The 70,672-nt window shown below is 45.2% G+C and overlaps 6 protein-coding genes, 1 long non-coding RNA gene and 1 pseudogene across 8 annotated transcripts; 1 reads left to right on the plus strand and 7 right to left on the minus strand.

Moving 5' to 3' along the window:
- Positions 1-242: 242 nt before the first annotated feature.
- On the minus strand, positions 243-3,933 carry LOC136515509 (uncharacterized protein At1g15400-like). Its single transcript, XM_066509076.1, has 2 exons — positions 3,860-3,933; positions 243-369 (listed from the first exon to the last, which is right to left on the minus strand). Exons 1-2 carry the CDS (start codon positions 3,931-3,933, stop codon positions 243-245), a joined length of 201 nt encoding a protein of 66 aa, XP_066365173.1.
- A 1,040-nt stretch (positions 3,934-4,973) lies between these two features.
- On the minus strand, positions 4,974-16,276 carry LOC136519011 (zinc finger CCCH domain-containing protein 34-like; annotated as a pseudogene).
- A 2,117-nt stretch (positions 16,277-18,393) lies between these two features.
- LOC136517946 (uncharacterized) lies at positions 18,394-21,640 on the minus strand. Of its 2 annotated transcripts, none has more exons than XM_066511602.1 (7): positions 21,266-21,640; positions 21,068-21,120; positions 20,880-20,943; positions 20,590-20,787; positions 19,795-19,866; positions 19,075-19,235; positions 18,394-18,981 (listed from the first exon to the last, which is right to left on the minus strand). In XM_066511602.1, exons 1-7 carry the CDS (start codon positions 21,398-21,400, stop codon positions 18,864-18,866), a joined length of 801 nt encoding a protein of 266 aa, XP_066367699.1. In that variant the 5' UTR covers positions 21,401-21,640; the 3' UTR covers positions 18,394-18,863. The 2 variants fall into 2 exon arrangements, with proteins under 2 accessions (XP_066367699.1, XP_066367700.1); XM_066511603.1 differs by having other exon boundaries at positions 21,068-21,127; positions 21,266-21,395.
- A 624-nt stretch (positions 21,641-22,264) lies between these two features.
- Positions 22,265-29,519, plus strand: LOC136517884 (uncharacterized). Its single transcript, XM_066511539.1, has 4 exons — positions 22,265-22,471; positions 22,558-22,652; positions 22,749-22,839; positions 29,282-29,519. Exons 1-4 carry the CDS (start codon positions 22,440-22,442, stop codon positions 29,310-29,312), a joined length of 249 nt encoding a protein of 82 aa, XP_066367636.1. The 5' UTR covers positions 22,265-22,439; the 3' UTR covers positions 29,313-29,519.
- On the minus strand, positions 22,846-30,607 carry LOC136517885 (uncharacterized). The gene is made up of 3 exons (XR_010774354.1): positions 29,989-30,607; positions 27,029-28,827; positions 22,846-26,876 (listed from the first exon to the last, which is right to left on the minus strand). It is a non-coding gene; the product is annotated as an uncharacterized lncRNA (long non-coding RNA).
- An 832-nt stretch (positions 30,608-31,439) lies between these two features.
- Positions 31,440-31,928, minus strand: LOC136517150 (uncharacterized). The gene has a single exon (XM_066510667.1). It carries the CDS (start codon positions 31,849-31,851, stop codon positions 31,486-31,488), a length of 366 nt encoding a protein of 121 aa, XP_066366764.1. The 5' UTR covers positions 31,852-31,928; the 3' UTR covers positions 31,440-31,485.
- Positions 31,929-64,298: 32,370 nt separating this feature from the next.
- On the minus strand, positions 64,299-65,116 carry LOC136517208 (uncharacterized). Its single transcript, XM_066510738.1, has 2 exons — positions 64,577-65,116; positions 64,299-64,529 (listed from the first exon to the last, which is right to left on the minus strand). The coding sequence occupies exon 1, from the start codon at positions 65,038-65,040 to the stop codon at positions 64,675-64,677; it is 366 nt and encodes a 121-aa protein (XP_066366835.1). The 5' UTR covers positions 65,041-65,116; the 3' UTR covers positions 64,299-64,529; positions 64,577-64,674.
- A 3,491-nt stretch (positions 65,117-68,607) lies between these two features.
- Positions 68,608-69,310, minus strand: LOC136518026 (uncharacterized). The gene has a single exon (XM_066511674.1). The coding sequence runs from the start codon at positions 69,258-69,260 to the stop codon at positions 68,913-68,915; it is 348 nt and encodes a 115-aa protein (XP_066367771.1). The 5' UTR covers positions 69,261-69,310; the 3' UTR covers positions 68,608-68,912.
- Positions 69,311-70,672: the final 1,362 nt, after the last annotated feature.

Genomic DNA, 70,672 nt, shown 5'->3' on the forward strand with positions numbered 1-70,672 from the left:
TGTATAATTGTATCTCCAATTCTCCATTTACGCTAGAGCCACAAGTTTGTATCATGTACTTGATAGAACAGTCAGCCAGGCCATATGTATGAAAATCCATATAAACAGAAAGAATGGAACAACAGGGCACCAGACCAGTTCAAACAACTCCCAAGTCACACAACAAGAACACACCTATAATGGTGCAACTGTAACTTCAGCCAACCCTGACACAAGCAGAAAGTTTATTTCACATTAACGCCCTAGTACCTTCTGGGCTTGGATTTGGATGGCTGTGAGGGATCTTCCTTCCTGAAAATCCCACAGAACATGCACCGTGAGACCTTGGGTGAAGGCGGATCCAAAGCAGGTAGAACAGCATCAACAGCGCTACCCCATGATCCCTCTAGTTCTTGTCACAGTCAACGGGAACGTGGTACGGTGCCACGTTCCCCGTCTTGTAACACCCTAAAAATTGCTCTTTTCAAAAAAGATATAAATTAATTTAATTTTGTATTTTATGCTCATGAAACGTAGGAAAAAGAATATTTTTCATTATATTAAAATTCATCATAAGGAGTAGCAACATGGTTGTGTATATATGCCGGTGCATTTGATTTATTTGGATGAGTGGTTTGAATCAAGATTCAAAATGGGTTGAATTGCTTTTGAAAATAAATTTGAAAATGACATTGAAGTAAAAGAAAAGAAAATTTGAAAATAAAAGAATTTAAAAAGTTGTAAAAATTACTTTTTGGAAAACTTACTAAAATTTACTCATTTTTGTTTGAATTGAAAAGTGTGTTTGAAACCCTATTCAAACTTAATTTGGTTCATATTTGAATGAGGTTTTGAAATAGGAAAAGAAAATAGCAAAGGAATTCTTTATATTTTTTCCTTCGCCCTACTCGGCATTTGGCCCGTTCGGCCTTGCTCCCCGCACGGCCTACTTCCACTTTCTCCCACTCGGCCCATCTCCCCTCACAGGCCCAGCTCTTTTTCCCTTCTGCGCAGCCCAGCAAGTCGGACCAGTGCGCTCGCACCGCCGCCCCAGTTAGGCCCGCGCCATGCTTTCCCCTCTCCCCGTGCATAGCCGCTGACGTCCAGGACTCACCGGTCAGGCCCGTCTTCTTCCTCTCGTCCCGGAACCAGGCTCTACCGCCGCCGCCAATGGAGTCTGCATTCGCCCTGCGTCGCCTTGCCTTGCGCTCCAAGCAACTTCCCAGCCTTAAATACCGATGCCGCATCGTGCCGCCCTCCCTATCGTGTTCCAGAGTAACCACCACCTCGTAGCGCCACCGCGCCGAGCCGAAAACCTAGCGTCGCCATCCGCCGTCGCCCCGCCAAGCCGCGCGTCGTCTCCGTGCCTCCTTTGTCGTCGAGAATACCATAGGTGAGCTCGCCATCATCCCCTCGCTCGCCCGGTGCCCTCGTTTCGTGCAATCGTGAACCGTAGACTGTTTTCCAAGAACGTCGAAGAGCTCGATCGCCGCCGGCCATGTCCACCGCCGCCTCCACTTCCTGTTTCTCTAGCGGCCATGTCTTCTCTCTCACCGATTTGTTTCCGGCCGTCCGATCTGAGATTAACAGCCTAGATTAGAAGATACCCCTTCGCTGGCCTTTTTGCTAAAGAGACCCCGAGTTTTTATAAAATTAACCCGCCGTCCAACGTAGTTCAAAATAATTCAATCCAAGCCCCCTGAATCTTATGTTTTGACATTAAAAAAAAAAGAATCTTATGTTTTGACCCCTGCAGTTTTCCAAAAATGACGTCGGGTCCACAGGACTATTTTAATTCAGTTTTAATTATTTTTAATACAAAATTGTTTTCAAAATATTTATAAAATTGCCACTATCTTCATTAGGCCATATTTTCTCCGTTTTAATTTGGTTTTGACCTGCTCAAGTTGCGTTAGCCGTAACGACGCAATATGTGTATTAGTGGTATTGTTTAACATGTTTAAAGCTTTTGAATAAAATAGTAATCTGATTAATCTATATGTAATTAGTTTTTCAATTGAAAGCAATAAGAGCTTTTCACCTTTGTCGTTTATAAATAAAATAAGATTAATATTATATTGGTTTTCTAATACAAATATAACATGACTTAAAACAATTTAGATATTTCTCTGAAGTACCTTCTATATGTTTTATAATTAAACTAAATGAAGCCTATAGTTTTCTTTTTCACGTATAGAGCAAACCTATCGGTAGATGTATCTTTTTCACCATAGCTCCGATTAGCGTGCTTTTCGTGTCTGTGTTAGTAGTAACGTGTAGAACATTTTTAAAACCTTTTTACTTGCTATTTCATATGTTTGGTGTAATGTTCTAATTTAGTTCTATTGTTTGCTTCGTGTATGATTGCATGGATACTTATGTTGTGTTTTATGATCATGTCCGGTCGGTGAGCTATACGCAGTGAATCCAGAAGCAACTCATCGAAGGTTTGGACTAGAAGAAGGTTCTGAGTTTAAGACAAGTATAGCATGTGATTTTCCTTGTTGTCCTATGCACCTTTAATCATTTAATTAATACTGCATGTGTCTACCTTGACTACCACTAAGAATTTTCTAGTACTTTGTTACCTTGTACCTTGTTACCTATGGGGTATTGCATTGGGTAGTATGATGCTAGTGCTCAATTAAAGACCATGATCTTATAACTTGACTAATGGAATATGTAATAAAAATTAAAAGATGCTTTTTAGCAATATGGAACCAGGGGGCCAGAGCATTGTGCTATTTTTATGGTGCTCTAGATTCTTCTCCCTAAGAACTTATCTGTAAGTGATCATTCGAGACTTATAGTACAACTGTGAGGGCTATATGGCTCTGGCTTTAGCTCAGTATGAGGATCTTTTCTAGCTTGTTAGAGGTTACCTTTATTGGCGTAAGAATGACTTGACGAATCGGGTATAGGATAACCTCTATCCCCTTGTGTATAGGCTGCGTGTCATTGTGCCATCGGGAAGGGGTGTTCCTACATCTATTTGCCGAGTGAATCTAATGACCCTAACTTGTTAGACGAACCTTTGAAAGGCTTCATAGTGAACCCTGCCGACCTTCCTTGGAAGTGGGTCAAGAGATTAGCTACCTCGGGCGAAAGGGTAAATCACGACTCACATTAAAAGTGTACAACCTCTGCAGAGTGTAAAACTGGTATATCAGCCGTGCTCATGGTCACGAGCGGCCTTGAAACCTTTACGGAATAGATGATGAACACTAATGATATAGATGATGAAGATGCTTATTAATGATTACTGTTTATGCTATTCATTATTCATGTTTATCTGATCATGTGTTTATATGGGCTTGTGATAAACTTATTGCTACTCCTATGCTAAAATTGTGACAATTAAAAGCTAATCGCAGTTGAACCAGTATCAGCCTTTTGAGCCTCATGAACCCCATGTTATATTTGTTAAGTACGACATGTACCTACGCTTGCTTTATTTTTCAATTATTTGGATAAAAATCTCGGATGTGTACCAGATTGCTAGAGTTTGAAGGAATTAGGCTTGCAATCAACCAGTCAGTTGTCCCTGTGGAATTGGAGTCTTCACCTGAAGATCGGAGTTGTTTTTCCGCTGTTTGCTATCTAAGGTTATATTCTTTATACTAGGTACGTTATATATTGAGCATTGTCTATTGATATTACCCTTAATTGTAGATATATGTGAGAATTAACTTTCTGGGCTCACATATGGTGTGTATCTGGTTTTGTTCTTAAAACCGGGTGCTACACGTCCCGGGAACGTGCGTTCCCGTGGATCAGTTTCGTCCCGACAGTGGAAAATCCTTTCTCAAGGAGTGTTCCGGAGCATACCACGTTCCACGATCCCCGTTCCACGATTCAATCATTCCGGGAACTTTGTGACCGGTTCTTGTCCCAGACCAAACCTGATGAACCAGACCTCCTAAATGTTTGAGAAGATCTCTGCAGCTCTGCCATCTCCACCTCACTTTTTTATCTTTCACCCCTCTTTTCTAAATGTTACTAGGGTATACACCTATGGAGATGGAGTCCTATGGGGTACAATGAGGACTGCTGCGTGGAGAAAATGGTATATTGTCCAAACCATTAATAGACATGCATATGAAGGAAAGGTAACCATAGCAAGAGTCAGATGGCGGTGGCAATTGCGGGGGTCTCAGGTAGGATTTAGGGAGATTGTAAGTCTGTGCAAAACGTTGACATCAAGATAAAGGAAACATGGCCCTCTATCTATTCGTGCTAAGTGCTAACAGCATGGTACTACTTGAAACACCCCCTTTCTGTTATAAGAGCCAACCAAATAATAGCTATTAGCCTGAGTAAATTAACATTTAAGGTAGTAGAAGTAGCAAATTATCTGTCTCTTTGCACACAAATTCGTTTTTTTAAAAAAAACATCTGTAATGGTGGTAAAAATGACACACAAAAAAACAGGTATGCACCCAATGAACCGAGGATACTATTTAGCATCACTAAATCATTTTCATCACTAAATAAAACACACATGTTCTTGTTAATAGTTCCATGCATGCAAAATCCATTAATCATCATCTTAGGAACACGACAAGTTTGACCAGGCACTAAGGAAGACATAGTTTTTTCTTGCTTATAAATAAGCTGATGTGACATAAGTAAGAAAACCTACATAGAAGGTTCATCACTGTTTCACAAAGTGAAAGGATGGAATCCAAGAGCGCGACAATAATTCATCTCCAGCGAGTGATAACTTACAGTTAGCATTTAGTAACACAAAACAACAGGAGGTTTAACGTCATCTGCTAATCGTGGCAGTAAGTAAAGGTAATTCCAGAATAAACCCTTCTTCCTCTTCACACAGTCAAACTGACCATCATGTTAACAATTTTGTCTGCAGATCACAGAATTGTCAACAGTTTCCATGCTCTTTAACAGAAGTATTTCCATGCTGTTTGTTATGATAACAAAAGTGGCTGTCAATGACATCATTCTGAGTTCTGACCAAGTTGATCATGTTGTAATTACTTGCTACAGCATGATTCCCTATCAACAGAAGTCCTCCCCTTAACCTTGAGAAGCTCACTCAGAGATTTGGGCCCCTCAAAATCATTTGAGGACGATCTCCCATGGGGCATGTGAACAGTGGGATGACTAGCACTTGACTTGGATCTACATTTTCTTCTTTTATCTGAGCAAGTGTCTTTGGACCCATAAAATCTTCAGAATCCAGGTGCTTCACCTTTGCAGTAGAATATTTAGATGGTCTAGCAGAACGAACATGGTGTTGTTTTCTTTTACTTTTCTTCTTCTGTCCTCTGAAGGTTGCACAAGCAAGAGGCGGAGAACAATCCCCTATCAATGAATTTTGCACGTCATGAGTCGGTCTAGTGTCAATCTCTTCGGAACCTGTTGATAAAAGATGCTTGGCAGTCCACCGAGGGATATCCCACGATGGTAGATTTATCGTAGAGGTGAGCGAGATCAGGAGCGAGATGGTAATACAAGCACCAAGACACAAGATATATACAGGCCTACATCCTGTGTTCTGATGTATTGCATTGAGATGTATCGATCGTTGTGTCCACTAGGGGACCGCTGCCTCTCCTTATATACTCTGGAGGGGCAGGGTTACAAGTAAAGTAGCCTATTTGGTACTATACAATATCTTGCGGTGCACGCCGAGCAGCGCCGTGCACGTCTTGATCTTGTGGGGTGGGCCACCTCTGATAGTGCGACCCGTGTCTTGTATTGTGGATACCGGGGGCCATACCCCCACAGCTAGTCCCCGAGCCTGACAGTAGGTGACGTAGTCATGTGGTGCCAGGATCAAAAAGTAGAAGACCAGCCGAGCAGGCAGCCAGTCCTCGGGCGTAGCCACGAGATGAACAAAAGCACATTCACCGTAAGGTGAAGTGTGACCACTTAGTCCCCGAGCCTGCAGGAAGACGAAGAATAAATCTTGTAGCAGGGTCAAAGGAAAAGAAGTCTGAAAGCTTGCGGACGTCGTCTGACATTAGCGTATCAAGACCCCAGACGTGCTGCCCAAGATCAACACCCTGATTCGAACAACATGGAGCAGCTTGATAGCACACCGATGAGATGTAACAAGATCCGAGCACCGAGGAGTCCCCGGTGTCTCTGGCGCTGTCCGAGCATCGAGGAGCGAGGAGTCCCCGACGTCGCTGGCGATGACCAAACACCGAGGAGTCCCCAGCGTAGGCGGCGATGTCCGAGCACAGAGGAGTCCCTGGCGAAGCTGGCGCTGTCCGAGCACCGAGGAGCGAGGAGTCCCCGGCATCGCTGGCGATGACCGAGCACTGAGGAGTCCCTGGAGTATGCGGCGATGTCCGAGCACCGAGGAGTCCCCGGCGAAGCTGGCGATGTCCAAGCACCGAGGAGTCTCCGGCAAAGCTGGTGAGGTCCGAGCAACGAGGAGCGAGGAGTCCCCGACGTCACTGGCGATGACCAAGCACCGAGGAGTCCCCGGCGTAGGCGATGATGTTCGAGCACCGAGGAGTCCGAGGCGAAGCTGGCGAGGTTCCAGCACCGAGGAGTGAGGAGTCCCCGGCGTCGCTGGCGATGACCGAGCACCGAGGAGTCCCCGGTGTCGCTGGCGATGTCCGAGAACCGAGGAGGTAGGAGTCCCCGGTGTCGCTGGCGATGTCCGAGCACCGAGGAGCGAGGAGTCCTCGGCGTCGCTGGCGATGACCGAGCACCGAGGAGTCCCCGACGTAGGCGGCAATGTCCGAGCACCGAGGAGTCCCCAGCGAAGCTGGCGATGTTCGAGCACCAAGGAGTCCCCAGTGAAGCTGGCGAGGTCCGAGCATCGAGGAGCAAGGAGTCCCCGGTGTCGCTGGCGATGACCGAGCACCGAGGAGTCCCCGGCGTAGACGGCGATGTTCGAGCACCGAGGAGTCCCAGGCGAAGCTAGCGAGGTCCGAGCACCGAGGAACGAGGAGTCCCTGGTATCGCTGGCGATGACTGAGCACCGAGGAGCGAGGAGTCCCTGACATCGCTGGCGATGACCGAGCACCGAGGAGCGAGAAGTCCTCGGCTTCGCTGGCGATGACCGAGCACCAAGGAGCGAGGAGTCCCCGGCGTCGCTGGCGATGACCGAGCACCAAGGAGTCCCCGGCGTAGGCGGTGATGTCCGAGCACCGAGGAGTCCCCGGCGAAGCTGGCGATGTCCAAGCACCAAGGAGTCCCCGACGAAGCTAGCGAGGTCCGAGCACCGAGGAGCGAGGAGTCCCTGGCGTCGTTGGCGATGACCGAGCACCGAGGAGTCCCCAACGTAGGCGATGATGTTCGAGCACAGAGGAGTCCCAGGCGAAGTTGGTGAGGTCAGAGCACCGAGGAGTCCCCGACGTAGCTGGCGACGTCCATGCGGTGAAGTGTGCCCACTTACTCCTTGAGCATGAAGAAACCGAGCACCGAGGAGTCCCCGACGTAGCTAGCGATGAAGCACGAGAGACGAACAGTCTGGTCAATTGGTCGACGGCGAAGTGAGCATTGAGTAAAAGCGACCGGCAAACAGTCCGATCAACTGGTCGGCGATGGAGTCCATGAACCGAGCAGTCCGACCAGTTGATTGGTGGAGAAGCCCGAGCAACAGGTGATCCGATCACCTGGACGATGATCCTGCAATACAAACATTTAGAACGGGTAGTACATGATGTAAAGATATATGAACTCCGGAGAAAAAATAGCGTATGTAGCTTGGCGATCAGTTGGAGCAAAGATGTATTTAATATAAACCGCCCGAATAGTTAGTGTGTAGCTGAGTCTCTAGCCCTAACTAGCCTGTTAACCATAACGTGGAGCATGGAGCCCGTGCATGTGTAGGAGGAACAAGCATCGCTAAGGAGCTGCTGTCGACCACCCATAACGCAGAGGGTAGACGCTCGTGCACGTGTAGGGAGGAGCCAAAGATAGGGCCGTCTCTAGAGGCGTCCGAGCATCATCAGGACTGTTCGGGGGTTCGGAAAATCGTTTGAAGAGCAAACATGGAGAAAACAGTTCGGAGAAACATTGCGGCGATATACGAAGATTGGAGAATATTTAGGAAAATATTAAAGTGTGACTTAGTTTTAGACAGAACGTCTGGTCGGCGAGAGGATGGACGTCTTTAACCTAGTCGGCGAATCTACCCCTTTGTGCATGTTGGTAAGCGGCGACGGCGTTGGTGAACCCGAAGGGTAGGGCCGTAACCCCTGGAGTTTCCCGAGCAGCCTCCGATAGATCTGGATCGAAGGGTGGTCGGCGCTAAACCAGAGTGTCCAGAGCCGATTCGGTGATGGAGAGGTAATCGGCGAGCTCCTAACCAACCTGATCGATTGATACGATCAGATCGTCATTGTTGATCTACCTCCTCTGGTAGCGAGGAAGCGGGCGGCGAGTTGTTGATGAAGGTGTCCTCGGAGGTGGTTCTGAGGTCGGATCTGCAATCACAGCTGCTGATGTAGCCAGCGATGAATCGTCGTTGTGGACCGGCATGGATCTCCACGAGATTGATGACGAGAACACGCTGTTGATTTGAGGTCCATCTGGCTCGCTATGGATCAAGCGCACACCCCTACCTAGCGCGCCAACTGTCGACAAAAGATGCTCGGCAGTCCACCGAGGGATATCCCACGATGGTAGATTTATCATAGAGGTGAGCGAGATCAGGAACGAAATGCTAATACAAGTACCAAGACGCAAGATTTAGACAGGTTCGGCCATCAGTATGACGTAATACCTACATCTTGTGTTCTGATGTATTGCATTGAGATGTATCGATAGTTGTGTCCACTAGGAGACCCCTGCCTCTCCTTATATACTCTAGAGGGGCAGGGTTACAAGGAAAGTAGCCTATTTGGTACTATAAAATATCTTGCGGTGCACGCCGAGCAGCGCCATGCATGTCTTGATCTTGTGGGCTGGACCACCTCTGATGGTGCGGCCCATGTCTTGTATTGTGGATACCGGAGGCCATACCCCCACAGCTAGTCCCCGAGCCTGACAGTAGGTGACGTAGTCACGTGGTGCCAGGGTCAGAAAGTAGAAGACCAGCCGAGCAGGCAGCCAGTCCTTGGGCGTAGTCTCGAGATGAGAACAAGCACATTCACCGTACGGTGAAGTGTGCCCACTTAGTCCCCGAGCCTGCTGGAAGATGAAAAATGAATCTTGTAGCAGGGTCGAAGAAAAAGAAGTCTAAAAGCTTTGCCGACGTCATCCAACATGCACGCATCAAGACCCCAGACGTGTTGCCCAAGATCAACACCCTGATCCGAACAGCATGGAGTAGCTTGATAGCACACCGATGAGACGTAGCAAGATCCGACTACCAAGGGAGCACCGAGGAGTCCCCGGCGTCGCTGGCGATGTTCGAGGGCCGAAGAGCGAGGAGTCCCTGGTGTCGCTGGCGATGTCCGAGCACCGAAGAGCGATGAGTCCCCGGCGTCCCTGGCGATGTCCGAGAACCGAGGAGCAAGGAGTCCCTAGCATCGCTGGCTATGTCCGAGCACCGAGGAGCAAGGAGTCCCCGGCGTCGATGGCGATGACCGAGCACCGAGGAGCGAGGAGTCCCCGGCGTCGCTGCCGATGACTGAGCACCGAGGAGCGAGGAGTCCTCGGCATCGCTGGCGATGTCCGAGCACCGAGGAGCGAGAAGTCCCCGACGTCGCTGGCAATGACCGAGCACCGAGGAGCGAGGAGTCCCCGACGTCGCTAGCGATGTCCGAGCACCGAGGAGCGAGGAGTCCCCGACGTCGCTGGCGATGACCGAGCACCGAGGAGCGAGGAGTCCCCGGCGTCGCTGGCGATGACCGAGCACCGAGAAGCAGGGAGTCCCCGGCGTCGCTGGCGATAACCGAGCACCGAGGAGCGAGGAGTCCCCGGCATCGCTGGCGATGTCCGAGCACCGATGAGCGAGGAGTCCCAGGTGTCGCTGGCGATGACCGAGCATCGAGGAGCGAGGAGTCCCCGACGTCGCTGGCGATGTCCGAGCACCGAGGAGCGAGGAGTCCCCGGCGTCGCTGGCGATGTCGGAGCACCGAGGAGCGAGGAGTCCCCGGCGTCGCTGGCGATGTCCGAGCACCGAGGAACGAGGAGTCCCCGGCGTCACTGGTGATGTCCGAGCGCCGAGGAGCACGGAGTCTCCGGCGTCGCTGGCGATGTCCGAGCACCGAGGAGCGAGGAGTCCCCGGCGCCGCTGGCGATGTCCGAGCACCGAGGAGCGAGGAGTCCCCGGTGTCGCTGGCGATGACCGAGCACCGAGGAGCCAGGAGTCCCCAGCGTCGCTAGCGATGACCGAGCACCGGGAGCGAGGAGTCCCTGGCATCGCTGACGATGTTCGAGCACTGAGGAGCGAAGAGTCCCTGGCGTCGCTGGCGATGTCCGAGCACCGAGGAGCGAGGAGTCCCCGGCGTCGCTGGCAATGACCGAGCACCGAGGAGCGAGGAGTCCCCGACGTCGCTGGCGATGACCGAGCTCCGGGAGCGAGGAGTCCCTAGCGTTGATGGCGATGTCCAAGCACCGAGGAGCGAAGAGTCCCCGACATCGCTGGCGATGACCAAGCACCGAGGAGCGAGGAGTCCCCGGTGTCGCTAGCGATGTCCGAGCACCGAGGAGCGAGGAGTCCCCGGTGTCGCTGGCGATGTCCGAGCACCGAGGAGCGAGGAGTCCCCGGCGTCGCTGGCGATGACCGAGCACTAGGAGCAAGGAGTCCCTAGCGTCGCTGGTGATGTCCGAGCACCGTGGAGCAAAGAGTCCCCGGCGTTCCCGGTGATGTCCGAGCACCGAGGAGCGAGGAGTCCCCGGCGTCGCTGGCGATGTCCCAACACCGAGGAGCGAAGAGTCCCCGGTGTCGCTGGCGATGACCGAGCATAGAGGAGTGAGGAGTCCCCGGCGTCGCTAACGATGACCGAGCACTGAGGAGCGAGGAGTCCCCGACGCACTGACCTCTTGTGGGTTGGGCCACCTCTGATGGTGCGGCCCTTGTCTTGTATTGTGGATACCGGGGGCCATACCCCCACAGAACCATTCCTGGCTTCATGAATATGACATCTCTTATTGCAGCCATTGTTGCCCTTAGCACCTCTTCTCTCAGGTGGTCGCTTTGAAATGCGTCCAATCTGAGAGTTCTGGTGATCTGAACCAGCATGTGATCCCATTAAGCTTCTTGGATTGAAGAATCTTGGTACATGCTCTTCAAAAGAGGGATTTACAAGATTTATTCTATTATGCAATATATGTCCAGTCATGCCCTTGAACTCCTTCAAAATAATCAAGACAACTGCCATGCTCAAAGCCATGAAGTCATTGCTCATTGTACTCTGCATCATGATAATCCAGACCATATACAATGGAGTCTCCGACACGATGGTTCACATGAAGCACCTTAGTGTCCCTTTCTTGTGTGGATTAATGCTCAAGATCAATCATGTTAGAAAGTCCATCATCCACAAGAACATCAAATCCAGGGGAGGAATCACGTGATGTATCTTGTTCAGCATGTTCAATCGCTGAATCTCCTGAGCTCTGATCAGACAGTGTGGAGCTTTTCATGTATCCCACTGTATCAACTGTTGTTTGAGGTGCATTGAGAATAAGTCCATTATGTTTGGGACTGCTTGAGGCTAGAAGTCCTGACTGGTGGTCCTTTGTGCGGTCAAGGCTTCCTTGGCAAGGATTAGCAAGAGCATATTTCGATGATTCAATCATCTCATATCCAGCAGGATTGCTATTTTTAGCAAGATTAAAAGTGAGAGCTCTAGAAGAAATTCCAACAACATCGTTATGAGTTATAGGCTCATGTAGGAAGGGACAATTGTCACCTTTCTTACAATACGAGTTGTAGTAGAAATAACAAGGATTAGCTGCCTTGATAGAAGCAGAAGCATATGAGAGAAGTGGATCTGCCAAGGGTTTGGTTCGGTTTAAGCTTTCCAATGGCTGCAACATAAGGGCGTAGTGAGAATGTGAGATAACAAGCAGCAGCAACAACAACAACAAAGCCTTTAAGTCCCAAACAAGTTGGGGTAGGCTAGAGTTGAAACCCATCAGAAGCAATCAAGGTTCAGGCACGTGAATAGCTGTCTTCCAAGCACTCCTATCTAAGGCTAAGTCTTTGGGTATATTCCATCCTTTCAAGTCTTCTTTTATTGTCTCTACCCAAGTCAACTTCGGTCTTCCTCTACCTCTTTTCACGTTACTATCCTGACTTAGGATTTCACTACGCACCGGTGCCTCTGGAGGTCTCCGTTGCACATGTCCAAACCATCTCAACCGGTGTTGGACAAGCTTTTCTTCAATTGACGCTACCCCTAATCTATCACGTATATCATCGTTCCGAACTCGATCCCTTCTTGTATGACCGCAAATCCAACGCAACATACGTATTTCCACGACACTTAGCTGTTGAACATGTCGTCTTTTCGTAGGCCAACATTCTACACCATACAACATAGCAGGTCTAATCGTCGTCCTATAAAACTTGCCTTTTAGCTTCTGTGGTACCATTTTGTCACATAGGACACCAGACGTTTGCCGCCACTTCATCCACCCTGCTTTGATTCTATGGCTAACATCTTCATCAATATCCTCATCCCTCTGTAGCATTGATCCTAAATATCGAAAGGTATCCTTCCTAGGCACTACTTGACCTTCTAAACTAACATCTTCCTCCTCCCGAGTAGTAGTGCCGAAGTCATATCTCATATACTCAGTTTTAGTTCTACTGAGTCTAAAACCTTTGGACTCCAAAGTCTCCCACCATAGCTCCAGTTTCTGATTCACTCCTGTCCGGCTTTCATCAACTAGCACTACATCGTCCGTGAAAAGCATACACCAAGGGATGTCCCCTTGTATGTCCCTTGTGACCTCACCATCACTAAAGCAAACAAATAAAGGCTCAAAGCTGACCCTTGATGTAGTCCTATCCTAATCGGGAAGTCATCCGTGTCTCCATCACTTGTTCGAACTCTAGTCACAATATTATTGTACATGTCCTTAATGAGCCCGACGTACTTCGTTGGGACTTTATGTTTGTCCAAAGCCCACCACATAACATTCCTTGATATTTTATCATAAGCCTTCTCCAAGTCAATAAAAACCATGTGTAGGTCCTTCTTCTTCTCCCTATACCGCTCCATAACTTATCTTATTAAGAAAATGGCTTCCATGGTTGACCTTCCGGGCATGAAACTAAATTGGTTCATAGAGACCCGCGTTATTGCTCTCAAGCGATGCTCGATAACTATCTCCCATAGCTTCATAGTATGGCTCATCAACTTAATTCCTCGGTAATTCGTACAACTTTGAATATCCCCTTTATTCTTGTAGATCGGTACCAATATACTTCTCCTCCACTCATCAGGCATCTTGTTCGATCAAAAAATATGGTTGAACAGCTTGGTTAGCCATACTATAGCTATGTCCCCGAGGCATCTCCACACCTCGATTGGGATACCATCCGGTCCCATCGCCTCACCTCCTTTCATCCTTTTCAACGCCTCTCTGACCTCAGATTCTTGGATTCTCCGCACAAAGCGCCTATTGGTGTCATCAAAAGAGTCATCCAACTGAAAGATTGTGTCTATATTCTCACCATTGAACAATTTGTCAAAATACTCTTGCCATCGATGTCGGATCTCATCCTCCTTCACCAAGAGATGCTCCCTTTCATCCTTAATGCACTTAACTTGGTTGAAGTCCCGTGTCTTTCTCTCACGAACCCTAGCCATCCTATAAATGTCCTTCTCTCCTTCCTTCGTACTCAAATGTTGGTAAAGATCCTCGTACGCTCTACCCTTTGCCACACTTACAGCTCGCTTTGCAGTCTTCTTTGCCACCTTGTACTTCTCTATGTTGTCCACACTTCTATCATGGTACAAGCGTCTATAGCATTCTTTCTTCTCCTTAATAGCCCTTTGGACTTCGTCGTTCCACCACCAAGTATCTTTAGCCTCGCGTCCACTTCTTTTGGTTACTCCACACACCTCTGAGGCCACCTTCCAAATGTTGCCATCTTGTCCCACATGTTGTTTATGTCGTCTTCTTCCTTCCAAGAGCCCTCTTTGATAACCCTTTCCCTGAATACCTCTGACGTCTCCCCTTTCAGTTTTCCACCACTTTGTTCTTTCAATCTTAGCTTGTTCATCCCTACGGGCACGCACCTAAAAACAAAAATCTGCCACCAAAAGCTTATGTTGAGAAACAATACACTCCCCTGGTATCACCTTGCAATCCAAGCATGCTCGTTTGTCCTTTCTTCTTGCGAGGACAAAGTCAATCTAGCTACAATGTTGTCCGCAACTGAAGGTCACTAGATGAGATTCTCTCTTTCTAAAGAAAGTGTTGGCTATCATCAGGTCAAAAGCTACCGCGAAGTTCAGAACTTCCTCCCCCTCTTGATTCCTACTACCATACCAAAAACCTCCATGAACTGCCTCGAAACCTGCGCTTGTAGTACCTACATGCCCATTAAAATCTCCTTCTATAAAAAACTTCTCACTACTAGTTATAGCTCTAACCAGACCATCTAAGTCTTCCCAGAACTGTCTCTTAGCACTCTTGTCGAGGCCTACTTGGGGGGCATACGCACTAATTACGTTCAAGACCATATCACCAATGACAAGCTTGACTAAGATAATCCTATCTCCTTGCCTTCTCACTCCCACCACATCATTCTTGAGGCTCTTATCAATCAAAACTCCTACTCCATTTCTATTCGCGACTGTCCCTGTGTACCAAAGCTTGAAACCTGTATTGTCCACCTCCTTCGTCTTCTGACCCTTCCATTTAGTCTCTTGAACGCATAATATATTTACACGTCTTCTAGTCGCGGTATCAACTAATTCCCTTAACTTACCTGTAAGTGACCCTACATTCCAACTACCTAAATGTGAGATAACAAGCACCATACAAAATTACATAACCAGAAAGCTAATGAGAAGCTAAGGTCCAGCAAGGCAAAAAAAATAGATCAAGAGTCAATAATGTAAACCACAAAGTTAATTCAATCGATGTATTACGAGTCAAAATTAACAAATAGACAGACAATATCGAGGTTATTATTAGAGCAGAAATACCAGATACCACGGCCTCCTATGTGTAAAATAGGAAATGAATTAATGGACACAAAACAAACAAAATTAAATTAACCACTGGGTCAACTGAACCTCATTTCCTTCCCTGACCTCATTTACACATCAGCAGCGCAACACGGAATCAGTCAATGTTGCCACAGAGAATTATTAACTTCAACCAGCATGCACAGGGTAGTAACCAATGTTCTATGTTCTTAGAGAATCCATTGGAGATAGTCTGGGCTGGCTGTATGCAGACTAAATTGACTCACAGACATTGCAACTGTTTAAAAAAAAACAGATCACAGTAGGCCCATTAGCCCAGAGCAGTGCCATCTAATCTTTGGCCATGTTTAGTTTCCCCCAATTTCAAATTTTGTCACTATGCGAAAAGAAGATTCTTCGTCACATCAAACTTGCGGTACATGCATGGAGTACTAAATGTTGACGAAATCAAAAACTAATTACACAGTTTGGTTGTACTTTGCGAGACGAACATTTTGAGCCTAATTAGTCAACGATTGGACAGTTATTACCAAATAAAAACAAAACGACACATCTCCCCGAAGTATGCTTCTTTAAGGGCTCCACAAATAAGTCAACCAAGCGATAACAGCACAAGCTTGGCAATTGCATCCATCAACTAGCAAATACCGAACTGAAGGCCAATCTCTACTCACGGTACACAGCAACCACAACTCCACAACAACACAGCGTATCATCAGTGTATCCAAGAAATTGAACTCAGCGTGGACAGGCTCCGATCACTCACGGGGTGGCGGAAAGTGCAGCTCGGGTTGACGCAGCTGCCTCGAAACCAGTACCAGCAGCTCTGGTTGAACCGCGCGCCCTCGCAGTGCCGGAACTCGCAATTAGCCCCCTGCAAGCAAAAGTGCAAAACCCCATACACGACGCACAGAGCAAGCGAGAATCCGATCAGCCAACAAACCAACCAACCAACGGCCCCCTCTCGACGGCTCCAACTGCAGCTCGCCGGTGGAGAGGCACGGAGACACTAGAAATGGCGGCGCCGGAATCGGGGTTTTCGCAGAAGGGTGGTAGAAAGGGAGTAGGGCTACCTTGGTGCAGGTGAAGCGGGAAGCAAGGAAGGAGACGCAATCGGTGTTACTCCGTCTCCACCGCGGGTCCTCTCCTTCCTCCGCCGCCACGGGCTCCATTGCTCCCCTCGGCGGCGGCGGCGGTGCCGTAAATGGGGAGGCGGCGACGGTACCGACGGCTTGGGGGTTTGAACCTTTTTGGGGGAGATGGGCGGACCGCGTACCCTCAAGATTGTATTTAGGTCCCTCAAGATTTACAACACGTTAAGATTAGGGGAAATACTCGCAGAAAAAATGGAAAAATTACAACAAACTACTTTATTAATTAGTTTCACAAAGCAGTATTTTGTGTTAGGGCATGTTTGGAACGCGGAGAATTTTTCACGTTCCTGTGTTTAACATGTGAGATTTCTGTGTTCTAAATAGGCCCTTACGGTATTATTAAAACTACACTTTTTTAAATCGGTTTTGCAGAGTTCAATTATTACTTTTTTTTTTCAAAACCCAAAACACTCATGTACTCCCATCTTTACCCTTGCCATTTTGAATGCCTATAAGAGACTGGATCATCATGCATCCAAATTGATAAAGTCATCACAAACAACTCTAATGGTCACATCATTTAGGGTCTATTTGGTAAGGACTTAAATTCTTATAGAAACATTTCATATTCAGATTATCTCAGATCTAAATCACTTTATAGGACTGTTTGACTGGTAGACTGGATTCTATTAAATTTTTTTTTTATAAAAAAACCATTTAAATATAAACATACTTAAAAAAATCAGAACTTTGTATGGCCAAAGAATAACTATACAATCCATTTTAACATGTTGCACATAAAAAAAAAGATAAAAAGCAGTTGCTATTGTATGAGAGAGACTAGGAATGGAATCCATTGAAACTAGACTGAAGTTGTTTGGCTCGCCTAGGCAAAAAACATGGCACCATGTGAAGCGTTCCAGGGTAGAATTATTTCGCAGTTAGGATGTTTGTTTCTTCCGATCCACGGAGAATCGGAATCAGAATCGATTATGTTTGGAGGACGACCACTTACTATTAGAAGAAATTTTTAAGAATCAATTTAGGTAGGGGTAAATTTGTTTTTTTAGAGAATCAATTGGGGGGGCTTGTTTTTCTAGAGTCCTCCGCTTTATTTCAAGAAAACAAAGCGCACAAAGTGTCACAGTTTAGCACAACGCGTTCGAGGTGCTTCAGACAACATTATCTAGGTCTAGATTCTGAAAGTACAGAGGTTATAATGGGGCTTGACAATCAGACGTTGTAACATCCTCCAAGTTCAGTAGCATCCCAATCCCATTTGACCTTCTTGTAACTTCGTACGTAGTTGCAACCTTTTACTCCATTTATTTATCTTACCGCTTCCGACCTTTCCTTGTCCCGGCCGCCATCTTCTTATCAACTTTGTCGCCAACCTCATCACCCTCCTCACATCTTGCTAAGGCCCCGTTCACTGGTCTGAAACTTGGCTGAAAACACTATTCCGGCTGAATTGTTGTGAGAGAAAACACTGTTCCGGCTGAAAAAAGAAGCCAAACAAACCGAATATGGGGTAAGCCGAACAGGGCTTAAGTATCATCCTAAAAACAAGGAGCATTCCTCAGTTTCCAGACACTACATAAGATAGTTGAGGAACAAACATTTTTAGTAAAAGAATTTTGGCCACAAATCCAAAATTTAGCTACTGATTCGAAATTTGGACCAAAATTGCAATGTAAGATTTGTGCCGCGACATTCCAAGTAATAAACGACACACAACACTCAAAAAATAAATACATAATAGAATCATTATCATTGCAAAAGAGGCTAGTCATATCTTCAACATGTCTTATTTTAGCTAAATTGTCTCTAGTGAGAAGTTTATTGTTACAAAGGAGCCACAGGAAAGTTCCTACTCTTGGAGACAGATTTTCCAAATGGCAAAGGTACAAATCAGCAATGATCCAAGAGACCACCGAGTGTAAAGACTGCACAGAGTAATGCCTTTGGACTCATACTCCTAGATAATTGAACTACAATCATCCGAGAACCGGATAGAGTCAGCAATGGCTTAAAGCTCAAACCACCCGTTCATCATACTAGGGGCTTGTTTGGCAGGGCTCCTCTCCGGCTCTGGCTTCGGCTCCTCCAGAGGAGCCCTGCCAAACGATTTCTTGGAGGAGCCGTTTTTCAGTAAAAAACAGAGGAGCCGGAGCCGTTTTGGAGGAGCCACAATTTGTGGCTCCTCCAAAACGGCTCCGGCTCCTCCGGAGGAGCCCCTCGGGAGGAGCCGTGCCAAACAAGCCCTAGGAGAGGAGAATTTTGGTTTGCCTGAAATTTGCTTTGAATTCTATGAAACATGCTTTAAACTTAATCTCGAAAACTTAGCCAAGCTTGGACTCGAAAAGAAATATACCAAGCAGTTGCATTATCTTCATCAACTACGCACGTTTCATGACATAAAATTCCCCTCCGAATAAATGGAGCCAAACAAAAGAGGAATTTAAGCACGTAATCAGGTCAGTGGACCTTTATATTCGCATTAAGTTAAGATAACAGTTAAATATAATGATATAACGTATGGATATCATTTGCAACCAGACAATCGATGTTGTACCCTCAAGCAATCGATGTTGCTACACTGTGATTGGAGATCAGAAAACCAGCCATCCAATGCTTATTAGCCGCAGCAAAAAAAAAAAAAAAAAGTGCCTCAATTTGCTGAGTGAAAAACAAGATATCTTCTACCAGAAGTTACAAAAACAGAAAAGACAGCCACCTCATCTCATTTTTCATCTAACAAAATGGAGGTACATGCTGTAAGTGACGACAGCTCTTCTTGTGTTGCAGATCCAAAGCCTTGCCATCTTATTCTTCCCAGGCTATCAACCAGGTATACGTATCTGCAGTTCAAGAGTAGAGCTACCTTACATTGACAAGAAAAACTACTTTTAGTGTTTATATCAAATGACCAAAGAGAAAGGAATTATTGTTACCCAGTGAGATGGGTTCTAATTTGAAGCTTCTTCCGGAAGTCATAATGGTCCCCGAAAGCATAGACAACATGTCTCTGTGGATTGTTAGATTTCCTCATCACCTTGAGAAATGCTCGTCTCACAGGACTCAATGATAATAGCCAAGAATCTATAAATGAGACCTGGAACATAACATATTTTCTTTCAGGTTGCTGCTTGGAATAATGTCACATTTCCCGCTCTCAGCACTACCCAAAATCCCAACTGTTAAATGTACCTCACTAGCTAAAGTTTAACCACATGCCCTTTTCCTTTTCTCATTACATGCAATAAAACAACAGCTAAATAATTGTCCTAATTCTGATATGCAATAAACATAGGTAACAAAACCTGATCCTATGTTGACAATGAAAGAAATTCAGATTGAATCAAATAAAGGACAATCATATGAACTATTAACGCTAAAGCATCTTAGCCATTATCAACGATGTGCAGAAGTAAAAAAGAATTAGAGAATGAATTGTACAGTTACAAGATAGACTCAGCGACATCCAGTATTTTCTTTCATTTACACTCAAAATTGCCAATGGCACTTTGCATCCAACATCAAACCAGTAATCATTAAGAAATTGTAGATAGCACTTTGCATCAAACACCAAACCAGTAATCATTAAGAAACTGTGATTGGCACTTAGCATCCAACACCAAACCAGTAATCATTAAGTAGTATAACACCAATACCTCATAAACATGCATGTTCTTGGCAGCACCAAATGCATCCAGGAAAGGTAAACTCCATGACTCTGCCATTTTCTGTTGAGGACCAGTTAGCCATTGACTCATTAAGATTAATATAGCATATTAGCTTCACTGCATACAATCAATGCAATGTAAAGTGACAGATGTAAAAGAAATATGAAATTTCATATTAATATTTTTTTGGAACAAAATCATTAGAAGGCAAAGAAAAACTGACATAAGGGGAACCCAAACCTAGATATTGGTACACCCAAAAAATGCCATGAAGAAAAAAAATAAAAAATGAAAGCCAAAAATCAAGTCAGAGAATGTAAAAAAAGGCTATGAGCATCTTCAATCCTAGGCTTCCTAGTTAACAGCCCTTTAGGGGCATCTAACAAGTGTGGATGCATTTGATAGTACACTGCACAAATTTGGCCAGTCAATCCGCAAACAATATGCACTGGTGGACACAATATTCTACACTGAATTGTTTTCCGTCATCATGAGAGAAGTTGCAGCGGGATGTCAAGTCCTGTCAAGAAAATGGGCTAGGAACAAGAAAATCATTGTCTGCATTTAGTCTCTTGCCAGGGTAGTTGGTGGAAATTGATTTTATCAGACACAAGTACCATGAAGACCATCTGGTCAATGTCCATATAATCCTAGTAATATGGTGTGCTGCTAGTTTTTTTGGACATAATGCAAAACCAAACAGTTGGAAATTGGAATTCACATTGCCATGGCTGCAAACTACAGCTAATATCTAACAAAGAGCAGCTGGGCAGTTCCTCATACCAGCGAGCTTGCACGGAAGGAAAGGCACACCAATGAAGCACTAGGAATCACATGGTCTCCAGCCTCACTACCGTCATCTTGCAGAGCAGGCGCAACAAGAGGCAGATGCAGCGCCCCTCCAGCAGGGGAATCCACAGCAAGATCAGGAAACTTCACAGCATCTGCCTCTGGGATGATGACCTTACTCGCCATCGCAATCTGAACCATTTTTACCACATAGTGATTACTGGCTACTCAAAGCGATCAACAACTAGTAAAATTGTGCTGCATACTGTGTATAGATGATATACCTTGCCGGCATTCTTGCGGATCTCGGCAATGTCTGCGAAGTAGCCTCTACTCATCTCATCGGTACTGCACTAGACCAATCAGAACCAAAGCATCACATGTTAGTATGTCACACCCATATACAATGCTGCAGTGCAGCATCAGTAACTGCTAATGGCTAGTAAATGAGGTGGGAGGACAGGAGCCTTACAGTCTGGCCTTCTTCTTCTCCTTCTCCTTCTCCATGGCCTCCTTGTTCCCCGTCTAATCACTCCAACAACACAAAGAAAAAACAAGTCACTCTTTCACTCTAAACCATTTTCATTTCTACGGACTGACTCTAACCATCTACTAATAGAGCAACTGCAGTTGCGGAGGAAACGAGGAACGGAGACGAAGCAGCGCCTACCTTGCGGAAATCCAGGAAGCCGCGAGCGAACGCCGGGCGCGCTAGCGGAGGGCGCCCCCCGCCCCTCTGGACGCCAACTCCAGCACCGGCGAGGCGGAGCAGCGCCCCTGCCGCCCCCCGCGCCCTCAGCATCATCGCTGCCTGCCGCCCGCCGCCGATCCACTCGCGTCAGGATTCGGAAGCCGCGAGACGAAGAGAGCTATCAGCGGGCTGAGAGCTGCGGTAGTGACAATATGGGCCGGGCCTGTTTAGCTATCCTGTAGTTGTCCCTCATTAGTTGGGCTGGTTACCCGATCCAGTAAGCCACATTTGGGCCACTCCACTATAGAAAAAAAAAAACTAGGATGCGGCCTGAAGTTCAGAGAAGTCCGGCTAGGTGGAGATCGATGTTGATGCAGCCTTGACCAAAAATTCAGGAGTCATTGTTGCGTCGGCTGTTGCTCGGGACATGGCTGGGCGATTCTTGGGGGCCTCGGCTGTGGTTTCAGAGGGTCGCATAGAACCCGACACGGTGGAAGCAATAGCATGCAAAGAAGGTCTTGCACTCGCCAGTGATTTGGTTCAGCGAGATTTCAGATTGGCGTATGATAATGTTAGGGTTATTAGAAGCATCAAGGAAGGAAGCATGGACACTTATAGTCATCAGCCTGTTCGGATGGCTGGCTGGTTCGTGGCTGGATCGTGGATTATTACTGCTGGCTGGTTTGGTGTGAGAGAAAAATACTGTTCCGGCTGGAAATTTACGATCGTTTACGAGATCCACCAGGCAACCGAGGCTGCATGTTGTCCAGGAGATTAGAGCCAGATCAAATGACTTTAGGCTTGTTGATTTTGTCCACGAGGGGAGTCAATCCAATACGGATGTTCATAATCTATCTAGAAGTTGTGTTTATGCTAAACTTGGACGGCTTCCATCTGCGCCTTATGGCGTTTGTACTTCTTGTGAAACTCAATAAAGGGTTTTATCCCGCTCAAAAAAAAAAAAAAAAGCTACCAACGAATTTTCCTAAAAAAAAATAAGCTGCCAACGAATTCCAAAACCAGCAGCGCCCGAACTGACCAAAACCAAAGCACGCGACGGAACCCGGCCAAGCCGCCAAACCCCTCTTCCGCTTTCCTCTCCTGGTACAGATTCCTCCGTTTCGATCTCCTCGCCTCCGTCTGCGCCGGGGCCATGGCGTCCTCCTCCTCCTCCTCGCGGTTCGAGTAAGCTATACTCAATTCGCCTTCGCTTTCGCCCAATTGCTCCGCCCCCAGCGATCTCACCCACCCGCATCGTCCTCTCGTGTCAGCGATCCGGCGGCGGTGAGGCACCCCCCGCAGCACGAGCGGAAGCCGCCGTATATGTTGCTGCTCCCGCTCGTCTACGCCCCCGTGCTCCCCCTTAGTATGCTCTCTGCGCCCTTTCCCCCATTCCCCCCTTCCCTTGCTGCGTTTGCTGACTTGTGTTTCGGTTGTTTCACCGCGTGGTCCGGCGGGGCAGTCAGGATCGGGCTGCGGCACAATCCCGTGGTAAGGGACCGCCTCTTCTACGGCGTCCTCGCAGGTGCATTCGCCCACGGTGCCTACCTCATGTACGTTTTCCTACACTCTCTCTCTCGCGCACGTCTTCCCCTGCTTCTCCATGTGCCTGTTCTTATTAGATGTCGATTGCTAAAAGTGAAACAATTCTAATTGCTGCGAATTGTGCTTAAGCTATTCGTGCTTACCTAGTAATGCTGATGCTGATGGGAACAGCTTTATTTTTCGTGACATTGCGATATGGCGTGCGGTGTAATGCTCAAGCATATGTTGTGCAATTGTAAGGCTAATAAATCCACTGGATAGTTTGCTACAGATTGCTGTGCCCAATAACATCAGTAGAGAAATAGCCGAAGCTGGTACAACTTTTATGGTGCGCACTAAGAAACTACTCCATCCGTTCCAAATTATAAGACGTCCTGGCTTTTCTTGTATATCTAGATGCGTTGCAAAAGCTATGCATCTAGAAATGCCAGAACGTCTTATAATTTGGAAGGGAGGGAGTCGTTTTCTTTCTTGTACTACAACAAAAGTGTCATATCATATGACATATTGACATATCTATGACATATAGAGCATTATTCATCATTGTGAGGTTCCGAAATAGTATAATTAAACATGATGTTACACAATCACATTCAAGGGAGGAGATCAAGCAATCACAATATCACATTAAGGACATCTTTTAGAAAATGAAAGAAAAAGACTAAGAGAATATGATCTTATGAGCTTGACAATCTTTATGTAGCAGCATCGTGGTGATTATCATTATATTTTTTATGTTTTTCTCATGTGGAAAATTAGTGACTTGAGTGCTGTGATTTATGAGCATTATAAGGTACTAGATTAGATATCATTTTTTTTAATGTCCATAGTCCATAGTTATGTTTTTCAGTGTAAAATGGAACAACCAGTAGGAATTATAGTTCATAGTTAAGATTTCAGTGTACTTTTGAATAAGCACTACTGCACTAGGAATTATCCATGTATCTTAAATTGAAAGTTGTCCCCTGCATACTGTTGGTCTACTTTACACACTGTTCTGTGCATATGCGGATGCATTTTATAGGAAGATAGAACCTATGGAAGAAAACCATGTCTAGGTTAGGTACCAATCTATGTTGTTTCTTTAAACTAAAGGCTTTCCCTGTTTTGTAGAAAGCAAAATAGATCCGCTGGGGTTACTAGCTTTACATGACCAGTCACAGATTCACGAGCTTTAACCTACTTTTACAAGGGAGGGCACTAAGATAAGAATGACGCCCAGATTAGGCTTCCAACAGCAAAAGCAGGAAACTCTAACCAAAGAACACAACTAACGAAGTTGCAAAAGCACTTAGGGCCACTTTGCTAGAGCTCCACTTCTTGATTTTTGAGCTTTACTCCTTGATTCTCTGATGGAATAATTCTGGTGGGGAGCAGGTGAGAAGTGATTCTGATTTGATTGAACGGGGAGCAGGATTTTTTAGCTCCCAGCTCGTAGTGTAAATGGGGAAGTCATTTTCATCAGCTTCCCATCAGAATTCAGTTGCATTTTAACCGTTTGGTAGGACTCCACAAAATCCACTCGAAGAAACTAGGAGCAAAGCTCTACCAAACATGCCCTTAAGCCTATCCCATATCTGCCGACAAGATAGAATCAGTAGTAGTGCGAAGTGTCACAAGCCAGTCCCTCATGTCTTCAGCAGTAGATGTGAGGCATCATTGGTTCTCCTCCTTGCTCAAAGCTTTCCATTGCTGCATGAATGGCATTAGTGAAAGATGACCTTATCTGAGGAGGAAACTATAATACCGCTTTATCACTAAAAACAAATTATTCCTGGTGAGCCGAAGTGTCCATCAAACATAGCCCAATATGAAGAGTAAACGGAGTTTTTATTTGTTTTTCAAATTAAATTCAAGAAATCCTGAAAACTCCTAATTCACAGGTTACAGGGTGTGCTGCCAATCTAGCACGTCCCTGCAAATACTCCACACAAAGATCGCCAAAGAACATCTAAACATATGGATTCCTCTATACCACACATCTTGCATGCTATACCTCAGGCCAGTTTTTTCTTGATTAATTGCTCAGCAGATTGTTTTCTATCTTTCTAAACCTTACAAAAAACACTCTAATTTTTTGTGCAAATCTGCCATCCTGGTATCAATACTAATCTATGTTGTGAGTATATCCATCTAGGTATTAGTTTGGTTTTCCTACAATTTTATGTTGATTTAGTGATTTAACATCGAACTCTTATGCCACTTGAAGTGAAATGAACTGTCATACCAGGGGTAGAGACAGGGGCCTGCCTCCCCTCCCCCCTAATGTTGCACAGTCTTCACTAATACTTGTCATTAGTTCTCACTAGAGATTATAAGTAAAGAAGCCTTCTTAATTAATTCTAGATTGTTTTTTTTCCAAATACATCTCTTGATTGTCGAATATTAAGTGTGCAAGATTTGGAGATTTGCCATTATAATTTTGCAACGTTGGAGATTTGCCATTGGTATCTCACTGACATATGGGGCACACACGAGTCAATGACATGTGGGACAGGATGGCATATCTCCAATTTAGTAAAATTATAATGGCAGTCTTCAAATTTTCCGCGAGATCCCTTTTTATCTTCAATTTAGGCAATTATCATTTTTAAAAAATGAAGAGATTAAAGATGATTTATTATAGTTTTTTAAGCCGACATCAAAAGAGATAATTTTTTAAGCCAACATCAAGACTTGGCCGATGGTACCCTATAATTTTTGTTATCAATACTTGGTTAGGTCCCCCCTCCACCCCCCAATATCTGAATCGTAGCTTCGCTCCCTATATCTGATATTATGTTTCCTACACACTCTCTCATGTGCGCGCACGTGCTCCCCTGCTTCTTCATGTGCCCCTGTTCTTATTAGATGTCGATTGCTAAAAACGAAACAATTCTGGTTGCTGCAAATTGTGCTTTAGCTACATGCTTACCTGGTAATGCTGATGCTGATTGGAACGGCTGTAGTTTCATGACATTGCAATATGGCGTGCATTGTAGTGCTCCAGCTTATGTTGTGTAATTGTAAGGCGAATAAATGTGTGCTGGATAGTTTGCTACAGATTTTTGTGCCCAATAATATCAGTACATCACTAGAGAAATAGCCCGAGCTAGTACAATTTTGATGATGCTCACTAAGATACTAACATTCTGTTTACTGAACATAAATTTTCTTTCTTGTACCAGAATAAAAGTGGCCATATCATATGGCATATGTATGGCATACAGTGATAGAGAGCAGAATTCGTCATTGTGAGGTCACGAATAGTCGAATAGTATGACAAAACGCGATGATGCACAATCATAATCAACGGAGGAGATCAAGTAATCACATTAAGGAGATTTTTATAAAAAATGAAAGAAAAAGAGAATATAATCTTATGAACTTGACAATCTTTATATAGCAGCACGGTGATTATCATCATATATTTTTATGTTTTTCTCATGAGGGAAATTAGTGACCTGGCATGCTGTGATTCATGAGCAGTATTAACAAGGTACTACAGATCATTATTTTTTTTCAATGTCTATAGTCCATAATTAAGGTTTCAGTTGGAACAAGCAGGAGGAATTACCCATGCATCTTAAATTGAAAGTTGATCTGCTTTACACATTGTTGGTCTACTTTACACACTGTTCTGTGAATATCCAGATGCATGTTATAGGAAGAAAGAAACTATGGAAGAGAAGCATGTCTAGGTTATGTACTAATATATGTTCTTTTTTAGACCAAGGCTTTCCCTGTTTTATAGAAAGCAAAATAGTTCTGCTAGGGTTACATAATTACATGACAAGTCACAAATTCACGAGCTTTAGCCTACTTTAACAAGGGAAGGCACTAAGATAAGAATGCTTCCCATATTAGGTTTCCACCAGCAAAAGCAGGAAACTCTAGCCAAAGAGCACAACTAACGAAGTTGCAAAGCACTTAAGCCTATCCCATTTCTGTCGACAGAACAGAATCAGTAGTAGTGCAAGTGCCACAAGCCAGTTTGTCATGCCTTCAGCAGTAGTAGTGTCAGTGCCACAAGCCTATCCCATTCCTTGCTCAAAGCTTTCCATCGCTGCATGAATGACATTAGTGAAAAATGACCTTATTTCATTATTTGGGTAGGAAACTGTAATATCGTGAAAAACAAATCAGTCCTGGTGAGCCAAAGTGCCCATCAAGCACAGCCCAACAGGAAGAGTAGACGGAGTTTTTATTTGTTTTTACCAATTAAATTCAAGCAATCCTTTCAGTGTCGATTTAATACTTCAGCTTATTGAACCTGGAATATATCTGGTACCCATGTTGTAGCATTGAGCTACTTGTATGGGCATATACATCAAATCCTGTATGACATAAAAAGTTGTATATGACAGCAAAGAACCTGGAGTCCCTAAAATCTTAGGATGTGAAGACAGTAGTCAAACCAGTCTAATTGTCCTCTCATACTGAGTTACCTGTTTCTGTTAATGAAACATGATGAATAGCTTAGGCTATCTCCAACAGCACAGACCCAAATCAGAGACCCATTCCATAGTTTGGGTCACGCACAGTGGCCTCGTTCGCTTGGAGGAATTCTGGAGGAATTTGGAGGAATCTGGAGGAATTTGTGAGAGAAAAATATTGTTTCGGATGAAAAAAAAACGAATCAAGCCGAATTTAAGGGCACGCGAACGGGCCACTAAAAGTATCCCGCACCTAAAACTCGCATTCTCCGACAGCCTGCCCAAAAGCCCGTCCCTCTCTCCTCACTCTCTCCCCCGCGCCGCACGAAAAAAAAAACGCTCCATCCTCCCCATCCCGGCGCTTCCTCTCTCGCTGCCTACGCACCAACGCTGTGGCAAACCCCCGCCGGTCCCCGGCGCTGCCTCTCCGCCGCTCGCGTCCCCGCCGCAGCCTCCCTTCTCTCTCTCTCTCTCCCTCTCTACCGACGTGGTGGCGCTGCGGGAGGCCCAGAGCGTGGCCACCTCCGCACGCTTCGCACGGCCGGCCCGGTGGATCCCAGGCTGCGCGGCGCAGCCCGAGGTCGCCATGCCGGCCTCTCCGGCTCCATCTTGCGACACACTCCGCTGCTCCGCAGCCGGCCCTGCTGCCGGATCCGCTCCGCGCGCCGACTCTTCCTCTCCCTTGGTGTCGGATCTGATCCGTGGCCGGCCTTGCCGTCACATGGACCAGACCACGACGGCGGCAGCACCCCTCCCTCCTGGATCCGGCGGTCGCGGGCGAGGAGGACCGCGGATCCCCGCTCCCCGACGGCCGCGCCCCGCTCCCCGCCTCGCCGCGGTACCCGCCGGCTGCGCCTCGAGGCGGACCTCTCCGCGCCAGCTCCTCGCCGCGCCGGCTCCCCGCAGCGGTCCGCCTGGCCGCGCCCCGCTCCTACAGGCCCACCACTACGACGCCAGAAATTTGCGTCGGTATCTCTCGACGACGCAGATTTGCGTTTCAGCAAGCGTCGTATGCAAAATGGGTGAGGTGTTTTGGTATTTTGCTGGAGCGTTGTTTTTGGTAGGCAAAACACTGTAAATGGCCTATTTTGCGTTTGGGTCACGGTTTGCATGCTCTTTTGGAGATAGTCTTATATAACATGTGTGAACCTATGGGTGAAATGTGAATGCTGAACGAGGAACAGGAACATCTCTTCTAGTTTCACGCTTACTATGAAGTGCTCTTGTTACATGTAAATGTTAGTACTAGGATCCTAGTTATGCACTACATAGAAAAGTAGGGAATGTGGACCTAAATAAGTAACTATGTTCACTTCCTGTCTGAAAGGTACCCCTTCTTTCTTGTTCTTGCTTGTGCAAACTGGTTTGCATTGCCATTGTTTGTGAACAGATCTGCTGTACCAGTTAATTGTGATTGTGCATGAATACACATCTTCCTGTCTGCTAATGATAGGATGTATCTTTCAGTTGACCTGTCATGCCTGATGACTAGGCAAAGCATTTTTCATATTGGACCCATCTCCTGCAACTTCCACGTTGTCTCTGTTTGGTTTGTCCATATGCCCAAAATTACAGATGTACCTGCTTCATGAAGATAATTCTTGTTATTTTAGCTGTTTGTTTAAAGACCTTGATATTTTAGTTGTGAAAGCTATGTGAGGGTAACCACAAAGGATAGGTCCTGGACATTCTTGTACTATGTAGTTCCTATCTGAAAAGGGCATCCATATTTTCATGCTGCTCTTGTTGTGCAAACTGGTTTCCAAATCTTTGTCTATCACTGCCGGTGCTTGATTTTCTGTGATCTTCAATGGGCCTGCCGTGCCAGATGGCGACGCGAGCATTCCCTATTAAACGTGTTCTTGCAACTTCCACGGTTTTCTGCAAATGGTATTTGTCCACATGCACAAAGTTACAGGCGTGCTTTCTTCATGTGGATAACACTTGTCATTTGGTAGTGAAGGTCTATGCTAGTGTAATTTGCAAAGAGATATGACCAGGACGTATTAATGTGGTTTATCCTTGCCCTTTTCAGATCGGAACTGTATGACGTGGAGAGCAAATGATGGGCATCCCTCAAAGGATGAAGGGATAAGTTCAGGCAGCAAATTTTGATTCCATCGGGATTCCAGATTGGATGAGAGCTGACTTGGCTATTCAGATTTAACTAGTGTGCTATGTACCTATATTTTCTTTGGTTCGTGCTATTATGTTTGGCAAAAGGATAGAATGTTTGAGCAGAGAATAATTTCAGACTGCGAGAAATATGTCCAGCGATGGTATTCCATTTACAGGCTCCCGTTAGATACTGGCTTTCTAAGGAGTCAAATATTCTTAATTTTGACCAAATACATACATAAAAGTATTGATGTTTGTGATGCATAATAAGTATCATTAGATTAATAATGAAATATATTTTATAATAAACCTAATTGGAGATCTAAATGTAGATAATATGTTTTATAAACTTAATCAAATTTAAGATTCTTGGACTCCTTGTAAAGCGAGATTTACATTCTTTTGGGATGGAGGAAGTATATATTTTTAGTAGTAGATCAGAATGGGGGTTGGGGGACCATTTGGAACCTAGGAATCGTACATAAATTTCAAAGGAAAACACAAGAAAGAGGAAAGTAACCTAAATTCCAAAAGTGCCTTGAACTGTTAGTTGCTTTAAGGTGGGGACTGGGGCATCAAAAAAAAAATTATAACCAAAAGGAAAGAATTGAGAGCGGAACTCACTAGACTATCAGCTTCCTGGTGGCTTCTTGAGTGAGTTCTATCATCTATGAACCGGACAAACGGAGTGATGATTATACGTGCCCATTTCTTAAGGCGTCGATGTCAATGCAGAGCGTAATACGAAACAAAAGAAGATTGTAAATTTTGCCTCCCCTGGGCATGATGCAACTGTGCACTTGTTCTAACGGTGGCATTCCACCGTCATTGAGCTGTAGCTGGCATGGCGAGGTTTGTCCATTGTACAGCTGATCCAGTACCGATGGTTATACCACCTCCAGCCGTGAAAACCTGGTTTGGACTTGGTTATTGACGAATGACGAAGTCAATAGTTGCCGTACGGTCTTTTTCACAGCTTCTCTCATTGCTGGTACGGATTGAACAAATTATGTGCTGGTTAATAATATGGTAGTTCATTTGTTAGCAAATGCGTGTCTCCCTCTCAGGAATAAGCAACTGATAATGATATATGGTAGTCCATTTCTTAGCAAATACTCATAAATATAACAAGTTAATCGTCGTACGGGAAAGATTCCATGGGCTTTAAGCGCTGTCACGTTGGGGTACCGCCGCTCGGGGGCTAAAATAATCTGCTGTGCCTGCACGGGCCGGCCACTTGCTCCCATTTTCCTCAGCAGCTTTTGCGTTGCGCGCTTCGGCCGGCAAGTGTCTGATGCTGCATTGGACCTGGTTTTGGTTAGCGTGTTGGATCTGGTTTTGGTTAAGCGCTGTCACGTTGGGGCACCGCCGCTCAGTAGACCTTAAAATTAGTTATTCTGATGCTGCATTGGATCTGGTTTTGGTTAGCGTGTTGGCTTAACGTAAAGAGAGGTCGGTGTCAGCAGGGCCTGTTTGACACGCGGTGGGACGGCGGAGAATCTGATTTTAATCTTTCAGCCTGCTCGCGTTTCGGCGATGTCTTATCAGCCAGTTCCTCTCGCAACGCTCCAGCCAGACCTAATAGATCCAATTTCATCATCAGTAGCAGTACAATAGATCAGGCAACCAAATCCCAACATCATCAAGCAAGATGAACCATTTCGCCCACGGAAATGGAATCCCGTACGCCATAGAATGTATTAGTACGCCACATGATCTGGCAGGGAGGGAAACATTAATTTAGCAACAACAATGTCTTAATAGATCCAATTTCATCATCAGTAGCAGTACAATACGTAACGCTTCGCGGATCTGCGCCATTCCAGCGCAGACCGGAAACGGTTTCAGGACGGCGGGCTCCGGATCCTATCGGATCAGAACAGCAGGCACGTCCGGGAGCGGCGACAGGGGAGGGGGAGGGGGCGCCTCGTAAAACCGGCAGATCCCTCACCCTCCTGCTCCACGACGACGACGACAATGGGAGCGAGGGGAACAAAGACAACCCCGGACCCAATCGGAGGGAAACGAAAGGCGAAACCAGTATATACACACGGAGCTCTAGATCTACGGCCATGTCGGCGACTTGCTTCCGCCTGCCGCGTCGTGCGGCCGGCGAACGGTTCAGGCGGAGCGGGCGAGGCGGGAGGCGATGGCGGAGTGGTACATGGCGTCGTGGAAGGACTCGGTCTGCGCCATCCGCACCCGCAGCTGGCGGGCCTTCTCCTCCGTCAGGCCCCCCACGAACTGCCGGCGTGCCGCGCTGCCCGCGTCGTCGTCCTGCGCCACCGCCACCGCCGGGACCGGGGCCGGGGCCTCGAGGTAGTCGGCCTTCCCCGACCACCCCAGCAGCGGCGCCCACCACCTGCCGCCCTCCGCCGCCCCAGCAGCGGCGCGCCGCGGACGGGCAGAGGAAGGGGACCCCGCCGCCGCCGGGCGGGCGGGGAAGGAGACGGAGACGGAGGCGGGTGCGCACGGTGCCGTCGCCATTCCGATCGATCGGTTGCTTCTCCGCGAGGCTTCGGTGGGTTGCTTTGCTCGGTTTGGGGGCTGGGTGGGTGCTGCAATGCTGATTGCTTTTGGAGGCCCAGGGTCGCCCTGGCATTTATAGCAGACGGAACGGAGCGGATAAGACCACCGCGTGGACACGTGGTCCGCATCGTGGACACGCGGTGCGTAACGGTTGCTTATTTCTGGTGGGGCCCGTCAGGTCACTGATGCGTGGGTCCAGGCTGTGGGGCCGCGGCCTTCGTGCGGTGGGTGACGCGGTGATGCCGTTGGGAGCGGTTAATGCTACGGAGCACGCGGGATGACCTTCTGAAATTAGGTCTTCTAGATAGATAGATGCTCTCGACACACGCACACACACACACAAAAAAAAAAAAGAGGGTCATCTAGAAGGGAGGCCTTCCTAGCTGAAATATTTGTTTTTTTTTTTCATTCAGAAACGTTAGTTCTGGTCCTGGCGGCCAGTGTTGTTGGTACGCTCCGACCGAACGAAGGCAGATGTTGAAGATGAGAATAGAAAGTAAGTACTAAAAAACAAGTAATAATAAGAACTGGTTAATTCCTAGTACTAATAAAGAATAAAATATCTAGCTAGATATTTTTGGATTGGGTGGTGCCGTGGAGCTTGTAGAGCGGTAGAACGATCATGTTGAGTTGGCGAGTGTGAGAAAATGTCGTGTGATGTGTATTCAACCGACGGTTGTCGATAGTATCTTTATTTGTTTATTACTGCATCCGATCCATTTTATCCGGCACACACGTATATTAAGATTCAAATCTTAAAAACTTAGACTAATAATTTTTAACTATTATAATACATACTATATATGATTAGATTGGTAAGGAATTATACTATCCAATGATTATAATTTTATAAGCATAAATAATATAATATAAAACAAATAAATTGTCAAAGTGTAATCTAGGAGACCGTATTATTCTAACTTGCGCCGGATAAAATGGACCGGAGGGAGTAGTTGCCATCGCAAAAAAAAAAAAAGAAATCTTAGCTTATTGTTTTTTATATAGTTTTACTATTTGGATTATCTGTGTATTGTTTGCTTTTTCTTTATTTTTTAGTACTAGCAAATTTGTTTGTGGGTTGCAACGAGACATCAAATGTTAACATAAAACAGCGGCATAAATGATACATATCTATTTTTGTCTTATCTTTTTTTATATATATAAAAATTTCAAATCTATAATTTATTTTACGATGATCAAGATCCATAATATAAGTTTATCTTGGCAACAATATGATAATGTTCTATTAAGCCTGTCGGGTTCATAAACCCAGGGTCCTTCGAGGACCGGCTTCCACGCCCGGGCTCGGCCCAGAAAAACAACATATAGTTCATGGGCCGGCCCAAAAATCTAAAACACAGAGGGCAGGAAGGGTAGCCCGGTCACCGACCGGAAGGTCTACCCAAAAGAACAAGCGCCCGCTCGTCAACTTCTTCGGCCCACCTCTCCGATCAGAGCACTCGGTTCAGGCATCAGCCGTCTCCAAGCAGTCTCTCCAATCGACAGGTCTGGCCCAAAACGCTGCTTCCTACTCCAACCCCACGACCGGGGCTCGTGGGAACCCTGCTCATTGCTCTTCTCCGACCGGCGCACTGAGAGCCGACTGGAGCCGTCCTTGATTTGCTCAAATACCTTGGAATCAATGGCATTGTATATGGTGTTGAGAGCCATTGTATTGCATTTCTTGTTGATCTCATCTTGATTGGTTGGATCATCAGGATCAATGATAGCATAGTCATTCTCGGTCACTTCCCATACTTGATCATTGATTGAACCAAGATACATACTCATCTTTCTCTTCCAATAACCATAGCATGTGCCATCAAAGAACGGTGGTTTGCCCCCCACATGGTTGAACACAACTTGAGCCATAATTTGACACCGAGGTTGTTAAGCCTTCAATCAAACGGTGACCACGGCTCTGATACTACTTGAAAGGTCCTAATATGGCTAGAGGGGGGTGAATAGCCTATTTAAAAATCTACAAATCAACTAGAGCAATTTGATTAGTATGACAAATAGCGTAATGCAAACTTGCTCTAGCTCTACAGGGGTTGCAAGCCACCTATCCAACAATTCTAGTTGCAATGATTACTTAGGCACCTAAACTTGCTACTCTAAAGAGCTCAACTAGATGAGTGTAAATAATAAAGCAAGCTCTCAATTCTAATTACACTAAAGAGCTTGTATCAATTAGTTTGCAAGAATGTAGATAAGTGTGTAGGGTGATTATACCGCCGTGTAGGGGATGAACCAATCACAAGATGAAGATTAAGCCAATCACCAGGAGAATGCAAATGACAAGAGACAATCGATTTTTCTCCTGAGGTTCACGTGCTTGCCAACACGCTAGTCCCCATTATGTTGACCAACACTTGGTGGTTCGGCGGCTAAGAGGTGTTTCACAAACCTCGTCCACACGATTGGACACAGCAAGAACCAACCCACAAGTGAGGTAACTCAATGACACGAGCAATTTACTAGAGTTACCTTTCGACACTCCGCCGGAGAAGGTATAACTCCCCTTACAATCACCGGAGATGGCCACAAACAATCACCAACTCGTGCCAATCCTCCACAGCTGCTCCAACCGTCTAGGTGGTGGCAACCACCAAGAGAAACAAGTGAAATCTACAGCACAACATGAATACCAAGTGCCTCTAGATACAATCACTCAAGCAATGCACTTGGATTCTCTCCCAATCTCATAAAGATGATGGATCAATGATGGAGATGAGTGAGAGGGCTTTGGCTAAGCTCATGTCAATGAAAATGTGCAAGAGATAGAGCTTCAACCAGCCATGAGGCTTAAATAGAATCCCCCAAGAAATAGAGTCGTTGTACCCCTTTACTGGGCACACTGCGGGCTGACCAGACGCTCCGATCAGACTGACCGGACTCTAGACCCAGCGTCCGGTCAACCGATGTAAGCCACGTGTCATTGTCCATTCAACAGGAATCACCCGATCGCAACGGCTAAGTAGCGATCGGACGCTCCGGCACAAGTGACCGGACGCTGAACCCCCTGCGTTCGGTCGTTTCCAGTAAGCTTCCAAAACTGTATTTTGCCGACCGGACACAGACCAGCGTCCGGTGCTTAACCCTAGTCACTGTGCCATTCGACAACACGACCGGACACAGCCCTTCAGCGTCCGATCGCTGGGTGATCCAGCATCCGGTCAGTTTGACCGACGCCAGCATCTTTGCGACTAACTCAATTTCACTTCAAACTTCTTCACCCTTGCTCATGTGTGCCAACCACCAAGTGTATCACCTTGTGCACATGTGTTAGCATATTTTCACAAATATTTTCAAGGGTGTTAGTGTAACAGAACCGACCAATTATACGAAATTAAGTAAGAAAATCATCCGCCAGAGCAGACGATTTAGCAAACCTAAGCCCGTATAACCCGGTAGTCCGCGAAATCACGAAGGATTTCAAACCAACTTCCATTCCAGCCAAGATCGTAATAAGTTTAGCGGTCACCATCACATATTACATAAAAGTTCACAATCTCAGATACATCAGAGTTTCAAGGTAGTTATTACAAACCCGTTCGAATAAAAGTAGCGAAAGTCATTTGTTCAAACCACACACACACTCACACGGAGTTTAAATATAGTGCCAGCGAATGATCATCTCCAACAAAAGCATCAGATGAGACGTAAGGAATGACCATGCCCATGGTCCTAAGCATCACCCATCGCAGGATAAAGGCAGTTGATACAGTAGCCGTAATACATCTGCCCATCTGCAACAAGTGAGAATAAAACCCTGAGTACGAGAAGGTACTCAGCTAGACTTACCCGTCATAACCGAAAATAAATGACACCAAGGATTATGAAGGGCTTTATAGTAGGGTAGCTGACTCATTTGCAAAAAGAAGCATTTTTAGCCTTTCAAGAACTTTTCGAAAAGCATTATTGCCAAGTTAATTATTATTAACCTATCGACTAGATTTGCATCTATACTAGAGTAAACATGTGATTAAGCAGATAATGATAACCAATGATCATTAAACAACTTCCATACTGTCATATTCATTATAACTGTCCAAGTGTTCCATAACATTTACTACGATGAAGTAACTCAAGTCAAGTGCTCACTGTCTAGGAGCGATGGCGATTCGAATCGATTCCTAACCAGCTGGTGATTTATTCCTTACACAAACCTCACTCACCCGCTAAAGTGAGATATTGATCACCGAGTCAACTTTCCAGGAATCTCGAGTTTGCTAGGAACCACATGTACCTGGGGGCCGACCGACTGCACTTTGGTCTTATCATCCCGCCCCCGTGTCCTACCACACCTGCTCCGGCACAGTGCGCTGCGGGCAATCTACTCGGCCCGAAAAATCTCCCAGCTTCGCGGTCGGAAGGTACTTTATCTGGCCAGCTAAATGTAAGGCATGCGTTCAACATGACTCGAGGCCCAACAACGGTTGGTCCTTAATCGACACAGACGGAAACACTACAGTCCAAAACTCTGCAAGTCTCCGTCCGGTCTCAACTTCATTTCACACTTAGTTATACCATGACTTCATAGTCATCCAAGCAGATCCAGGTAACCACCTATAGCTCGTAGGTGACAGGAAATCACCCGACTTCTACCGGTCTAAGCCAGCTAAGCATTGACTCGACTACGGATACCAGGGTAACAAGGATATAGTATAACAAGAGTAAACAAGGTATAATGCAACAACGGTTGCAAACAACTCCTGAACGTAATGCATCAATTAAAGTAAAGCGTTTAATTAAAGCATTGCAAACTGGGAGAAAAAATGATCTGGGGCTTGCCTCTCTCGAAGGAGCTCGGACGGTGATCGGAGCACTCCGAAAGTTCCTCAATGTCCTCCTCGTCGGCTTCTGGCACTTCCTGCTGCTGCACCTCGAGCTGCTCCTCGGGCTCCTCGGGTATGACGACTGGGTTCTCGGTTTGCGATCCTGTATGATGCAATGCGCGTAAGTGATTATGCAAACGGTGCATCGAAGGAGATGAATGCAATGGATATGTTTAAATGCAAGGTAGTCAACATCATCCAAGAAACTATACTACAAGCACATGTCATCTACTGCATTCTCTTCTACTACTAATATGTTAAGTCAACATATCTTATGAAATGCCTCAAAGATACACCAAAGATATTATTATTAACAAATCTTGTATTAAAGATGATTATTTTATTTCCTTTTAAATTAGGGCTACAACAGCAATCTATATTTCTGATGCTTATAAAAATCTGAGAAAATTACAGTAGCATGGTACTACTCTAAGTAGCCTACCATCAGATTTTCATGATATTTGAATGAGTGGGTTAGCCTACACAAAAATAACAAGCTATGACATGATTTTTTACATGAAAATACTTTTTACTATGAAAAGTGTCAAACCATAGAGTTAGTATTTTTCCTATGTTCCTCATAGCATATAATGACTGTACAAAAATTATCACATGCATGTTTTATACAAAGTTTGCTCTCTAGCAAAAATAACAAAAATCAGCTATTAAAGGGACTTGAACTACACCTCAAAATTTTCCCACAGCACATGCATGAAACATATTTTTCTTAGGAAGTACATGACATAAGAAGATGAACAAACTTGAAATCATATTTTTCTGCAGACTATAGATTTTTCTACATATTTTTCAAGTTATCAGCAATATCCATGATTAAATAAAATCCTACAGAAAAGTATCCCAAAAATGACATGCAATAATTTTCCCAAGTAGATCTGGTGATAAGGAACCTAACAAATTTTGTTTCAACAAATTTGGAGCAAGTTTGATCACCCAAACATTTTTCAAACCATTTCAGATTTCAATTAATAAAGAATAAATGGAAATCAAATCACTTAAACGTTACTGGGCCGGCCCGAAGGGATCCGACGGCCCATGACACAGCGCAGCCCAAGCCTGGCTCCCGCCTTCAGCTCGGCGACTGACGCGCGGGACCCGCGTGTCATTGACACAGAACAGGGGAGACGGCACACGTCGGCGCGGCGATGGTCGAGCTCGCCGACGGTGATCTCCCCGACGAAACCGACGGCACCGGCGTGCCCTACGTGAAGAACCGCGTCTATTGGTACTCTAACCTCGCTCCCTACTGACCCCTAAGCACCCCAGCCACGGAGCTCGGCGGCTCGGCCATGGCGCACGGCGGTGCGTGGCCGCGTTCCGGCCAGACTGGGCCGGCGGGGACGGTGACCTCATCACCCGAGTAACAGTGCGCGACGGAGAAGACAAGGCGGGAGCTAGGGAAGGAAGAGAGGAGCTGTGCTGTGCTAGCCACGGTGAGCTCCAACTCCGGTGAGTTGTGGTGGCGGCGGAAACTCAAATGGGGCCACTACCTTGGGTTCTCCGGCTCGACGGCGAGATGGAATAGCTAGGGGAGGTGAAGGCGGAGCTGAGCGCTAACTGGAGGTGGCGATTTCACGGCGGTGAGTGCGCTGGGCGATGGCGCTTGCTCGGCGTCGATGGAGGAGTCAGCGCGCTGCTGCTGTGAGAGAGCGCTGCGGCGAAGGAAATGAAAAATGGGCGGGCGAGTTGGTCTGACAGGCGCATGGGGTGCTCAAGACTCGGCCAGTAGCATCGGGAAGCCCGTGGCGCGTGGCCAGCTCAAGCAAAAGGCCGGCGACGAGTGTCCCTCCATGCGGCGGTGAGGTTCTGAAATGGTCAGGTACTATAGTAGCGATTCAGAGAATGAAAGGGCTGACTAACAGCGCCAAAAGACGATGCTCTATCTCCTAATCCGTTGATCGATAGCGAAAGAAATCAAAACGAAAGTTGTACACCTACATCCCAACTACAAAACTCATGTAGAGATCACTGTCTAATTCGCAAAGGACAGAGAGTAAAATCATGCCAAAGTCGTGTTCAAGAAACTGAAAACTGAAGTTTATACTTAGAAATTTCTAAGTGTTGAACTCAACCCAAATTCTGACTTGTGGGACCATTTTGAGCATGTTGTGCACATTTTCATGACTTGGTCACAAAATACTTTTTGTTCCTCATATAATTTGCTACAACTTTGTTTTAGGTTGCTCAGACATGCAAACATTCTAAGTGGTACTTTTTGAACAGTCAAACCAAAAAGTCTTAGGGTCAAAACAAGTCAAACCATGATTTGAAATCTTAATTGGGCAAAATGATCAACATGAACATTGTTCCTAATGACTTTCTAAGCATAGCTAAGATGTTTAACAATATATTTAGCTATACCACACATTGGTCGTACAATAATCAAGCACTAAAGGTACTGAAATGATGAAAAACACTTGAAATGATACTCTTGTTTCATAATCATGTTTCACATGTTTCAAGTGATATATGCTCATGAATGGATGAATGATGCTCATGATCATGAAATGCAAGTGCAATCAGGCAAGACTAACACCAGGGGTGTTACAGCCCTCCCCCTTATAAAAATCTCATCCCGAGATTTGGGTTACGAACCATTTGTTATAAAAATCTTCATAAGCTTTTTGTAGATACTCTCCTGTTTCCCAAGTTGCATCTCCCTCATCATGATGATCCCACTATATCTTGTATGTTTTCACCACACTATTCTGAGTAGCACGTTCCTTAGTGTCTAACACCCGGACTGGCTATTCACGATACACCAAATCTGATTTGAGTTGAATACCTCGAGGTTCTATTCTTTCCTCTGGAACACGCAAACATTCTTGAGATGTGATACATGGAAAACTGGGAAAACTGTACTCATTGTCTCAGGTAACTCTAACTTGTAGGCTACCGAACCTCTTTGTTCCAAGATCTTGTATGGTCCTACGAATCTCGCGGCAAGCTTCCTTCGGATTCCAAACCTTTTCTTCTTCATTGGCGTGACTTTCAGATAAACATAGTCACCAACTTCAAACGCAAGGGGTCTCCTTCTTTTGTCTGCATAGCTTTTCTGACGTGATTGGGTCGCTTTCATATTCTGCTGAATAATGTGAACTTTCTTCTCGGCTTCTTCTACAAAGTCAATACCATAATACCTTCTATCTCCAGGTTCGACCTAATTCAATGGTGTTCTACATTTTCTGCCATATAAAGCTTCGAATGGGGCCATCTTGATGCTTTCTTGATAACTATTATTATAAGAAAACTCAGCTAACGGTAACCATGACTCCCATGATCCCTTGGAAGACAATACACAGGCTCTTAATATATCCTCCAAAACAGCATTTACTCGTTCAGTCTGACCATCTGTTTGAGGATGATAAGCGGTACTGCGAATCAAACTAGTTCCTAAGCCTTTGTGTAAATGTTCCCAAAAGTGAGCCGTGAACTGTGAGCCTCTATCAGATACTATGGTCATTGGTATACCATGCAACCTCACAATTTCTGCAATATACTTCTCGGCATATTGAGGTGGTCGATAATCTGTTTTGACTGGCAAGAAATGAGCGGTCTTGGTAAGACGATCCACAATTACCCAAATCGAATCATGTCCTTTTGGGGTAGTGGGCAAACCCATGATAAAATCCATACTGATATCATCCCACTTCCAACTAGGGACTGATAAGGGTTGCAACATACCGGCAGGTTTCATGTGAATGGCTTTCACTCGACAACATGTGTCACATCTGACAACATATGCTGTAATTTCTTTCTTCATTTTGGTCCACCAATAACGAGATTTTAATTCTTGATACATCTTACTACTTCCGAGATGGATAGATAGCTTAGAAAGGTGAGCTTCATCCATGAGTTTATTCCTAAGCTCTCGATCCTTGGGAACCACAAGACGGTTGTCAAACCACAACACGCCCTGTTCATCCACTTTAAAGTGTTGAGACGGCTTTTCTTTTATTTTCTCTTTGATGTGGAATATTCCCTTGTCAGTTTTCTGGCCTTCTATTATCTTACTCTCCAAAGAGCAACTAATCTAAATACTATGTAACACAGCAGGATGCATTAGATCGAACCCATCTTCAAGTAATGGCTGCACATTCAAGAAATGTGACTTTCTGCTCAAAGCATCTGCCACTACATTGGCTTTTCCAGGATGATATTGCACATTTAAGTTATAATCCTTGATCAATTCCAACCATCTGCGCTGTCTCATGTTTAACTCTGGTTGGGTAAAGATATACTTAAGACTCTTGTGATCCGTGAAAATATTGCACACATTACCAAGTAGATAATGTCTCCAAATTTTTAGGGCGTGCACAACTGCAGCAAGTTCAAGATCATGTGTCGGATAGTTGACCTCGTGCTTTCTCAATTGACGTGATGCATAAGCAATGACTCTCCTTTCTTGCATAAGAACACAACCCAATCCAGTCTTCGATGCGTCGCAAAACACATCAAATGGTTTCTCGATATCTGGTTGTGCTAGAACAGGAGCAGTGGTCAACAGTTTCCGCAAAGTGTGGAAAGCCGCTTCACACTCCTCTGTCCACACAAACTTGTGATCCTTCTGTTGGAGGCTTGTCATCGGTTTGGTGATCTTCGAGAAATCTGGTATAAAGCGACGGTAATAACCGGCTAGTCCTAAGAAACTTCTAATCTCAGGAACTGTGGTCGGTGCTTTCCAATTCATAACTTCTTGCACCTTACTTGGATCGACTGAAACTCCATTCTCTGACAGAATGTGACCAAGGAAAGGAACTTCCTTCAACCAGAATTCGCATTTGCTAAACTTAGCATACAATTGATGATCTCTAAGTCTGGTCAAGACAGTTCTCAGATGCTCTTCATGATCTTTCTCATTCTCGGAGTACACCAGAATGTCATCGATGAACACTACCACAAACTTATCCAATTCTCGCATGAAAACTGTATTCATCAAAAACATAAAGTATGCAGGAGCATTTGTTAAGCCAAAAGACATGACAAGATACTCATACAACCCGTATCTGGTGGAAAATGCAGTTTTTGGTATATCCTGTGGCCTAATCTTGATCTGATGATAACCGGATCTCAAATCTATTTTTGAGAACACCTTGGCCTTGGATAATTGGTCAAACAGAACATCAATATGAGGCAAGGGATATTTATTCTTGATGGTCACAACATTGAGTGGCCTATAATCTACGCACATTCTCAATGTGCCCTCTTTCTTCTTCTTCACAAACAAAGCGGGACATCCCCATTCAGACTTGCTTGGCCGAATAAACCCTTTTTTTGACAAATCTTCTAATTGCTTCTTTAGCTCAGCTAACTCATCTGGAGGCATCCGATAGGGTCTTCTTGAAATCGGAGCTGTTCCGGGGACTAACTCAATTCCAAACTCAATCTCCCTATCAGGCGGAAGACCAGGTAGCTCATCCGGGAATACATCCGGAAATTCACACACTACCGGAATCTGATGAATAGGAATGACTGCCGTAGCACATGCAACACTTATAAGGTCTATTCTTCGAGGCAATGGTACTTGGAAAGTACCCTCACCCAGGGGATCCTTAAGGGTAAGTACTCGACTTCCAGTATCTATGACTGCTCCCCAATCCTTCATCCAATTCATCCCTATAATGACATCCAAAACTAATCCAGGCATAACTATTAAGTTCACTCGGAACTTCCTGCTACCTAATTCAAGGGTTGCCCCTCAAACCATCCGGTTAGTCAAAACATCAGCCCCTGCTGAACTTATACGGTAATCATAACCCAATTCTGTGCATAGTTGTTCATGTTTCTATGCAAATGCTTGACTCATAAAAGAATGCGATGATCCAGAATCAAATAGAACAACTGCAGGGTTTTCGTTGACAGGAAACTTACCAGCAGTGACGGGCTCTCCCTCTGGAATTTCATCCACTGTTGTACTGTGCACTCTAGCATTATAAGTCTGCTGCTTCTTCTTGGGCGGGTACGGACAAAACCTTGAGAAATGGCCGGGTTGATCACAGTTATAGCAGGGTCCTCTCATTGTCCCGGCAGATCCCACAGCTCCCTTGGAATTGCCTTGTACCGCAGTTGCGGCTGCTTTATTGGGCTGTGCTGCCATCTTATATGGCTTTTGAGGTCCACGGAAATTCTGACTTCTTGGCTGAGGTGGCCTGAATCTAGCGCCAGGTGCTGATGGGCGATAAGGAGGACGACCTCCCATAGGTGCTCTAGCTTGAGACGGCCCACCTTCAAAGGCTCTCTTGCGTGTCTTGGCTGCGGTGCTGGCGTTGTTATTCTTCTCCTGCTTCAGACAGTCGCTGATGAAGTCATTGAATCTGACGCGGTTGTTGGTACCAACATGCTTCATTATTTTTGGATTGAGACCCCTCTTGAAACTGGCTATCCTTTTAGCATCCGTGTCAACCATGTCGGAAGCATAGCGACACAAGTTGTTGAAGGCATGCAGGTATTGCGTCACAGTTTTGGTGCCCTGGTTCAATGCCAGAAACTCTCTCAACTTCATTTCGGTCAGCCCTGGTGGAATATAGACTCCACGGAAGGCCTCAGCAAACTCTCTCCAAGAAATCTGAGCATTTGGAGGGAAGGTGGTGCGATGGTGCTTCCACCACATTCCCGCCGGTCCTTGCAATTGAAGTGCAGCATACTCTGTTTTTAAAACCTCAGTCATCCTCAACACACGGAATTTATCTTCCATCGTGTTGATCCATTCCTCAGCATCGAGTGGCTCTGTTGCTTCCTTGAATACTGGCGGCTAGGTGTCCATGAAATCCTTGAAGCTGCTATATTGGTTCACTCCCATGCCACCACCTTGATTGTTACCACGTTGAACGTTGTTGGCGATGGTGCGCAGAAAATCCTCCATGTTCTTCTGGGATTGTTCCGTGTTGCACTGACTCCCGAGCAGCTGTGCGAGGAACATCTCGGGGGTAAACGGGAGAGGAGGTGGCAAATGTGGTTCATGGGGAGGTTCATTGTTGTTGCCGTGGTTTCCACCACCACCACCAGTCCCCGCACCGTTAGCACCAGTCTCAGCGGCCTCATACGTGGTTCGGCGAGTGTTTGTCATCTGCATATTTCAGCAACAAGTAATGATTGAGTGAAGCTGTAATAATTGCGAGTGAAGGAAAAATTATGCCGTACTGAATTTACTGGAGAGAATAAATTCATACAATAAAACAGAGGTACAACAATCGCATCCTAATTAAAACAACAGCACTTAATCAAATTACTTCAACGGCAAACATCACATCCATACAACCAATTTGCCAGCATACATACACTGGACTTTTTATGCGTTCAGATATCGCATTCGAAAATCAAGTTCCAACCACATGCCAAGTCTCATACGTTCGAAGCAACATACGATAGATTACATGCCAACAAAAGAAAGGTCATCGCGACAAGACCTAGATACTAGCGCAAGGCAACTAGCCTACTCCTCGGGGCCATCGTCGGGATCGAAGACATCACCGTCGCCTCCAGGTGAAACTGTAGGCTCATCCTGGTTGTCGTCGTCGATGTCCATGCCAGCGGCGTTCGGTGGAGCATATGGGCCAACCCCATTGTAGAGCGCATGAAACTCCTCGTGTAGGTTGCCGTTGTATTCCTCTAGCTCATCGACCCTTTGCAGCAGAAGGTTTCTTGTGTTCCAGGCTTCATTCCTTTCCTGAACCAGCTGTCCAATCATGCGGTCTGCATTGTTGTTGGCTTGAGTCAACGTATGCACTCGCTGCATAGCTCTATCACCTCTCTCAACCGCCTGATCTCGCTGTAAGTTCATATCAGCCAACTGCTCCTACAAACTAGCTATAGCACGTGCCTGTCTCTTCTTCTGCTTCTTCCCTTTGAGCTTATCCTCACTACGCAAGCCAGTCAAAGTCCAGTAGGTACTCTCGAGACCTTCATATGCTCTGATGGCGGCGAACATAGCACTCATTGCCTGGTTGTCGCTAGCCTGTCCTTCAGCTGGACCTCTGACCAAAGCACTTCCTTGAGGCTGAACCCAAATGGCATCACGAGGATCATCCCTAGGAAAAGTGCCAGCTAGAGCTGCTGCAAGCTCACTGGGAAATCTGCTCATAATGTCCCTGATGACATGGAAGGCTGCTCCCTCTGCACCCTCAGCTGGAGTGCGACCCTCAAACTCCAAATGCCAACCATCCCAATCTAGAGCATCACCGAGAGCGGGAACCGTGATCTCCACCACTGTGAGTCCATCCTCTGCTAACTGGCTCTCATTCCAAGAGTACACCGGCTCTTGACCCTCTGGGTACCCCACATCATGGAGCACTCTCCAAAGCAAAGTTGGCATGCCAAACTCGCTTAAGAAGGTGTCCGTGGTGCGTTGCTCCCTCAGGGCCAACGGACGCCGAGGTGCTCTTCCTCCGGTGGACTTACGGGCGGTCTGCTTCGTGCGGGCCATCTGTAGCAAAAGTTCTTTCATTACCTCGGGGAAACATATTTTAGGTGATACAACTTTTATCAAAAGGAGATAATCAATTTATAAGGGGAGGAATGCATGAGATGAATGAAATGCACAAGTAATATGATGTATGTACGTGCCGTACGTTCTCACAAACTTAGGAAATAATAATTTCTAACGACGAATTCGGTGGCATACAACGATCTCTCAATACGTAGCTAATACGTTCTACACGATAGCGTTGTTATGTACCTGCAGAAGATTCATTTTAGCCCAATTCCTAATGAATGCATAAAAGCAGTAAAGTTTTCTCTACACGCTCTACGCGAATCCCCAGATACGTGTACAACGGTAGTAACTACCCGAACCATCGTCCTATTGACGGCATCGCCTCAATAGACGGAAGACCCATACATGAGATACCTTTGTAAAACATGCATAGAACATGTAATTACTCCATCATCATATAAGCATTCACCCTAGATCGGCGGTGTATCTGATCATTCTCTCACAATTCACACTTACCAAGGCGTAGAGGCAAATGATCCATACATTACCACTCAAACAAGTGGCACTCATACAATAGCACGCCGTATGAGCGACGAAAGAGAAATATAATGCAAGAACCCCAAGTCAGTACTTAATTAAGCCACCTAAAGTCCTTAACTAGGCATAAAGGATATGATCACTGGCACACTTTATAGTTTTAAAATCACGTTTTCCAAATGCCTTTTTGTTTTAAATACACTTGTGAACAGTAACACGCTAAACCATGCTCTGATGCCAGCTATAACAGAACTGACCAATTATACGAAATTAAGTAAGAAAATCATCCGCCAGAGCAGACGATTTAGCAAACCTAAGCCCGTATAACCCGGTAGTCCGCGAAATCACGAAGGATTTCAAACCAACTTCCATTCCAGCCAAGATCGTAATAAGTTTAGCGGTCACCATCACATATTACATAAAAGTTCACAATCTCAGATACATCAGAGTTTCAAGGTAGTTATTACAAACCCGTTCGAATAAAAGTAGCGGAAGTCATTTGTTCAAACCACACACACACTCACACGGAGTTTAAATATAGTGCCAGTGAATGATCATCTCCAACAAAAGCATCAGATGAGACGTAAGGAATGACCATGCCCATGGTCCTAAGCATCACCCATCGCAGGATAAAGGCAGTTGATACAGTAGCCGTAATACATCTGCCCATCTGCAACAAGTGGGAATAAAACCCTGAGTACGAGAAGGTACTCAGCTAGACTTACCCGTCATAACCGAAAATAAATGACACCAAGGATTATGAAGGGCTTTATAGTAGGGTAGCTGACTCATTTGCAAAAAGAAGCATTTTTAGCCTTTCAAGAACTTTTCGAAAAGCATTATTGCCAAGTTAATTATTATTAACATGTCGACTAGATTTGCACCTATACTAGAGTAAACATGTGATTAAGCAGATAATGATAACCAATGATCATTAAACAACTTCCATACTGTCATATTCATTATAACTGTCCAAGTGTTCCATAACATTTACTACGATGAAGTAACTCAAGTCAAGTGCTCACTGTCCAGGAGCGATGGCGATTCGAATCGATTCCTAACCAGCTGGTGATTTATTCCTTACACAAACCTCACTCACCCGCTAAAGTGAGATATTGATCACCGAGTCAACTTTCCAGGAATCTCGAGTTTGCTAGGAACCACATGTACCCGGGGGCCAACCGACTGCACTTTGGTCTTATCATCCCGCCCCCGTGTCCTACCACACCTGCTCCGGCACAGTGCGTTGCGGGCAATCTACTCGGCCCGAAAAATCTCCCAGCTTCACGGTCGAAGGTACTTTATCTGGCCAGCTAAATGTAAGGCATGCGTTCAACATGACTCGAGGCCCAACAACGGTCGGTCCTTAATCGACACAGACGGAAACACTACAGTCCAAAACTCTGCAAGTCTCCGTCCGGTCTCAACTTTATTTCACACTTAGTTATACCATGACTTCATAGTCATCCAAGCAGATCCAGGTAACCACCTATAGCTCGCAGGTGACAGGAAATCACCCAACTTCTACCGGTCTAAGCCAGCTAAGCATTGACTCGACTGCGGATACTAGGGTAACAAGGATATAGTATAACAAGAGTAAACAAGGTATAATGCAGCAACAGTTGCAAACAACTCCTGAACGTAATGCATCAATTAAAGTAAAGCGTTTAATTAAAGCATTGCAAACCGGGAGAAAAAAATGCTCCGGGGCTTGCCTCTCTCGAAGGAGCTCGGACGGTGATCGGGGCACTCCGGAAGTTCCTCAACGTCCTCCTCGTCGGCTTCTGGCACTTCCTGCTGCTGCACCTCGAGCTGCTCCTCGGGCTCCTCGGGTATGACGACTGGGTTCTCGGTTTGCGATCCTGTATGATGCAATGCGCGTAAGTGATTATGCAAACGGTGCATCGAAGGAGATGAATGCAATGGATATGTTTAAATGCAAGGTAGTCAACATCATCCAAGAAACTATACTACAAGCACATGTCATCTACTGCATTCTCTTCTACTACTAATAGTTTAAGTCAACATATCTTATGAAATGCCTCAAAGATACACCAAAGATATTATTATTAACAAATCTTGTATTAAAGATGATTATTTTATTTCCTTTTAAATTAGGGCTACAACAGCAATCTATATTTCTGATGCTTATAAAAATTTGAGAAAATTACAGTAGCATGGTACTACTCTAAGTAGCCTACCATCAGATTTTCATGATATTTGAATGAGTGGGTTAGCCTACACAAAAATAACAAGCTATGACATGATTTTGTACATGAAAATACTTTGTACTGTGAAAAGTGTCAAACCACAGAGTTAGTATTTTTCCTATGTTCTTCATAGCATATAATGACTGTACAAAAATTATCACATGCATGTTTTATACAAAGTTTGCTCTCTAGCAAAAATAACAAAAATCAGCTATTAAAGGGACTTGAACTACACCTCAAAATTTTCCCACAGCACATGCATGAAACATATTTTTCTTAGGAAGTACATGACATAAGAAGATGAACAAACTTGAAATCATATTTTTCTGCAGACTATAGATTTTTCTACATATTTTTCAAGTTATCAGCAATATCCATGATTAAATAAAATCCTACAGAAAAGTATCCCAAAAATGACATGCAATAATTTTCCCAAGTAGATCTGGTGATAAGGAACCTAGCAAATTTTGTTTCAACAAATTTGGAGCAAGTTTGATCACCCAAACATTTTTCAAACCATTTCAGATTTCAATTAATAAAGAATAAATGGAAATCAAATCACTTAAACGTTACTGGGCCGGCCCGAAGGGATCCGACGGCCCACGACACAGCGCAGCCCAAGCCTAGCTCCCGCCTTCGGCTCGGCGACTGACGCGCGGGACCCGCGTGTCATTGACACAGAACAGGGGAGACGGCACACGTCGGCTCGGCGATGGTCGAGCTCGCCGACGGTGATCTCCCCGACGAAACCGACGGCACCGGCATGCCCTACGTGAAGAACCGCGTCTATTGGTACTCTAACCTCGCTCCCTACTGACCCCTAAGCACCCCAGCCACGGAGCTCGGCGGCTCGGCCATGGCGCACGGCGGTGCGTGGCCGCGTTCCGGCCAGACTGGGCCGGTGGGGACGGTGACCTCATCACCCGAGTAACAGTGCGCGATGGAGAAGACAAGGCGGGAGCTAGGGAAGGAAGAGAGGAGCTATGATGTGCTAGCCACGGTGAGCTCCAACTCCGGCGAGTTGTGGTGGCGGCGGAAACTCAAATGGGGCCACTACCTTGGGTTCTCCGGCTCGACGGCGAGATGGAATAGCTAGGGGAGGTGAAGGCGGAGCTGAGCGCTAACTGGAGGTGGCGATTTCACGGCGGTGAGCGCGCTGGGCGACGGCGCTTGCTCGGCGTCGATGGAGGAGCCGGCGCGCTGCTACTACGAGAGAGCGCTGCGACGAAGGAAATGAAAAATGGGCGGGCGAGTTGGTCTGGCAGGCGCGCGGGGTGCTCAAGACTCGGCCAGCAGCGTCAGGAAGCCCATGGCGCGTGGCCAGCTCGAGCAGAAGGCCGGCGACGAGTGTCCCTCCATGCAGCGGTGAGGTTCTGAAACGGTCGGGTACTGTAGCAGCGATTCAGAGAACGAAAGGGCTGACTGACAGCGCCAAAAGATGATGCTCTATCTCCTAATCCATTGATCGATAGCGAAAGAAATCAAAACAAAAGTTGTACACCTACATCCCAGCTACAAAACTCATGTAGAGATCACTGTCTAATTCGCAAAGGACAGAGAGTAAAATCATGCCAAAGTCGTGTTCAAGAAACTAAAAACTGAAGTTTATACTTAGAAATTTCTAAGTGTTGAACTCAACCCAAATTCTGACTTGTGGGACCATTTTGAGCATGTTGTGCACATTTTCATGACTTGGTCACAAAATACTTTTTGTTCCTCATATAATTTGCTACAACTTTGTTTTAGGTTGCTCAGACATGCAAACATTCTAAGTGGTACTTTTTGAACAGTCAAACCAAAAAGTCCTAGGGTCAAAACAAGTCAAACCATGATTTGAAATCTTAATTGGGCAAAATGATCAACATGAACATTGTTCCTAATGACTTTCTAAGCATAGCTAAGATGTTTAACAATATATTTAGCTATACCACACATTGGTCATACAATAATCAAGCACTAAAGGTACTGAAATGATGAAAAACACTTGAAATGATACTCTTGTTTCATAATCATGTTTCACATGTTTCAAGTGATATATGCTCATGAATGGATGAATGATGCTCATGATCATGAAATGCAAGTGCAATCAGGCAAGACTAACACCAGGGGTGTTACAGTTAGTACTCCACTAGATCCTAAATGCATATGCAATGAATTAGAGCATCTAGTGGCACTTTGATAACCGCGTTTTGATACGAGTTTCACTCCTCTTAATAGTACGGCTATCTATCCTAAATGTGATCACACTTGCTAAGTGTCTTGATCACCGAAACAAAATGGCTTCTGCAGTTTTACCTTTGCCTTGAGCCTTTTGTTTTTCTCTTTTTTCTTTTCCAAGTTTAAGCATTTGATCATCACCATTGTTATGATCTTCGTCATTGCTTCATCACTTGGAGTAGTGCTACCTATCTCATAATCACTTTGATAAACTAGGTTAGCACTTAGGGTTTCATCAATTAATCAATACCAAACTAGAGCTTTCAATCTCCTCCTTTTTTGTAATTGATGGCAACCCTTTCACAAAGATATGAATTGAGATTTAATTGAATTCACGTTGCTTGCCCAAGCATATCTACCATGTGTAAAAGAATATAGACAAGTTTCATGAACTCCAAATGGTAGTAATTGCTCCCCCTACATATGTGCTAAGAGTTTAGATTGTAGCTTGCACATATGCTTAGATAGGAAATATAGGAGTCAATTTCTACCAAATGATGCTAAGGTATAAGAGATGGACCTTTAAAACGTGATACCAATTGGAGTGCACCAATATACCATCCTTAGCATTATTAGTAACTAGACATACACAAAAACTAGAATACCCCGTGAGATCAACATTACATGCAAGGGTCTAGTTTCCATAGAATAAACATAAGTCTAGTTACTTTAGCCTATGCATACTAGTTTTCCATTTCATCATTCAAACATATAACTAGCATACACCACACAAGCATGGATATTGAAATTAAGAACTTGTAACATGCAAGCAAATATATGAAATGTTCATTCAAATGTATCATATAAGTTTATGAGCTTGCTCCCCCTACTTGTGTGATCAAAATTTTAATTGATCCCTTTCCTTTATCATATCTCTCCCCTTATGTCAAATACTCCCCTATCACTCATATCTTTGTTTCTCTCTCCCTTTGTCAACAATTAGCACAAAAGGTGAGCTCAAATTGTAGATAGGTTGGGATGAAACCATGTGAAATGAGGATCAGTTTCCCAATTTGGTTCAATCTAGATTACTTGCAAAACATATTTAACTTGGTTTGATCCAAGGACAAGCTTCTTCACACCTCCAAATAAGGGTTATCTTGTACCATGTTGAGTTAAACACTTATAGCTCATTTTCTAAATCAAACACTAGGTTTACAAGCCCACAAATATGTCATATGCTACCACTAGATCATTTCAAACATACAAGCAATAGTGGTACCATACAAGCATCAAATTCATTTGATTTTCATGAATGAGCCTAGAACATGATAGGAATGACTAGATGCACTAAACAAGTCATTAGCAATGGATGGATGACATGTCAATCAACTTTACCTTGCTTTGCTCGAAGGAGAGGCATGTCATATAGTGGGGGTGCATCAACACATATTGGAGAAGTCAAGTATGTTCAATTCATTCCTTAGCTTGCAAAACCTCTTCTCATCAAGTGGCTTGGTGAATATGTTGGCAAGTTGATCTTCGGTGACCACACTCTCTATTCAAATGTCCTCTTTTTGTTGATGATCTCTTATGAAGTGATGACGGACATCTATATGCTTTGTTCTTGAGTGTTGAACAGGTTGTTGATGAGCTTTACAGCACTTTCATTGTCATATAGCAATGGCACTTGCTTGAACATGATTCCAAAGTCACTTAAGGTAGCATTCATCCAAAGTAATTGAGCACAACAACTACCGGCCGAAATGTACTCTATTTCGGTGGTTGAAAGTGCTACACTATTTTGCTTCTTTGATGACCAAGATACAAGTGATCTTCCCAATAGTTGACATGTGCCCGATATGCTCTTTCTCTCAACTTTGCATCCCGCATAATCGGAATCCGAATATCCAATCAACTCAAATCTTGCTCCTTTGGGATACCATAATCCAATGTGTTGTGTATGCTTCAAATACCTCAATATTCTCTTAGTTGTCTTCAAATGACTTTCTTTTAGTGAGGCTTGAAATCTAGCACACATGCATACACTAAACATCACATCCGACCTTGATGCTGTCATATAGAGTAGACTTCCAATCATAGACCGATACATCTTTTGATCTACCATATTGCCACTAGCATCACTATCTAAGCTTCCACTTGTCCCCATTGTTGTACTAATAGCTTTACTCTCATCCATTTCAAACTTTTTGAGCATGTCCTTGATATACTTGCCTTGACTCACAAATGTGCCATTCTTCATTTGCTTGATTTGAAGACCAAGGAAGTAACTAAGCTCTCCAATTATAGACATCTCAAACTCACTTACCATCATCTTGCCAAACTCCTCACAAAATTCTTGATTTGTTGATCCAAAGATGATATCATCAACATAGATTTGCATTACAAACAAGTCATTTCCAAGCTTCTTGGTGAAGAGAGTGGTGTCAACCTTTCCCATCTTGAATCCCTTAGAGAGTAGGAAATCCCTCAATCTCTCATACCATGCTCTAGGTGCTTGCTTCAATCCATACAAAGCCTTTCTCAACTTGTAGACATGGTTGGGTTTCTTCTCATCTTCAAAACTAGGAGGTTGCTCAACATACACAAGCTCATTGATGTACCCATTGAGAAATGCACTTTTTACATCCATTTGGTATAACTTGATGTTGTGGGCACAAGCATAAGCTAGCAAGATCCTAATTGCTTCCAATCTTGCAACCAGGACATATGTTTCTGCAAAGTCAAGACCTTCAACTTGAGTGTAACCTTGAGCCACTAATCTTGCTTTGTTCCTTATTACTATCCTATCTTGATCTTGCTTATTCCAAAAGACCCACTTGGTTCCAATCACATTATGATCCTTAGGCCTCCCAAGTAAGTCTCATACTTGGTTTCTTGTGAAGTTGTTGAGCTCTTCATGCATAGCATTGATCCAATCAACATCCTTCAAAGCTTCATCTATCTTCTTAGGTTCAATGGATGACACAAATGAGAAATGCTCACAAAATGAAGCCAATCTTAATCTTGTTTGCACACCTCTTGAAATATCACCAATGATAGTGTCCAATGGATGATCTCTTGCAACATTGGATGGTTGAAGCACTTGCACTTGATTGCTAGCATTTGATTGATCACTTGGTTGAGATGATGAACTAGCCATTTGTTGATCTTGCATATTGCCATCACTGGTGCTTGCTTGGATTTGATCATGAGAACCACTAGCTTGCACATTTGAGTTAGAGAGCACTTGGTTCTTATCATCTTTAATATCAATCACCTCTCTAGGCCTTAACTCACCAATGTCCATGTTCTTTATTGCATTGACCAATTGAGTGCCTCTTACATCATCTAGATTCTCATCTTCCTCTTGAGAACCATTTGTTTCATCAAATTCCACATCATGAACCTCCTCAAGAGTACCACTAGCCAAATTCCAAACTCTATAAGCCTTGCTATTAGTAGAGTAACCAAGCAAAAAATATTCATCACATTTCTTTTCAAACTTGCTCAATCTAGTACATTTCTTTGATATATAGCATTTACAACCAAAAACCTAGAAGTATGCTATGTTGGGCTTTCTTTCATTCAATAGCTAATAAGGTGTCTTCTCCATCATGTGGTGACAATAGAGTCGGTTGCTATAGTAGCAAGCCGTGTTGATTGCTTCGGCCCAAAATGAATGACTCACATTGTACTCACTCAACATTGATCTTGCCATATCAATCAAGGTTCTATTCTTTCTTTCAACTAGCCCATTTGATTGAGGAGTATACTTGGCCGAGAATTGATATCTAATTCTAAATTCATCACATAACTCATTAATTCTAGTGTTCTTGAACTCACTTCCATTGTCACTTCTAACTTTCTTGATTATTGTTTCAAACTCATTGTGAATACCCTTGACAAATGATTTGAATATTGCAAACACATCACTCTTGTCAACAAGAAAGAATACCCATGTGTATCTAGTAAAATCATCCACAATCACAAATTCATATTTATTTCCTCCAATGCTAGTGTATGTGGTTGGTCCAAACAAGTCCATATGCATCAACTCAAATGCCTTGGATGTGCTCATCATACTTTTCTTAGGATGTGTGTTACCAACTTGCTTTCCGGCTTGACATGCACTACATAGTTTATCCTTCTCAAATGTGATATCTTTTAAGCCTCTAACTAAGTCATGCTTAATCAATTTGTTTAATTGTTTCATTCTAACATGACCAAGCCTTCTATGCCATAACCAACCCATGCTAGACTTAGTGATCAAACATGTTGACAATTGAGCTTCTCTAGCATTGAAATCAACCAAGTATAGATTCTCATATCTAAATCCTTTGAATATCAAGTTAGAGCCATCTACACTTATGATCTCTACATCATCCACACTAAATATGCAGTTGAAACTAAGATCACACAATTGAGCTGCCGACAATAGGTTGAAGTTCAAGCTCTCTACTAGTAGCACATTGAAAATGCTCAAATCATTAGATATTGTAATCTTACCAATCCCTTTGACCTTGTCTTTGCCATTGTCACCAAATGTGATACTATCAATCCCATTGCTCTTGCTTTCATTGATTGAATTGAATATTTTTGAATCACCGGTCATGTGTTGTGTGCACCCACTATCAAGCACCCAATACCTTCCTCCGGCTTTATAATTTACCTATAAAAGAAGATCAATTCTTTTTAAGTACCAAAACTTGCTTAGGTCCTTGTAGGTTAGTCACCAAGGACTTTGGTACTCAAATGGCCTTCTTCTTTGGGCCCACAATTGGTGTTCCAATGAACTTAGCCTTCACACCATTGGCACCCTTATAAAGCATGTAACAAGAATCAAATTTGATTAAGGATACATTAGGTAGCTTGTTCTTGTTAGTCTTGTATTTTTGCTCTATATGCCCAACTTGCTTGTATCTATTGCAAAACCGACCATTGCCCTTCATAAAGCTAGCTTTAAGAGTGACAAAGGCCGCCTTGTCTTTCTTGGGGGTATAGCCTAATCTCTCTTTGTTGAGAGAAAATCTTTGGCTACCCAAGCACTTTAGCAAGTGGGCTTCTCCACCATAGGCATTGCCTAAGGCACGAGTGAGCTCATTCACCTCTTTCTTAAGGTTCTCATTTTCTACCATAAGTGAGGCATCACAAGTGAGACCATCACTCAAAGGTGAAGTGAAAGTTGTAGTGCTACAAGAAGTGTTAGTGAGAGCAACAATAATGGGTTCATGAAGAGATTCATCAATAAGATCACATGTTAGTCCCACATCACATGTTACTATCACTTGCTCCTTCTTGGCTTCCTCCTTCTTGACTTGCTCAATGAGAGAGGAGTGAGCCTTTTCAAGCTTAAAGTGAGCTTTGCCAAGCTTCTCATGGGCATCCATTAGCCCCTCATTAGTGGCATTGAGCTCATCAAAGGATTGCTCAAGAAATTTTACTTTCTTGCGCAATTCTTTGCACTCCTTTCTCTTTATCTCATTGCAAGCATGCACTTGCTCACACATGTCTAAGAGCTCCTCTTTGGAGTCCTCCTCCTCCTCCTCATCATCATCATCATTATCATTCCTACAAGAGTCACTTTCACATTCATCATCATCACTCTCATCATATTTTATCTTGGTAGGCTTTGTCATGAGACATGTCGATGAAGTGTCGAAGATGGAGAGCTTCTTGTTGATGGCGATGCTTGCTAGTGCTCTCTTGATAGACTTCTTGCCATCATCACTAGAGTCATCACTATCCGATGAGCCATCACTATCCCAAGTGACTACATAGCCTCCACCCTTCTTCTTTTGGAAGGTCATTCTCTTCTCCTTCTTCTCCTTCTTTTCATTCTTATCTTTCTTATGCTTTTTCTTTTCATCTTTATCATTATCACTATTGTAGGGACAATTTGCTACAACATGATTGGGGCTCTTGCAATTGTAGCATCTTCTTACATATTCATTGCTCTTGGTGTGATCTCTTCTCTTTCTTGCACCATAGCCCTTCTTCTTCATGAATTTGCTCATCTTGCGCACAAATAGGGCCATGGCTTCATCATCAATGTCACTAAGATCATCATCGTCACTTGATTCTTTCTTGGACTTGTCCTTGTTCTTGGACGATGATGATCTAGCCTTGAATGCTATACTCTTCTTTTTCTTCTTGTCCTTTTCTTCCTTCTTGTCATCCTTGTCATCCCCCTCCCTTTCCACATGGTATGTCTCTTGTGTCATGACATCACCTAGTACTTGGTTGGAGGTAATGTCCTTCAATCCTCCTCTTATGATGAGCAATCTTAACATCTCAAATCTTGGAGGTAAGCACATCAAGAATCGATGGGAGACATCATCATCCTTGATCTTCTCTCCCAATACCTTCAAGTCATTGACAATGACTTGCAATCGATGGAACATCTCCAGAATGCCCTTATCTTCCTTCATCTTGAAGCTTGTCAATTTATCCTTGAGGATATATAACTTGGCACTCTTCACCACCGGTGTGCCCTCATATGTTTCCTCCAATCTCTTCCACACCTCATTTGCTCTTTCACAATCCTTGATTTGCTCAAACACCTTGGAATCAATGGCATTGTATATGGTGTTGAGAGCCATTGTATTGCATTTCTTGTTGATCTCATCTTGATTGGTTGGATCATCAGGATCAATGATAGCATAGTCATTCTCGGTCACTTTCCATACTTAATCATTGATTGAACCAAGATACATCCTCATCTTTCTCTTCCAATAACCATAGCATGTGCCATCAAAGAACGGTAGTTTGCCCCCCACATGGTTGAACACAACTTGAGCCATAATTTGACACCGAGGTTGTTAAGCCTTCAATCAAACGGTGACCACGGCTCTGATACCACTTGAAAGGTCCTAATATGGCTAGAGGAGGGCTGAATAGCCTATTTAAAAATCTATAAATCAACTAGAGCAATTTGATTAGTATGACAAATAGCGTAATGCAAACTTGCTCTAGCTCTACAAGGGTTGCAAGCCACCTATCCAACAATTCTAGTTGCAATGATTACTTAGGCACCCAAACTTGCTACTCTAAAGAGCTCAACTAGATGAGTGTAAATAATAAAGCAAGCTCTCAATTCTAATTACACTAAAGAGCTTGTATCAACTAGTTTGCAAGAATATAGATAAGTGTGTAGGGTGATTATACCGCCGTGTAGGGGATGAACCAATCATAAGATGAAGATTAAGCCAATCACCGGAAGAATGCTGTAACACCCCGGTGTTATGCCAGCATTTAGGCACTGCAGATCATGCATATTATGCATCATCAAGCATCCTAATCATACATACCTAATCATGTAAATAATAATTGAAACCCTGCTTCGAAACATACGAAACATGCTTGTGAAACATAAATGTTGCATACACTTGTTTAGGGTTGTTTTTTTTGCCCTAATCATGCTTGCTAGGTTAGTAGAACTTGTTTGGTTATGATTGTAATCATCTAGAATTATTTAGCGCAATTTTTGGAGCAAAGTTTGTATTGCAATTATTGCCAAATTCTGTTTTAAAAATAATTCTCCAAAATTAGGGTTTTGAGTTAAAATTGACTTTAATTTTATAATTCAAAATCTATCAAGAATTGGACTTTGGTCATAAAAGAAAATTTGTAGAGAATTAAATTCTAAGCAACTTTTATTTTTGGTACATTTTCAAAAGATGTCATTTTCTTGCTCAAAATGATATTTGAAAGCTGGTATTTGAAAATTTCTTGAAAATATAATTTGAAAAAGGCTTTTCTCCTTTCGCGGGCCACCGCCTCGTTTCTTGGCCCACGGTCAAAGCCGGCCCAGCGAACCCCCGTGCCCGCACCAGCCCACCTCACCTCAGCCCAGCCCCGCGTGCATCTGGCCTGCCCAGCGCTACGCCGCGCCCGTTCCCGCTCGCCGTTTCGACCGTGACAGAGCACGCCCGCCGCGTGGCAGCCATGCGCCGGCAACGCCTGCCGCACATCGTAGCCAGCCTACGTCCGCTCCCATGCGCCCGCCTTCATCTACCGAAGTCGCTGCGCTCCTCTCCACTCAATCCCGCCCACTCTCTCGCTCTCCCGTGCTTACCCCTCCTCTCACCGCGGTAGAGCACAGCGCCACCATAGCCCCGCTGGTCGAATCCACCGTCGGTGCTCCACCACGGCTAGCAATCAAGCGCCAACAGCTTCGCCTCGCTCTCCGGTACTTGGTGCTCACGGTTGTGACGCTTTTGAGCCAAGGTAGAGCCATTTTGCAAGCTTCGCTGCCGTCGGCCATGGCGCCGCCGTGCTCAGCCACCGTGGAAGGCACCCTTCTTCCCCTCCTCCACCCTTCCTATTAGCCTACTCGCATTCACCAACTCCTTGCGAACCCCATGCGCTCGTCCGCTTGCCCTGACCCAGCCGGCAATGGCCGCCGGCCCGCTGGCCGAGCCGCGCCGCCGCGACGTCTCGACGCCGGCGTGAACCCCCTTCGCCTCGGCCGAGCTAGGCCAAGTGGCCATGGGCCAAAGCCCATGCCAGGCTGCCGCACTCCCCTTTGCTCGGTCTGAGCAGGGCAAGTGTGGTCGTGGGCCGGCTGGTTCCCACGGGCCGACCCAGTAGCAAAAGGAGGTTTTCGTTTTTAGTTTTCTTTATTATTTGAAAAGAGAAAGGATTTGGAAAATGTTTGGATACTTAAATTTGCTCCAAATCTGTTGAAATAAATTTTGCTAGGTTCCTTATCACCAGATCTACTTGGAAAAATTATTGCATGTCATTTTTGAGATACTTTTCTGTAGAACTTTATTTAATCATGGATATTGCTGATAACTTGAAAAATGTGTAGAAAAACCTATAAGCTTCAGAAAAATATGATTTCCATATTTGTTAATCTTCTTATGTAATGTACTTCTTAGGAAAAATATGTGTCATGCATGTGCTGTAGAAAAATTTTGAGGTGTAGTTCAAGTACCTTTAATGGCTGATTTTTGTTATTTTTGCTAGAGAGCAAAATTTGTATAAAACATGCATGTGATAATTTTTGTACAGTGATTAATTGCTGTGTAGAACATAGGAAAAATACTAACTCTATTGTTTGACACTTTTCACAGTACAAAGTATTTTCATGTTCATAATCATGTCATAGCTTGTTATTTTTGTGTAGGCTAATCCACTCATTCAAATACCATGAAAATCTTATGTTAGACTACTTAGGGTAGTACTGTGCTATGGTAATTTTCTAAGATTTTTCTAAGCAATAAAAATAGATGTCTGACCGCGAAGCTAGGAGATTTTTCGGGCCGAGTAGATTGCCCGCAGCGCACTGTGTCGGAGCAGGTGTGGTAGGACACGGGGGCGAGATAATAAGACCAAAGTGCAGTCGGTCGGCCCCTGGGTACATGTGGTTCCTAGCAAACTCAAGATTCCTGGATAGTTGACTCGGTGATCAATATCTCACTTTAGCGGGCGAGTGAGGTTTGTGTAAGGAATAAATCACCAGCTGGTTAGGAATCGATTCGAATCGCCATCGCTCCTGGATAGTGAACACTTGACTTGAGTTACTTCATCATAGTAATGTTAATGGAACACCTAGACAGTTATAATGCATATGACAATATGGAAGTGGTTAATGATCATTGGTTATCATTATTGGCTTAATCACATGTTTGCTCTAGTATAGGTGCAAATCTAGTCGACAGGTTATAATTAATTAACTTGGCAATAATGTCTTTAGAAAGGTTTTTGAAATGCTAAAAATGCTTTCTTTGTAAATGAGTCAGCTACCCTACTATAAAGCCCTTCATAATCCTTGGTGTCACTTATTTTTGGTTATGTCGGGTAAGTCTAGCTGAGTACCTTCTCGTACTCAGGGTTTTATTCCCACTTGTTGCAGATGGGCAGATGTATTACGGCTATTGTATCAACTGCCTTTATCCTGCGATGGGTGATGCTTAGGACTATGGGCATGGTCATTCCTTACGTCTCGCCTGATGCTTTTGTTGGAGATGATCATTAGCTGGCACTGTATTTGAACTCCGTGTGAGTGTGTGTGATTTGAACAAATGGTTTTCGCTACTTTTATTTGAACTCATTTTGTAATAACTATGTTTAAACTCTGATGTATCTAAGATGTAAACTTTTATGTAATATGTGATGGTGACCGCTAAACTTATTACGATCTTGGCTGGAATGGAAGTTGGTTTGAAATCCTTCGTGATTTCACGGACTATCGGGTTATACGGGCTTAAGTTTGCTAAATCGTCTGCTCTGGCGGATGATTTTCTTACTTAATTTCGTATAATTGGTCGGTTCTGTTACAAATGCAAATGACAAGATACAATCGATTTTTCTCCCGAGGTTTACGTGCTTGCCAACACGCTAGTCCCTATTGTGTCGACCAACACTTGGTGGTTCGGTGGCTAAGAGGTATTTCACAAACCTCGTCCACACGATTGGACACCACAAGAACCGACCCACAAGTGAGGTAACTCAATGACACGAGTAATTTACTAGAGTTACCTTTTGGCACTCCGCCGGGGAAGGTACAACTCCCCTTACAATCATCGGAGATGGCCACGAACAATCACCAACTCATACCAATCCTCCACAGCTACTCCAACCATCTAGATGGTGGCAACCATCAAGAGAAACAAGTGAAATCCGCAGCGCAACACGAATACCAAGTGCCTCTAGATACAATCACTCAAGCAATGCACTTGGATTCTCTCCCAATCTCACAAAGATGATGGATCAATGATGGAGATGAGTAGGAGGGCTTTGGCTAAGCTCACAAGGTTGCTATATCAATGAAAATGTGCAAGAGATAGAGCTTCAACCGGCCATGGGGCTTAAATAGAATCCCCCAAGAAATAGAGCCATTGTACCCCTTTACTGGGCACACTGCGGGCTAACCGGACGCTCCAGTCAGACTGACCGGACTCTAGACCCAGCATCCGGTCAACCGATGTAAGCCACGTGTCATTGTCCATTCAACAGGAATCACCCGATCGCAACGGCTAAGTAGCGACCGGACGCTCCGGCACAAGTGACCGGACGCTGAACCCCCAGCGTTCGGTCGTTTCTAGTAAGCTCCCAAAACCGTATTTTGCCGACCGGACACAGACCAGCGTCCGGTGCTTAACCCTAGTCACTGTGCCATTCAACAACACGACCGTACACAGCCCTTCAGCGTCCGATCGCTGGGTGATCCAGCATCCGGTCAGTTTGACCGACGCTAGCATCTTTGCGACTAACTCAATTTCACTTCAAACTTCTTCACCCTTGCTCATGTGTGCCAACCACCAAGTGTATCACCTTGTGCACATGTGTTAGCATATTTTCACAAATATTTTAAAGGGTGTTAGTACTCCACTAGATCCTAAATGCATATGCAATAAATTAGAGCATCTAGTGACACTTTGATAACCGTGTTTCGATACGAGTTTCACTCCTCTTAATAGTACGGCTATCTATCCTAAATGTGATCACACTCGCTAAGTGTTTTGATCACCGAAACAAAATAGCTCCTACAATTTTACCTTTGCCTTAAGCCTTTTATTTTTCTCTTTCTTCTTTTTCAAGTTTATGCATTTGATCATCACCATTGTCATGATCTTCGTCATTGCTTCATCACTTGGAGTAGTGCTACCTATCTCATAATCACTTTGATAAACTAGGTTAGTACATAGGGTTTCATCAATTAACCAAAACCAAACTAGAGCTTTCAACTACAAATATTCACTAGTTGGTCATTTTCTGCACCGACAGTTGGCGTCGTCCGTGGGGAAGACGTTGTACGTTCAACACTCTTTTGGTCATCGGATGACCCATTTTTCCGTCACCCCCGCCGTGGCGGGTTCGGGCGATACGATTCGTTTTGGCTCACTGGAGTTCCCCGCACTCTCGCCCGCCGGAATGTGGGTTCCACCCGTCTTCGAGCCATCCTAGGCCTTCCGCTTTGGGAGCCTGGACTTCGCCGCCGACTGGCTCGGCGTACTCCACCTTTGCGAGGAGGCTCGTGACCCGACACCCGTCGGAGGGACGTCCTCCATCGACTCCAGGACGCGCGACTTTGACGGCGTGGCATCTGCGCTTCATTCCGAGCAAACTCTCTGCTCAAACCCCGCTGTGAGTAATATACATGCTGTTATTTACTTACTACGCTCTATCTTCCACCAAATACCCGGTGGGTTACCGTTGTCCCCGTCGCAGCCGCCATACGGCCGGTTCCCTCTATGGCCTCGCGTCTTCCGCGGACGCATATGCCCGGGGACTCCAAAAGGTGTTGGCGCCGCACCCTCTCACATCTGAGTTCGTGGGGATGGTGAGCTATGCTCCCAGCTATTTCCTCAACATCATGGATGATGACGTCGGGAGCGACGGCTCTAGCATCGGCGACGTGGCGCCTAGCCACCGTCGGTCCCGGGAGTACGCTGTGGTGGACGCCTCGGAATAGCCGCTAGGGGTAACGGAGTCCTTCCGGACCCATGCCCTGCTGGGCCCTCACGTGGAGACCCCCAAGCTCACATATGAGCATGGGGAGGACCTACGACGACAGTGGCCGCATCAGCCACTAACTACACCAACGCGCTCGGCACACCACACTGCGCCCCGTGTGCATAGACCGGCGAGCGACTCTCGGGGTCACGCCCGTCAGCCCTAGCGCAACGCCCCGGTTTGGGGGACCGACCCCCCACAGTTCGCTCGGGCCAGTCAGAACATTGCCGCCATGGCAATGCTCCTGCGCAGGCTGTCCAAGCCAAACGACCCTCGCGAACAGGCGATCCACCGGAACCTCTGGGCACTGGTGGAGACCGCCGTCGTTCAACAAGCGGAGTGCTCCGTATCGTGATGCCGACTCGCGACCTCGCTCCTCGTCCGGGGAACAGGGACGCAGCAGATGGGGCACTACACCCTGCCATTGCCACAACCACCGATTGCGACACAAGAAGCCACAACCACACCTCGTCTTGACTTGACGACCGCCCCGTACTGACCGCCTATCTACGCGTGGCTCGGGACGAACCGATACGCACGCAGCTTCGACCGGAGTCCCAGCCCTGACAGCCTGGAACCACGGACCTTTGTCCAACAACCCCAGCAAGCGCCTTTTCCGCCGCGCTTCAACGGGGGCTGCGACAAAGGTAAGGCCAAGCGCCAGGATCAAGACGAGGGCCCCTCCACGTAGAGGGGAAAAAGAACAGAAAGGATCGTCGCCAACCGACTAACTTCGTGTCGGTCGCCGCGGCCGATCACGCGGGCACGCAGCCCCAGCAAGACCCTCCCTCCGGGCCACTTTCACGAGCTCATGGAGAGCCCGTGCACCAACCACAACTATCCCGTCAACCATCTCTACAAGGACTATCAGCTCCCCAAGCGCCTGCTGAGGTAGGCTGGCAGGCTAAAGGAAGAAAAAGGCAGGAGGCCGCGACCGAAGAAGGGGGCGCAGCGGGCAAGAATCCAGACGACTGAAGTGATATGACCGGAAGCCTACCGACTGAAGGACAACGACGACGACGCTCTCTCCGAGGACCTTAGAACAGCTATGTCTGTTCTTCTTTTCCTAAGTTTCAGTCTTACCTTTACTTAGCGAACGCTCCTATAAGAGCACCCCGACCCGAACAATTTTTGGCTCGGGGCGCTCGGGGGCTCCACTAGGAGGCTCTACTACCCCTCTGTTTTTGTTTTTACCTTAAGTACTCTTTTACTTTTGTGTGAAGAAACTCCTTCCTACCTGAACAAAAGGGCAGTTCGTTCTTTTGTTTTATCTTACGTAGCTTTGCTTTGAAACATTCCGACTGATTGCACCTTGCCTTTTCCTACGGTTACGATCGGCTGAGCCTCGCGGGCCACGCCCCGGGCTCATAAAGTTGCAACCTACGGAACAATCGAGCAGGTACGAGAAATAAATAAATTTAAAACAAAATTATGCTTAAGGAAGGACTATGGAACAAAAGGGGGCAAGCTTCTCCGAACAAAGCAACTCCATCACAGAAACAAAAACGGATTGCGATCATTAAAACACACACAAACATTTTACACAGAGTTCCCCAAGAACTTAAACTTCTTAAGTTTACTCAGAACTTATATTTAAAAAGATATTAAACCGACCGATGAAGGAGCAGCCAACCAAATCCCAACATCATCAAGCAAGATCAACCATTTCGCCCACGGAAATGGAATCCCGTACGCCATAGAATGTATTAGTACGCCACATGATCTGGCAGGGGAGGGAAACATTAATTTAGCAACAACAATGTCTTAATAGATCCAATTTCATCATCAGTAGCAGTACAATACGTAACGCTTCGCGGATCAGCGCCATTCCAGCGCAGACCGGAAACGGTTTCAGGACGGCGGGCTCCGGATCCTATCGGATCAGAACAGCAGGCACGTCCGGGAGCGGCGACAGGGGAGGGGGCGCCTCGTAAAACCGGCAGATCCCTCACCCTCCTGCTCCACGACGACGACGACAATGGGAGCGAGGGGAACAAAGACAACCCCGGACCCAATCGGAGGGAAACGAAAGGCGAAACCAGTATATACACACGGAGCTCTAGATCTACGGCCATGTCGGCGACTTGCTTCCGCCTGCCGCGTCGTGCGGCCGGCGAACGGTTCAGGCGGAGCGGGCGAGGCGGGAGGCGATGGCGGAGTGGTACATTGCGTCGTGGAAGGACTCGGTCTGCGCCATCGGCACCCGCAGCTGGCGGGCCTTCTCCTCCGTCAGGCCCCCCACGAACTGCCTGCGTGCCGCGCTGCCCGCGTCGTCGTCCTGCGCCACCGCCACCGCCGGGACCGGGGCCGGGGCCTCGAGGTAGTCGGCCTTCCCCGACCACCCCAGCAGCGGCGCCCACCACCTGCCGCCCTCCGCCGCCCCAGCAGCGGCGCGCCGCGGACGGGCAGAGGAAGGGGACCCCGCCGCCGCCGGGCGGGCGGGGAAGGAGACGGAGACGGAGGCGGGTGCGCACGGTGCCGTCGCCATTCCGATCGATCGGTTGCTTCTCCGCGAGGCTTCGGTGGGTTGCTTTGCTCGGTTTGGGGGCTGGGTGGGTGCGAGATTGCTGACGGCTGATGGGAGGCCCAGGGTCGCCCTGGCATTTATAGCAGACGGAACGGAGCGGATAAGACCACCGCGTGGACACGTGGTCCGCATCGTGGAACGCGGTGCGTAACGGTTGCTTATTTCTGGTGGGGTCTGTCAGGTCACTGATGCGTGGGTCCAGGCTGTGGGGCCGCGGCCTTCGTGCGGTGCTCCCCCCTGCCTCTCCTGCCGTGACGTGCTCCCCCCTGCCTCTCCTGCCGTGACGCGGTGATGCCGTTGGGAGCGGTTAATGCTACGGAGCACGCGGGATGACCTTCTGAAATTATGGTCTTCTGGATAGAGATGCTCTCGACACACACAAAAAAAAGAGGGTCAACTAGAAGGGAGGCCTTCCTAGCTGAAATATTTGTTTTTTTTTTCATTCAGAAACATTAGTTCTGGTTCTGGCGGCCAGTGTTGTATAATAAACAAGTACTAAAAAACATTAGTTCTGGCGGCAAGATGAGAATAGAAAGTAAGTACTAAAAAACAAGTAATAATAAGAACTGGTTAATTCCTAGTACTAATAAAGAATAAAATATCTAGCTAGATATTTTTGGATTGGGTGGTGCCGTGGAACTTGTAGAGCGGTAGAACGATCATGTTGAGTTGGCGAGTATGAGAAAATGTTGTGTGATGTGTATTCAACCGACGGTTGTCGATGCTACATCATATTCATTTTATCTGGCACACACGTATATTAAGATTCAAACTTTAAAAACTTAGACCAATAATTAGGCTAATAATTTTTAACTATTATAATACAAACTTTATATGATTAGATTGGTAAGGAATTATACTATCCAATGATTATAATTTTATAAGCATAAATAATATAATATAAAACAAATGAATGGTCAAAGTGTAATCTAGGAGACCGTATCATTCTAACTTGCGCCGGATAAAATGGACCGAAGGGAGTAGTTGCCATCGAAAAAAAAAATCTTAGCTTACTGTTTTTTATATAGTTTTACTATTTGGATTGTCTGTGTATTGTTTGCTTTTTCTTTATTTTTTAGTACTAGCAAATTTGTTTGTGGGTTGCAACGGGAGCATCAAATGTTAACATAAAACAGCGACATAAATGATACATATCTATTTTTGTCTTATCTTTTTTTTTATTTTATAAAAATTTCAAATCTATAATTTATTTTACGATGATCAAGATCCATAATATAAGTTTATCTTGGCAACAATATGATAATGTTCTATTAAGCCTGTGCGAAATTAAAATTCAACCTTCTTGACTTTTTTCTCCCATTGCAAAGCACAAAAATTATTTTAACATAATAATATGCGTCGCTGCCACGAGCACGATTCATCCCGGGCGGCGAGTTAGTGCGGCCCCTCTTCACGTTGTGGTCGACAGGTGGGGTCAGATGAGACGTGGAGCCCGCTTACAAGAGCTTTTCCAAGAAACCACGGTTGTTAAACAAAACGGCTTTGAGCTTTCTCACATTCTCACAACGCATAACTCACAATAACTTTTCTATAGCCCACAGCTGACAACTACTTTTTAGAAGCCACATTTCAACCAAGCAGGCCCTATATAAATAAATTGATGGCGAATTTTTTATATTTCTTAGGAAAAAAATCAATGGCTCGAGGACCCACAGGAAATTAAAAAAACACCTGCCCAAAAGAAAAGGGTAGAAAAAACAAGCTAAAAAACAGAATCATAAAAATCAAGCAGGACAACAATACACCAAAATATTATGGCTATGGAAAATTATTATGAGCTACGGGAAAAAAAGGAGTCCAACAAAACAGAAACAATTGAAAAAAAAACAGAGAAAAAAAGATCGCACGTGCACATGGTGGGGACAAGGAAGACGGAGGGGTGTGGAAATGAGAAACATGGACACATAGGATATCTGACGAAAAAAAGAACGGTAACGGCACCGATACGGAGCGGGGAAAAATAGGTAAGCGGATTAGATGTTGGGCAAAACAAAAAAATTTAGGTCTGACCAGTAATTTTTTCTTTTTTATTATTAGGTATAGATATAGAATCGGCGGCTCTTTCATTTAGACCTTTGTTATATACTTTTTGCATAAAAAAGTTCTGAGGTTCTTTTTCATTATTTATAAATAATTGGCAGCTCTTTCGTTTAGACCTTTTTTATGTACTTTTTGCATACAAAAAAGTTCTGAGGTAGACCCTAATATTCACGCTAGCCGCGAGAACAACCTTTGCCCGTGATGGAAGGGTCACAAGCCCTCTTTATTCTAAAAGTTGTTTGGATAACGATGGGGCACAAAGAATTCACACAAAGTTAATAAAAGTTACTATGTCCATTCTAAATTATAAAATATTTTTTATTTTCTAGATACATAAATTCTTCTATATATTATATACATATATATAATGTCTAGATATGTGTCGGGAAAGACAAACGTTTTATAAATATGAACAGAGGGAGTATTGTTTAAAATTGGAACAAGCACACGTTAACGTTAAAGATTTGGACACGATTTTTAGACGGCTAAGAGGAGTTGTGGATACGATCTTAGTCGAGAGGGGAAATAGATTACTTCTAAATTATGTAACCTCAAATAAGAATGATGTAGAGAACAAAGCCGATGTTTTAGGACTTCCACAAAATTGTCGTGGATACCATTCTAGAGTAGTACTTTCACAAAATTGTCGTGGATACTATATTTTTAGTCGTGGATACGATTCTTGTATTTTTCTTTTTTTTCGAATACGTGAGAGATTTGCGTATCATTTTCATTCTTGTACTTTTACAAAATTGTCGTTTCCAAAGAGGTGGCATGGCTGGATATTTGGGTTTTATTGGCTGCCGATATTTTACGTGGGGAAGAAGAAAAGTGTAGATTCACAAATCACAAGTGACAGTGTAGTGCTGATGCTGATCTTTTCCTCTCTCTTTTTTTTACGCCTGATGCTGATGATGTTTATCTGAGACTGAGTGTCTGAGAGCGAGTCTGCTCGCTGGTCTCGCTGGGTTGAGCTTGAGCCGTGTCGGATCCTCGTCAGCTGGTCAGTGTGTGGTTTGTTCGCGCACGCGTGGTGCTCGGACGACTGGACCTGAGGCGCGGTTGGTGACTTGGTGTGGCTAATCATAACATATTAATTAATTAACAAATTGGTATTTTTATCAGTACTGAATTACTGATTCAAACACGGGATCATGCGCCTGCAAAATGGTTGCTTGCGCGGCGACAACGCTGAGTCACCGCCACGGCCACGCGCCGGCAAGGTCACGGGCCACCGACCGCGTCCATTGCACACTTGCACTGCACCCATGCACCTCTGACTCCGGCTCAGAGACGGCCGTGGGTATCCAAGATGCAAGTGGGACGAACCAGAGTCTCGCCATGGTGCCTCTGCTTCAGCCTGGCATGGCATGATGAGGACGCTCATCTCGATTAACAGCCACAGCGAGCAGTGGAGTATACCAACGAAATCGAAACAACACAGTTGGAGACTACAGTGGAAGTGAGGAAAGATTGATTTTTTTTTTTTTAAATCGAGATCACAACAATGGGTTACATGTTCTTGGGGCAAAGCATAATAATGCCAGTCCAGACCGGAACTGTCGAATCACATCTCAAGGAGTAATCCGGTTGGAGAGCAAGCAATGCGGCGGCGGAGGGAGGTGGAACAAGCAAGGATCACACGCTAAAAAACCCAGATCCCCTTGCTCTTCCGTTCTCGGGAGTAGCTAATGACAAACTATATGTACACACAGAGGCAGGCGCTGCGGCGGCGCCGCCCACCGGCGAGCTTGCTGCGCGCGCATCACCCGCTAGGCGGAGCGCGCGAGGCGGGACGCGATGGCGGAGTGGTACATGGCGTCGTGGAACGACTCCGTCTGCGCCATCCGCGCCCGCAGCTCCCGGGCCTTCTCCTCCGTCATCACCCCCACGAACTGCCTCCGCGCCGCCTCGTCCTGCGCGGCAGGTACCGGCGCTGGCGCCTCCAGGTAGTCGGCCTTTCCCGACCACCCCAGCAGCGGCGCCCACCACTTGCCGCTGCTGCCGCCCTTCACCGCCCCCGCCGCGGAGGCGCGGGGCCGAGCCGAGGACGCCGCCGCCGGGCGGGCCGGGAACGAGACGGCGCTGCATGCTGATGCTGCGGACGGTGCCATCGCCATTGGACTCGATCTGCTTCGGTTGAATTGCGTTGCGATTTGCCTTGGGCTTGCGGGCGGCCGCTGGGGAATTTATAGCGATGGGAGCACGCATCCGGATTCGAATATCCGGTAGTATGCACGAGAGCGACGAGCAGGAACACCGCCGCGTGGGCACGTGCCGGTCACGGATCCGGATCCGATACGCGTCACGGGCTGGACCTGTACACGGTTCCGTGTCGTGTCCGTAACTGCTCCTCTTGCTTACCGTTGGTTCGTTATTACTTTTCTGGGCGACAGACAGCTGGGCCCTGCCCCAGGTGGTGTGGCTAGCGGGAGCCGTCCATTTCTATTGCCGTGACGGTGGTGCCAGCTTGAGCGGTTAATTAAACGGTTGTCGCCCCACGCATTAGGAGTGCGTAACTACCTCCAGTTTCGGCGTTCTAGATGAGCAAGGTGAGCGTGTGTCCACGTACTCTTTCTTTTCTATACTCGAGAATTGACTCGTTCCGTTTGCTATCGTCGTCTCGTGGAACTTTTTTTACTGGGTATTTGCTGGTACTCCCGCTGGTTTTTAAAAAATTGACTATATATTTTAGTTTGTTATTATTGGTCAATCCTCTCTTGATTTTGTTGAAAATCTGTTAACATAAACAGTGTATATATGTTAGAGAGGCAGAGTTTAATGAAATTAATTCCATATTATTTCTCTATACACCTGATCAAACATTGACTACATATTTTAGTTTGTTATTTATTATAGGTCAATCCTCTCTTAATTTTGTTAAAAAATATGTTAGCATAAACAACGTATATATTTTAGAGAGGTAGAGAGTTTGATGAAATTAATTCCATACTATTTCTCTGTAGACTTGATCAAACATTGACTACATATTTTAGGGCATGTTTGGTTAGGGGTCACACTAAACTTTAATCACTAAAATGCCAAACACCATGACTAAAAGGGGTCACTAAAGTTTAGTGGTTTTAGTCACCAAGGGATAGCTAAAAGTGACTAAAAGTGGTTCCAAGTGACTTTACTCTCTTTCTTTCTCCTCTCCTTTTCACTTCTGGCCTACTTTTAGCATATGATCCAAACAAAAGGTCACTAAAGTTTAGAGGGTGACTAAACTTTAGAGGGGCGATTAAAGGAACCAAACAGGCCCTTAGTTTGTTATTATTGGTCAATTATCTCTTAATTTTGCTAAAAACATGCTAACACAAAAAGCGTATATATTTTAGAGAGACAGAGTTTAATGAAATTAATTATGTATTATTTCTCTATAGACTTAACATTGGTCAATCCTCTCTTAATTTTGTTAAAAGATATGTTAACATACACAACGTATATATTTTAGAGAGGTGGAGTTTATTGAAATTAATTCCATGTTATTTCTCCGTAGACTTGATCGAGCTAGAGAAGTTTAACTTAAAAT

This window comes from Miscanthus floridulus, chromosome 17 (genome assembly GCF_019320115.1).
Source record: "Miscanthus floridulus cultivar M001 chromosome 17, ASM1932011v1, whole genome shotgun sequence".
Lineage (NCBI taxonomy): Eukaryota > Viridiplantae > Streptophyta > Magnoliopsida > Poales > Poaceae > Miscanthus > Miscanthus floridulus.

Excerpts from the sequence above, each read along its gene's own strand:
- LOC136515509 (XM_066509076.1), bottom strand. The coding sequence starts at position 3,933 with ATGGCAGAGCTGCAGAGATCTTCTCAAACATTTAGGAGGTCTGGTTCA. Across the intron at positions 370-3,859 it reads TTGGTCTGGGACAAGAACCG|CGCTGTTGATGCTGTTCTAC; the intron begins GTCACAAAGTTC and ends ATCATGGGGTAG.
- LOC136517946 (XM_066511602.1), bottom strand. The coding sequence starts at position 21,400 with ATGATGCTGAGGGCGCGGGGGGCGGCAGGGGCGCTGCTCCGCCTCGCC. Across the intron at positions 19,236-19,794 it reads AGAACATGCATGTTTATGAG|GTCTCATTTATAGATTCTTG; the intron begins GTATTGGTGTTA and ends GTTATGTTCCAG. Across the intron at positions 18,982-19,074 it reads ATTAGAACCCATCTCACTGG|ATACGTATACCTGGTTGATA; the intron begins GTAACAATAATT and ends CTTGAACTGCAG.
- LOC136517884 (XM_066511539.1), top strand. The coding sequence starts at position 22,440 with ATGGCGTCCTCCTCCTCCTCCTCGCGGTTCGA. Across the intron at positions 22,472-22,557 it reads TCCTCCTCCTCGCGGTTCGA|CGATCCGGCGGCGGTGAGGC; the intron begins GTAAGCTATACT and ends CTCTCGTGTCAG. Across the intron at positions 22,840-29,281 it reads GCCCACGGTGCCTACCTCAT|ATCGGAACTGTATGACGTGG; the intron begins GTACGTTTTCCT and ends TGCCCTTTTCAG.
- LOC136517150 (XM_066510667.1), bottom strand. The coding sequence starts at position 31,851 with ATGGCGACGGCACCGTGCGCACCCGCCTCCGTCTCCGTCTCCTTCCCC.
- LOC136517208 (XM_066510738.1), bottom strand. The coding sequence starts at position 65,040 with ATGGCGACGGCACCGTGCGCACCCGCCTCCGTCTCCGTCTCCTTCCCC.
- LOC136518026 (XM_066511674.1), bottom strand. The coding sequence starts at position 69,260 with ATGGCGATGGCACCGTCCGCAGCATCAGCATGCAGCGCCGTCTCGTTC.